We start from the raw sequence: 60,794 nt of genomic DNA, 5'->3' as shown, positions 1-60,794 counted from the left end.
TCTCTTTTTTCCACAAAAATATAGCAAAATGTAGGGCTCCCTCTGTGATCTCTATTTTTGATGGAACCGGCGGAATTAACAAAACATGAATTTCCTAACAAGTGCTAAAAGCATCCTGTTGACATATTTTGTGCTGAAATGTGTTTATCATTGGACAGGGGGCCGGATTCCAAGCTGTGAACAAAGACAAAGGCAAGTGTAAAATCCCTGGCCCGAGTGTTTTGTTCAATCATCTTTAACCGAGGGGTTTTAATTGGATCTACCCAGACTCCCAATGCTGCTTTGTTTTGAGATCTCGTTAATTCTTGTTGATATAACAGAGGGTCGCGATTCATTGCACCTCGCTGAGTTCAGTGGAGTCTGTACTGCAAACAAAATAAAGGAAACGATTTCTAAACAAAAAATCTTAAAGCACTTGGTGGGGAGATCATTGCAATTAGTAAAACAGGCAGATTATGCGGAGGTCCTTGCAGCGCAATTCTGTTATCTCAGGATTCCCACTGCGACAAGATTGATAAGTGTAACATAATGACAAACCAAAAGCAAAGTGACAAATCGTACCATTTTGATCGAACTCCTGGGCTAATTCTTTTAATTGTGCTTCCTTATTTTCATTCGGCTGAGGTAGCCTTTTTTAAGTGGCCACGAATTGATTTATGACAGCACCATGTACATTCATCAGCCTGCTGCTATCCAATTAATGAACTCTGTATGAGATGTATTGTGTGCATGGGGGGAAAACGCGTTTGACCTTAAACCCCGTGCTAAATCTAGAGAAAGAGGGAGGGAAAAGTTAATTTTGTACTTAGAGCATTTGCATTTGGAGGTGTCTGCGCTGATCAATGGGGGCGAACAGTAGGATCACAAGGAAACCACATTAGTCGCGAAGATGAATAAGCCCCAGTTAGGACTTAACCACACTATTAAAATCCTGTCATTTTTTTTAGAAAACAGTAAATTATAATACGCTGTGATCCTTAATGACTGTCCGGTAACTATTATTTTCAGGCAGGACTAGGTCATTGCACTATCTAACCTACGCACCCAATTTCCCACAAAATTAACCTAGAATCTAATAACCCTGAATTCTACCCGCTAACAGGGGACATGTCCAATCCTTTTTGAACCCCCTCAGTTTCCTGTCGGCAAGTTGTTCACACTTTTGCTGAAAACCATTGCACCGATTGCCCCTTTTTGTTGCCCTTAATTTGAAATTATTCTTGAATTTCGTAGACGACAGGGAAAAAAACTTGGTTGAAATTCTTCACAGCTCTAATCATTTTGTATATTCACCATTGCATTTTGTGTTACCAAAACAGCAAAATGGACAAAGCATTTATGTGTTTGCAAACGAACACAATAGTGTAAGTGAAAATATTATCTAACCAAATAAATGTGCGCGAATTCTTGCATTTTAAACACATACTAATGTGCTCAGTGCAAATTTTCACGTTTTAATTTTTAAATGATGACTTTATGATCTTTAAGACATGGGTAGTCCTGCCCACATATGAAGTACTTCCAACATTCTTGCAGTAGCGGATTCACCTGTATGCATGTGACATTTAATCTCATCGTTGTACTAATTGAAAAGTGGGTTGCTGGTTTTTATAAGCTTTTAGAATGGCTCTGGTCAAAAGATTGTGGAAATTATCTGCCAAGTACAAACTGATTTGATTTCTGATTTCTTTTGTGCACTGCATCAAAGGTTTTATCCTTCTGTGTTTTATTTTGGACAGAGGAGCGATAACAGTGTGGTTCCACTGCATTCTTTTCAGCTAACGTATCACAGGTGTTTAAATGCTTCGCACAAAGAAAGACGACCCACGAAATTCAAGGTTATTACAACAACTTGCATTTATACAATGCCTTTAACGTAGAAAAACGTCCCAAGACCCTTCAGAGTAATTAAAAGTAAAAGGACTCCAACACACAAAAAAACGAGGGATTAGGAGGGGTGACTAAAACTCTGGCCAGAGGTGGGTTTTAAGGAGCGTCTTAAAGGTGGGGAGGTGGAGGAGTTCAGGCAGGGGTCTAGGTGGCTGAAGGCGTGGCTGAGATAGGGTGATGGGATAGGGGAATGCACCAAAGGCCAGAGTCAGAGGAATGAAGAGTTTGGGGGCAGAGGGCTGAAGGAGGTTGTAGAGATAGGAAAGGCCAAGAAAAGATTTAAACAGGGGGTTAATTAGAGGCACTGGGGAACTGGGAGCCAAGACAAGTCATCAAGGACAGGAGTGATGGGTGAGCAGGACTTGAGATGGGATAGTATATGGGCAGCAGGGTTTTGGATGAGCTGAAGTTTACAGAGGGTGGAGCATGGGAGGCTGGCGAGGAGAGCTTTGGAATAGTGAGGTGACAAAGACAAAGAAGGGGTGGGGACAGGTGATGATACAGAGGTGGAAGTAGGTGGTCTCTGTGATGGTGAGGATTTAAGATTGGTTGCTGAGGTTGCAAACAGTCTGGTTCAGTCTGAGGCAGTGGTCAGTGAAGGTTATGGAATCAATGGCAAGCATTCAGAGTTTGTGGTGGCAGCCAAAGACAATTGCTTAAGTCTTACTAATGTTTAATTGGAGGAAATTTCAGCTCATTCAAGACTGGATCTTGGACAAGCAGTTTGACAACACAGAGGCAGTGGTGGGGTTGAGGAAGATGGTGGAGAAGAAGAGCTGCGTGTCATCACTGTACATATGGAAGCTGACACCATGTCTGCAGATAATGTCAGCAAGGGGCAGCATGTGGATGAGGAAGAGGTGGCAGCCAAGGAAAGATCCTTGAGATTCAAGAAATAATGATACAGGGGTGGAAGAGGAGCCAGTGCAGGAGATTATCTGACTACTATTACATAGATACTTATTAAGCACCTCCATAATTTCCTCATTCTGACGTATGAGACAACTCTCTATCTCCAACTCCTTCTTTGAGTAGTCTTCCATTTATGTCTTTCTAAAAGTTCATGGTATTTCCCTGTAGGCTGATTGGCAATCATATTCCCTTTGTCGTCCTAATCTCCCCTTTTGCTTCCTTTCTAAATGCCTCCTATTAATCAGATTTTTTCCTCTGCTATCTCTCCCTATATTTATCTTATGCCAGAATTTAAGGATTAGTTCAAAAGGAAATGAGTGTAAAATCAGGTAAAAGTAAATTTAATACATCAAGAACAATTTATTCAGAGTGCTAAATGTTTGGAATAGTCTGTTGGCCAGGGTAAGAGAAACAAAACCATTGGGATGTTCAAAGTACAGTTGGATATAAAGATGGAGGAATTATATAGTTGAGAGTGATGAGTTTCAATGGACTGAAAAGCTTCTTCTTGTCCCCAGCTTTTTAAAATTCATATAACTGTATGGATAAAAAAACTGTATACACCATAAGTACTTTATTGTAAAATTCATATCTTCTCAAAAAAATGTTTCTTTGACAAAAGCAAGCAAAATAGAAATATTGCAACTTTGGATAAAAGTGAAATATTTCATGTTTTGGGTAAGGGGCACTTTTATGTATGGATATTTTGGGGTACAGGCAAGTTAATCCTATGGATGAAGAATCATTCATAAACAGAAAACATTTATGAAATAACCTTGGCACATGAAAGCTCTCTAACGGGAGTGCTATGGCATAATCACCGTATGAGGCATGTTGGGTGCATGCAGCAGAAATGGGGCAGCTTCTGTACATTAACTACTCAATAAGCAATGAAGGCATATGTCCTTTTAACTGTCACATCCTTCGGTGCATAGAAGGTGTCTGATCATCTAGCTCGACAGTCTAAATTCAGTTAAACGCCGTCTGAGTTTTACAGGCTCTGTCTGTTACATTGTGCTTCAACTCAGATTAATTTCCAACACGGACACCACATAGTTTTGTGGAAATCTGGGGCAGTTCATTCCATCACTGATGTGACTGTATAAAATAGCACTGTTTTGTTGATATCCAGGACTAAAGCCATCTGACGCCAGCGAGATAGAAGCTGGGTATTTATGAGATACATTTTTGTAGACCCAGACTCTGTTCTAACTAAGGAAGATGAATCACTAGGGATTACAATTTCCTATGCCTGTTATTAACAAGGAGTAGGCGGGAGTAGAATGGCAAAATGCAAGCACTATACAGACTGTTCATCCCTGTTTGACAGTGTTGACCTGATTCTTACTCCTCCAAAAATGAATTAAGAAACACTGTACAATCATAGGTTACAGAACAGAAACATGCCATTTGGCCCAACAGGTCTGCGCTGGTGTTTTCCCCCAATGTGAGCCTCTTAATCTAATCCCACTCTGCTGCTCACTCCTCGTCCCTTAAATGTCCCTCCTTTTTCAAGCAGCTATTTAATTCCATTGTAAAAGTACTTGTGTACTCTACTTCAACAATGGTTTGTGGCAGAAAATTTCACATTCTAACCAACTCTGAATGAAGATTTTGTAACTTCTCCTTTAATTCTTTTTGAAATTATCTTAGATCAAACCTCTCCTTACTGATCTATGGAAACAGTTTATCACTATTTACCTCATTGTAGCCTTTCATAATCCTGAAGACCATGATCAGGTAACACCTTAACCATCTCAGACTTCACTGAAGAAACCCACAGCTTCTCAAATCTCTCTTCATAACTGTAATCCTTCATCCCTGGCAACATTCAAATAAATCTATGCTGCATCTTATCCATTGCTCTAATATCCTTCCAATAATGAGGTGCCAAAACTATAAACAATACTTCAAGTTGGCCTAATTAAGAGCTTGAATTAAGTTCAACATAACTTCCTTATTTTTGTATTCTATGCCTTTAGATACAAAATGAGGGATCCAGTTTGTCTTTTTATGGCTTTATCTATTTACACTTCCACCTTTAATGACCTGTGTGTCTGCACCTAAGGTCCCTCTGCCCCTCTACTCCATTTCAAACCTTAATATTCCATTGGTCCATGTGATCTCCTGGACTGGTTTCAATCGCCTGGAGGGGTCTCCCGAGTTCTCTTCCACTTTGTCTGGAGGACCAAGGTAGAACGTGTCTGCAGGGTCACTACATACAAGCTCCCAGACAAAAAGGAGGGAAGAGCGTCCTCAATGCCACTCTGATCCTAATGGCCACTTTTTTGTGTGGCTGCCTTAGGATATGTGTAGAGCCCCAGTACACAAACACCACGTGTCACTACGTGCCGAGTCTCTACCTGTCCAACACACCGAGAAGGCTGGGTCTGGCCACGCTGGTCGAGCAGGCGCAGGGCATTCCATCTAGCTGGACCGTCCCTCCCCTCCCCCAGAAGTTCATGAGGAGGAACCCCTTCGACCTCAAAGCCATCAGTTGACACGAAACCTCCCGAGAGTCCTGCAAGGAGAGGGCGGACTCGATTGGGCTTTTCCCCAATCAGACGGTCGATGCCATTTGGCAGAACGTCTCACCGCCGGAACTGACCAACAGGCACAGGATGTAGCCTGGAGGGTGGTGAGAAAGGCCCTCCCAGTGCGGTCCTTCCTACACTCACGGAATCTCAGCACTACTGTGGGCTGCTCTTGAGGCTGCAGCGGGGAGGAGAATGTCATCCACTTCCTGGTGGACTTCTTCTTCGTGCATAGGGTGCGGAGAGAGATGCGTTGGTATCTATCCCGGTTCATTCCCAACAGTTCAGTTACACAGGATGCACACCGAGACAGATATCACCAGCGGCTAGAAGGCCATCAACTCTGAAGGAGGCCCTTTGGTCCACCCAAAACCTGCTGGTCTTCCAGCTGAAGGAGCTGTCCACGACCGAGTGTTGCCGACTGGCACACTCCAAGGTCCCAGAGTACGTGCTGCGGGATGCACTGAAGCGAGCTGCAAACTACGCAAAGGCCCTGTGGGGTAAAACCACCCCACCTTGTATTGTACAGAATGTATTAGAAAATATGTACTGTGTTTTAAAATTGTAACAGTGAGATCATAGTGTATACGACCTGTACTGTATTGCTTTGAATGCTGTGCTGCATCTTATGCCCTCTGTTTGAACTGCGTAAACTGCATCTATCTTTAAATTTTATGAAATAATGTATATTTTGAAATAAAAAAGGTTTTGATTGGCCGAGGGGGTCGGAGAGAAATTTTACAGAGTATTTTTTCCTTTATTGGCCCTGTTTTTTTTTGCCTCTCCCAGGGGATTACATGGCTGCAGAGGGTGGAAGAAGTGTTTAGCCAAGATGGTACACGATGCAGGGCAGACTTGATGGACCAGCTGGTCATTTCCTGCCTGTAAATTTTGTAAGATGTACTTCCTTACCCTATTCTTATTACCAAAATGTATGATTGTACATTTCTCTGCAGTGGACTGCATCTGCCCCCTCTCTGCCCGTCCTGACAGCCTATGTCCTGCTGTAGCTTTTTCCACAATAAAATGGAGAAGTCAATTTCCATAATTCAAAAAAGCACCAACAAAGTGGTTTAATCAAGTGGGAATGAGGAGAAACTCTGTCAATGTTTTATTTGTGGTAAAGGCAAGGTTGTTCACCCATCAGCTTGGGACCACTGAAGACCATTGGAGACTGATTCTAACAGGTCAGTGTTTATACAAAATAAACAACTGCAGTGCATTTTGAAAGTGTTCATCTAAGTTTTTTTAAATTTAAAATATTGCACTTGAGTTATTTTATATAAAGTAATTTTTAAAAATTGATTTGCAGAACAGAATACATGTATTTTTACAACTTGAAACATATCACTAAAGTATGAATTGCTATGTTTTGAACCATCTATGCTACGTATAGGTGAGTCTTGCATTTTCCAAGTGTTAAATGTATTATAAGAAAACACAAACTCATTTATTCTTATTCAATATCATAAAACATTTTGCATCAGTGCATGCCATTTAGTATAACTGGCCTGTTAAATATAGCACTGGCTGGCTACAGAATTCCAAGCAGCACGTGCTTTAGTGTTTCAAATGATTAGGAATGAGGCCAACTCTGTTACACCAGGATGACAGAAGAATGTTGCCACAGATATATTGTCAGGTGTTTACTGTAGAAAGGATGATTTAAACACAGGCTAGTTTGACTTGCTTTATCAACTCTTGTGAAGGACCTTGGCTGCACAGGAGAGAGATGTTCAGGGCAGAAAAAAAAAACACAGGGCAGCACAAGTTAGAGAAAAGGCTTCCAAATATACAATGGCAAATCTGGGAAACGTTTATTTTTTGAAGAATGTACACACACTACCAATGACACACAAATCAGCAAAAAGGCTTGGATGACAGCAGAACATCTGACTCCATGAGTCCAGGAATTTGACAAAGACATGACAGAAAGGTTATTCCAGGGGGTTTCAAACTTTTCTGCAGGAGGACACCTAGCAAATATTGATACACTTCTGGAACAGGAAAGTTTGTTTGAAGTATATAATTCTACCTGCTGCAGAACACAGCAGTTTATTTTTATTAATCTATTGCCAGCTGGAATTGAAATTTCCAACACAATCTCAGATCTTGCAAGAGCACAGCACCATGCCAGAAAAACAAAATAGACTTTTAAAGTCCAATCCTATTGTTGATGTCTTCAACCACCTTTCAGTATAACAATCTAAAATAAGGGCTTCAGCTATTTTAATAAGGATGACACATATCTGATGATAATCTGGAACTCTAATATTTTTAAATATTTGGAATTAAGTAACTGTAAACAGGGTACATTTCTTAACTTACAGTATTCAGAGCCTAAAAAAACCCAAAGGAAAACAGCTCTCAGTGAGTTCATCTTGGAATCTTTCATATGAAAGATTCCGAGTATAAAGGTCATCTCAATGTGACCAAGTTACACCTTTCCGTATGGCTCCAAACTAAATTTCCTTATGTTAAAAAGTTGATAAAATGAGGAAGGCAACAATAGATATATCAATTCTAGAAACCCTTGTTGGCTAACTTGAATAGAGCAAGTATTAACACTACTGGTAGGTGGGAGAGAAGAGGGGTCATGGACAGCTTCACTTCCTAATTGCCACAAATTGAATCTTGACAGAACCATAAATTCATTAATCCACTTCAGATATCTGTACTTGCAGAATTTGGCAAAAATACAAAGATGGGCATCATACTTCAATTACCATCTAGAGATTTGGGCTGATGAGACAAAAGACATGAGCATGCAGCTCTGTAATGCTCTTCTAAAATCAAAAGCAAAATACTGTGGCTGCTGGAAATTTGAAATAAAAACAGAAAATGGTGGAAATACTCAGCAAGTCAGACACCATCTGTGGAGAAAGAGAGTTAACATTTCAGGTCGATGACCTTTCGTCAGAACTGATGAAGGGTCATCGACCTGAAATATTAATTCTGTTTCTTTCTCCACAGATGCTGTCTGACTTGGAGTATTTCCAGCATTTTCTGTTTTTATTTCTGTAATTCGCTTGGTCTTTGGACCTGTCATAGCTTATTTTACAGGTCAACACTTATTCATATAACTATCCAAATCTATCAAATATATATTCACTCACTAGTCAAGGTAACCTTCATGTGACTGCCATTCATTTGCCTGTGGTAACTAAGTATTGCCTTATCACTAAACACAAAAACATTATATCAACTCAAAATCTACCAGCAATCTAACCCAAGGGATGCAAAGATAAGACAAACACATGAGCCTTTAAGCATGTTGGTACACAAACCTGATGTACCATATTTACCAGTGCTGCCAGCAAGCCAGTGTGGAACAAATATGAGGAACTGGCAATACAGGGGTGCATCTTCCCATCTTCAACAGCCACCCTAAGCCACAATAAGGTCTTTACTCAAGAGAAAAGTCTATATCCTGAATTCTAGGCTTCTTGGCTAATCATATTTTGATGATGAGGAAGTTCCTCATATTGAGTTAGGAAAATAAGTGCCTTCTCACTCAGGTGGAGGCAACTGGCTCACAAACCACCATTAATAAGGTGTTCTTTGGAACTTGGACATTCATCAAATGGCAGCCAAAATTCCTAACATTGGAAAGATCACCCAGGGATTGGACAGGTACCTCAATTATTTCCCATTTATAGAGGTAATCTGTAGAATAAATCTGTTAAAGATCAGCCTCTTTTCCAATTACATTAGATATTAAAGTGTATTAAGAAACTGTTTCTGAAGCATTATCACCATGGTAATATAGAAATTCTCTACAGCAAAATCTCACTTCTCAAAGAGTGATTCATGAATACCACAGAAGAGATTTACGAGCCAGTCAAAAAAAATGTTCCTTTTTGATCAGGGAACAGGGCAAGGAAGCTAAAGAGGTAGGTGAAAAAAGTGTGGGAAGAAAGGAAAAATATATTCATGCCATTAAACGTCCAATGACTGGTCTCAGATGACTGCACAGTGTTCAGTTCCATTCGCAACCCCTCAAATAATGAAGCAGTCCGAGCCCGCATGCAGCAAGACCTGGACAACATCCAGGCTTGGGCTCATAAGTGGCAAGTAACATTCGCGCCAGATAAGTGCCAGGCAATGACCATCTCCAACAAGAGAGAGTCTAACCACCTCCCCTTGACATTCAACGGCATTACCATCGCCGAATCCCCCACCATCAACATCCTGGGGGTCACCATTGACCAGAAACTTAACTGGACCAGCCATATAAATACTGTGGCTACAAGAGCAGGTCAGAGGCTGGGTTATTCTATGGCAAGTGACTCACCTCCTGACTCCCCAAAGCCTTTCCACCATCTACAAGGCACAAGTCAGGAGTGTGATGGAATACTCTCCACTTGCTTGGATGAATGCAGCTCCAACAACACTCAAGAAGCTCAACACCATCCAGGATAAAGCAGCCCACTTGATTGGCACCCCATCCACCTCCCTAAACAAACATTCACTCCCTTCACCACCGGGGCACTGTGGCTGCAGTGCGTACCATCCACAGGATGCACTGCAGCAACTCGCCAAGGCTTCTTCGACAGCACCTCCCAAACCCGCGACCTCTACCACCTAGAAGGACAAGAGCAGCAGGCACATGGGAACAACACCACCTGCACGTTCCCCTCCAAGTCACACACCATCCCGACTTGGAAATATATCGCCGTTCCTTCATTGTCGCTGGGTCAAAATCCTGGAACTCCCTTCCTAACAGCACTGTGGGAGAACCTTCACCACACGGACTGCAGCGGTTCAAGGCGGCGGCTCACCACCACCTTCTCGAGGGCAATTAGGGATGGGCAATAAATGCTGGCCTCGCCAGCGACGCCCACATCCCGTGAACAAATTTTTAAAAATGAAAAAATGGGAAATTTGGACTTTAACAGCTATCATAAGAGCATGCTGGCTGACAAAGTGATAGATACACAAGCTGTCAAAATGTATGAATATCCTGAAGTTAACTACAGACCCACTTACATTGGTTTAGTGTACAGTCGTTTGTCTAAGAAACTGGTAATACCAGCTAAAAATATTGTACAACGTTCTCCATTATTGTGCATTGGTGGCTAGTTAAAACTTTGGAACATCGCAAAACGCAGAAGCTTTCAGCAATATGTAAGTACTAAAAATCATGAGAAGATTTCTGTCATGCCATAGATGCATTCATGCACAGATCTAAAAGATCCTAGAATGGGTGAGCTGTATGATGGTAGGTAACAGTGTTAAAGTTTTCAAGGCAACTGTCCAAGTAAACTTACCTATGAAGTGGAGGCCATCTCATTTTCTATTATGTGGCATTCTACCATATTTTGTGCAGTTAATCAGGAAAGTCAGCCAAGTCCTAATTTCCTCATGAAACTCACTTATTTTTGGTTTTAATTCAAAACATAAATTTACTCATTTTGGAAATGAGTAAATGAAATGCTGTATTTTTGATTGCTCTGAAATCTGTCTCATGTGTGCTCAAGAAATTTCACTCCTCATAAGACAGAAGTGGTGAAAGAAATAGTGAAATATTGACAGAGTGGAACTATGTTTCCCCATAAATATAGCCTTAAGATCACCAAAGTTTTTTTGAAAACCAAATATAGTATTTTAACTATGTTACTGATTTGGAATTTCTTCTAAACATCTTGCTTTGGAAGACTCTTGCTACATTAGTGAACATGAGTAAAATGATTTATTATTATTAAAGACTTGACAACATCCTTACTAATGAACACATACAGTACACCACAGCTGCAGTGTTACACTTTTGGGTTTTTACACTAGATATTTGCCTCTGGTTCAAAATTACAGACCACCCCATATGACCCATATCACTCCATATGACCCAGAGTGTGCTTTACTTGCCCAATATTTAGGTGAATATAACAAGCCTAAAGGGTCAAACAGAGAACCCTTGTGATGTAGTTTCATCTCAATAGAGACATCACATACCACCATGTGCTTTCATCAACTTCAACAGGCAAAAGAATAAACACTCATGACAGGCTGTGGTTTAGACTATGAGCTACTAGATAGATTCATTGAACATTTATTGCATTAAATACAAGCAGTAGAGTTACAGTAATTACAAAATTGACCATGCTTCTCAGAATATGGCTGTAACAAAGATGCTTCAGTGATAACACTAAACTTTGAATCTCACGGTGATTTGCTGCTTTGGAATCTCTGCCCTGCACTATTGCTGTTGGCTTCAGAATGACTGCAAAGTTAGTGGGATACACCCACGATATAGTTCCAAATTCCTTTCAAGATATCCCTGAACAAAAAGGAATTAAAATATATATTTCTCCAACTCAGACAGAGCTGCCGATCAAACATACTTCAAAAAAAAAACCCACAGGATGTCAAATGCAAAATGATGTTTGCTGGTCAGGGAACTCTCCACCACCCACGGAAGTTCAACCCTGTAATTACAGGATATTAAAATCTATTCAGACAGCTAACAAGGACACTGCTGGACAAAATAGTGCTACGGCTCTGCACTTAATAGACATTAGTATATTAAGCTACCGTTTCTTGCAGATACATATTAGTAAAATATTTTGAACACAAATGGACACAGTAATTAGGTAAGCATCCTCAGATTTGGAAACGCCCTACAGCCTACCAGACCATAATATCTAAACTCTGCAGCCTCCAGAAGCAGCTGTCAGTAGCTTCCCTTTAAAGTGACAGACTCTTACACCAAGATATGTCATGTCTATATATCTACTGTGTTGCTTTTACAAGAATATTCATGGTTTACCTTTGTGCTTTTTTAATGTTTTTTTTTATAAAGTCCCATCACTACTTCCAGGCTTCCTGCAAGACTCTCCAAATCATGGACTTGTTGCTTTGTTTGCACCAAAAATCTGCTCACATGGTTCCATTACGGCAATCACCGTTGCATCTAGGACACGTAAATCAGGCTTTCAAAATGTAACATTGATCCATTACTCACAACGATGCACGTTCCGTGTCTGCATTAGTGAATTTTCTGGAATTTATTCCAGCTGAGTGGCTCATTAGCCAATAAAAAGATGACTACAAGTTGATTGTGATTGGTCGCCTTCATTCCTGCTAACAAAATTGCATTTTCAGGCGTTGCACATTTCTAAACCATGTCTTCCCACAATTCTACCAGCAGGCTATAAATTTAGATTGAAACTGTAATATGACCTCAGAACTTGAGCTGATAGCATTTCCTAAAATTAAGAAACCAAGGTGTACTACACCACCGAAAATAAGAAAGAAGAGGAGGAAAAGCAGGAAGTAATGAATAGAAGAATCGAATTTTGGATTATAAATCCCTGAAGATTTTAAGAGGAAGGAAAGATTGAAGGTCGTGAGGAATTCTACAGTTTTGAAATCTTGGGGAAAAATAATTAAGTAGGAGACTCCGTCATGTGATTTCAACATGGAGGGAACTATATCGAGGAAGAAGAGCGTGTGGAGCAATGAAATTTGCAGCTTGGAAGGCACAAAACGAGAAAATTCATATAAAACACTGACCAAATTAATATTTCTAAAACAAAGACAACATCTTACAATAGAAGGACCAGGAAGCTAGAAGTGAGGAAGGAATTGCCTTATCAAAGGATTACCTTTTTCTTAGGTTATGATAAGAGGTTTGACAGTGATGAACATTACTTATTTTGTAAATGGGGCAATTTCTGTTGTCTGATGAAAGTCTTGATAAAAATTGGAATAATTGATGGAATATTTATTTAGTAATAGCGCGGGATGAGGTGATGGAAAATTGCAAGAAGGCTTTGAACTAATTTTCCAAATGTATAATTGAAGTCCAATTTAAAAGTGATGCTAAAACATTTTTATTTCAACTGGAGTTTCATGATAATCCCTTTGTGTAGGATGTGCCTGCTTGCTCCAAGTTAGGGGAAAGTAATCCTTGTGCTGCTTTGAAACTCAGATCCCGTATTCAAGGTTAAACGCAAAATGTTGTTGCGCAATGAAATCTTCTGCCAAGTGGTTACCTCATACCTTGGTCTATTCGTGCCACAGAATGACATATAGATACAAAAATGTAATTACGAAAAGACACTTTGTCATAATTTAATCGCCCGTTATCAATGGCTTGAAGAATGGAAATTCATTTCAACCAATGATTATGAGTCATGTCGTGTTTTCCACAATGCCAAGACCTTTAAATATTCCATTTTGAAAATGAAAGGAGTCAATTTAATGACCGCCAGAAACATCTATACTAATTATGCACATACACTTGACCTATCTGAGTCTGACGCCAAGAATAATGTGCTGGCCCCAGAGAAATGTAAAAGCTCAAGTTACTTTACTTTTGGCAAGCTGCGATGTCAATAAAGTCCATTCTGGAAAGTAAATTGGCCATATAGTTGATTAAAATTGATACGCAACTCGAGCTGAATATCGCTTAGATTGAGTCAGGCAGAAAATCAAAACATACTGAGGTCTCATTGATCTTACCAAACCGCAGACGCGTAAATTGCTCCCGATAAAACGTAACCGTGGCCATTACCGTTTCCTATCAGAGACCAGAGTTGATAGAGATTATTTTATCTGTATCAGATAACTTTGTTAAGTTTTTTGTGGTTTCAATGGTTTGCCTGCAACGGTATGCATAAGTGTGCGCGCTATTAGTGTATAAGTGTTTGCAAAAGAACGTATAGGTTCATACCTGCGCGATTCTGTATTTATACGGTCAATGTTTGAACCTATGGACATATGTGAATTCAATACAAATAAATGTACATACTCAATATACAAACATACACTTTCGCCTTCGCACGTGGTTTCCCCGCCATTCAGAAACTCGAGTATCAAATGGTGGATGTGTTTCCGTCACGAATTAGAAGTCCCACCAACAGTTTGAAGTGTTAAATCTTCTGACTTTAATAAAAAGGTGTCCCATTGATTTAACACCGTCGCTGGTCACTTACACTGTCGGTCAGTTTCAAGTTACATCACCGCGTTTGCTAAAGTGTCAATTGCAATAAATGAAGGAAAGACTTGCATTTATATAGCGCCTTTCACGACCCGGGGGCTTCTCAATGCGCTTTACAGCCACTGAAGTGTAGTCATTGTTGTAATGTAGGAAACTCATCAGCCAAATTGGGCACAGCAAGGACTCACAAACAGCAATGTGACAATGGCCAGATAATCTGTTTTGGCCATGTTGGTTGAAGGATAAATATTGGCCAGAACACCCAGGAGATCTCCCCTGCTCTTTGAAATAGTGCCGTGGAATCTTTTACATCCACCTGAGAGAGCAGACACGCCTCAGTTTAACCTCTCAGTTCCAAAAACGGCACCTCCCACAGTGCAGCGCTCCCTCAGTACTGCACTGGAGTGTCAGCCTCGATTTTGTGCTCAAGTCTCTGGAGTGGGACTTCAACACACAATCTTCTGACTCAGAATGTCCCCAACCAATGTACATAGTTTCCTAACCAGAATGACTTTCCATTCGTACTGTTAATCAGTGTGGGTAGTGTACTGTGATTTGATTGCCAATCATTAGAAATATCTAAAATAAAACCAAGATAGTGCATTTTCCAGCATTTATGTGCCGTCCAGTTGTTTGGCGTATCTGTCAGATTCAGTTTGCTTTGATCACTTTCTCCAGTGACAGGGTTTCTCGCCGATGCAACGTATTTTGCGCCAGAATGCTTGTCATTTCAGTCTGCCGCTTGAAGGAGTTTTGAGGTATGACCTCAGCGATTCTATATATTTATATTTTTCTCATCGGTTTCACTTTCTCCCAAAATACCAGCTGAAGGAATAATAAAGCATCAGCATCGACAAGCTTAGCGTCGTGATTCTAGTGTAATTTATTACCTAAAAATGTTATATCCTTGCACTAAAATTTTCTCTCTTGACCGTCCAAGTGGACAATTAACTTTAGTGAGTGACCTCAACCGGGAATTAAAGTCCGTGTCCTCTGAGGTCACGGTCGAGAACTCAACAAAAGGAGTGAAAACTTTCGCCATTTCCCTTTTAATTCGGGTTATTATAACACAAAAACCGACTGCAGTTAAACCTCGAGTTTCAAACGTTGGAACACATTTTGGGTTCCAGCTATAACCCCGAGTGAACAGAAAAGGTTAGCAATTGTTATTCATGTTCCTCTATCGCGCCCTTCTACCAAAACAGTGATTGATAAGAGAACAATCGTGCGTTTGAAAATAGCTCTCACTGCGGCAGTAGGTAATCTACAGTGAATGGACCTGACGAGGGATAGAAAAGTGACTCAAGTTTGCAGCTTAATTCGGAGTAGATCATGCCCTTGGAATCGGATGCCAAACATGATCAGTTCGAGAGCACTCATGCGAGAAGCCTGTTTTCAGCGCTGCCTGCTAATTGATGAACATGGGTAACAATTTCAAAAGGATAACATTACTGAATCATTACCCTTGCACAGTCCACAGCCCGGACAAAACTGATAAGATAAATTGTTTTTGTTTTAAATGAGGAAGCAACTTCAAGGAAGATTCTAGTAAGGTCTGAGTCACACCTAGACTGCTGCCCCTCCAGTTGCTGTGAATATGCAATATTCTGTTAAGGCCTTTTCACCCACTCAGCAACTCATGTTGTCCTTTGACTCAATGGTGTCCCGCTGTCATGTTTTAGTTCCATTATATAAGTGGAACACACAAGAGATAGACAACGAGATATTGCAGTACACAAAGACAGAAACCTAATGCACATTTATCTGACATACAGATTAATCTCGATAAGAGCAACCAACAAATGCAATTGGTTGGCTGAGAAATAGGCAGTTGGACTGGAAAAGATGAGAGCGATTGGGAATTAGTAATTTCAATTATGGGGGTGTGGGAGGAGAGAATGTTATTTTAACGCCACTGAAAAATACTGGGCTGCAGTTACTGTGACGCTGCCGAAAAAACGGTGAAAGTGGAGAGAGCGTACAGCAGAAGAATCCGCTGTTACAAATAGTGGGGTATTTACTGCACTCTTTATTATCAAGCGGCAACAGTGTAAGGCTGAACATTCAGTACCAGGCACCAACACTGGGACACAATTGGAGAGACTGTGGAAATTAACCCAGTCCATAAACTACGCGGACTGTCTATTTCTATATTCCAGTTAAAAATATTCAGTTTCTGTCCCAATATGCTCGTAGTTGCTAAATAGTTTGTGCGCATCGTATATTTTGCAAGTTGTCAAGTCACCCTGTCTCCAGTCCTACGTGAACATCAAAGCAACAGAGCAATAGGACGAGTTCTCCTAAAATGTGTTGAGCAAATGTTGGAGACGCACCGTTAACGCCTTTGTTCCAACATTGGACTGCTCGCTCGGAGCTCCGCCTTTCGTGAAGACAGGAATCCCCGTCTTGGCTGTAATTGGAGAAGACCCGGTCACGTGTCAAATTAACATAATGGGCGTATTCAGATGTAACTAGACCGGGCAGAGCAAGAGCGCGTCATAAGCTTTCGAAAAACCGAGGAGTCGGAGAGCATGCGACTCAATGGGTGTAAATGGGCAGCATACCCAGTGTCCCGGAATCAAGCGGAAGACGAATTGAATGTTACAGGTGGGAAAAAGTATGAACTGCAGAAGCTCAAATCTCCTAGAATCTGGTAATGTGACCGCTCGCTAGTCACTAGAATCTCTTAATTGTGTTTTTTTTCTGGACTGAACGAGGAATTACAGCAAAGCAGGCTTGAAGAGTTCTTGGTTCAGCGTGTTTACGAGTGAAATCTCTCCACCGCCACATCTGTCCCCTTGTTGCTGTGAGCTCCTTCTCGTGGGCCAGGGACTATGCACCAAGATCACAGAACAGATTTAGTGAAATCAGTGTCTGTCGGTTTCACTGATCGGAAGTAAAGCCAGAAAGTTTTCGGGAATCAATGTCGAGATAATAGTTACAGTATCCGCCTGCGAGAGCCAAGAGTGACAGAAGACCAAATCCGTTCTGTTGAGCTGAGAGAAAGTTTGTTCAGATCAATAGTGGACAATCATGGCTGCAGAAATGACGATCGGACTGGCGAAGTCAGCCGTGGTGAAAATTTCAGACGTGGTTGGCGAAAGAACTAAACAGATAAGTGGTGCTATGCATGAACCGCGGCGGCAGCGAAGAATTATGCTGGTCATTGTATGCATTGCACTCTTGTTGGACAACATGCTGTATATGGTGATTGTACCGATCATACCAAACTACCTTGAAACTATAAGAACTTATAAACTGGTGTATGTCACGTCATCTTCCAACGGAACCAATGGTTCGTTTGTCAACTCCACGCAGAGACCCATATTGTACAGGAACCCCAATGAAAATGAAGACTTGCAAATCGGGGTGCTCTTTGCGTCTAAAGCCATCCTTCAGCTGCTTGCTAACCCATTGACTGGTACTTTCATTGACCGGGTGGGGTACGACATTCCTCTATTCATAGGGCTCACCATTATGTTCTTTTCCACCCTCACCTTTGCTTTCGGCGAAAGCTATGCCATGCTATTCGTAGCCAGAAGCCTCCAAGGGTTGGGGTCGGCGTTTGCAGATACCTCCGGAATTGCCATGATCGCGGACAAATACACGGAAGAGTCGGAGAGGAGCACAGCCCTCGGCATCGCCTTGGCTTTCATCTCCTTTGGAAGTTTGGTGGCGCCCCCCTTTGGTGGTATATTATACGAGTTCGCGGGCAAGAGTGTCCCCTTCCTAGTGTTATCCTTTGTCTCCCTGATGGACGGTATTTTGTTGCTAACTGTCATTAAACCTTTTACTAGTAGAACACGTGAAAATATGCCGCAAGGCACCCCCATCTATAAACTTATGATCGACCCTTATATTGCTGTTGTAGCCGGGGCTCTTACCACTTGTAATATCCCACTAGCTTTCCTAGAACCTACCATATCATCCTGGATGAAAAAGAAAATGAATGCCACTGAATGGCAAATGGGACTAACATGGTTGCCGGCATTTTTCCCGCACATCCTAGGCGTATACATCACTGTAAAACTAGCTGCGAAATATCCCAATTACCAGTGGTTCTACGGGGCATTAGGCATGGTTATTATAGGTGCTAGCTCGTGTACAGTCCCAGCTTGCAGGAATTTTGAAGAACTTATCATCCCGTTGTGTGCCCTCTGTTTTGGGATAGCCCTAGTGGACACTGCCCTGTTGCCTACCCTTGCCTTCCTGGTAGACGTTCGTCATGTATCTGTATATGGTAGTGTATATGCTATAGCTGACATCTCCTATTCTGTTGCTTATGCCCTGGGACCCATCGTGGCCGGCCAAATTGTCCACACTTTGGGCTTTGTGCAGCTCAATCTTGGAATGGGCTGTGCCAACGTCCTGTATGCCCCTGCCCTCTTGTTGCTCAGAAACGTGTGCCAAATGAAACCCTCGCTTTCTGAGAGAAATATCCTTTTGGAGGAGGGACCCAAAGGGCTATACGACACCATCAAAATGGAAGAACGCATGGCGGGTAAGAAAGCCCATGGCAGCTCGGCAGGTAACTATTCCATGTCCGGGGTCCTGGACAACACCGACAGGAGAAAAGAAACTGGACAGATTCTGTCCGAAGACGATTCATCGGGTAGTGATTACATTTAGACTCTAAACCGTCCAACAGCCAAATCTTCCAAGGACATAAATGAATGAAATGCAACATAACTTTGCCGCCCGTGATGTACTAGATGTCTAATATAACCCAGATTTGATGTCATCATTGTCGTGAATTACTTTTGTATAATTGATGTAATTGCTTATTTCATGAGTCTTAGGTGGATGGAGAATGTGATCAAGATGGAATTGTAACGACATGCATTCAACCAAAATCCAACATTCATAATAAACTGCATTTATCACGAATCTATTTAAATGACGTCCAGTGCAAAGTTTTCTCGAATTGAATCCGTGTGTGCGAGTTTTAGTTTGTACATCTGTGTAAAAAAAGCTATATGTATTCAAAAAATATTTTAATTATTCAGGGATCTGGCGGGAATAAAAATATTGTATATACTGTATGCTCCTTAGATTGGCCCCCATGTTTTGACTTGAAACAGAATCGATTGTGTATTTTTCTCTGGGAATGAATCTCTGTATAGGACTATTTTGACCTAAGTGTGCTGCTATATTATAAATGCAATATGTCAGATTAAAGTCTGGATCAAGAGATGATGACTGAGTTTGAATAAATCGGTATCAGCGGTCTTTCATACCATTCATACATTCATACATTCAGGTTTGGGCTACAATATCAGGTTTAAGGCGTCAGATTAGCCAAGTTACGCATTGTAATAAGGATTGATTTAAAATGGTTGCATTTTCACCTTTCATGTACAATACGTACAAATTAGAGTTATGAAATCTTATCGACCCTAAAGTCAGTTTCTGGCAACTTAGTGAATAAATATATAGGGAATGATATGGTTAAAGTACTTATTTCAGATACAACATATTTGAATAACTAATTCTGAGATTGCTTGTCTACATACATAATGTTACTTTTTGAGCACACAAAATCATGCCTCCACGTATCTATTTTCTATAAATTCTCGTCTTCCTCGCAGTCCCAGTTTGAACAAAATTGATCTTAATTCAACAAATATTCTTACACGAAACAACACGTTGTGACTACTTCCCCTCTGAACCACAAGAAGACTGTGGGTATTTTACTTGGATCTGGGGTATAAGAACTCTTAACTTTTCATTGCTGTTCGCGGAAATAAGGTGAAAAATACTGTTGTATACACCTTGAAAATGGTTCTCACTTCTAATACTCATTCATCAGAATGTTCTGTATATAGTTATAAAGTGAGAAAATGTGTTCATCTCAATCTTTCACTGAAGGGTTAGAGAGTACCCGATGGTTCTTTTTGGTCCATATATTGGAATCATAATGATTACAAGCAATGATGTGGAGATGCCGGTGATGGACTGGGGTTGACAAATGTAAGGAATCTTACAACACCAGGTTATAGTCCAACTGTTTTATTTGAAAATCACAAGCTTTCGGAGGCTTTCTCCTTCGTCAGGTGAGCGAAGGAGAAAGCCTCCGAAAGCTTGTGATTTTCAAATAAAACAGTTGGACTATAACCTGGTGTTGTAAGATTCCTTACATTTGACAAGCAATGATCAACGTGCAAAATAAATACATCTTTACAAGTTTCAGTTTATGCTACACGTTGGCTTTTAATAGCCAACAATCTCCACGGTCTGTTGATTATGTACACCGCTGATTATGCACACCGCTGACTTTTATACTACAACAGCAAAACAAAACAGTGGTTTTCTGGATGGGCAGAAAAGTACAATGCGTGAGGTATATCAGCTGAAGGCTGCTATCACTTTGAAAATATAGAAAATCATTGTAAAAAAATAACGTGTCTGAAGTCGCGACGTTCTACTGCGACACGTACTTAAAGGGCTAAGAAGCCTCTCTTCAAACGCCAAACTAACCCGTTGGTACCTCACCTCTGCCCAGAATCTGCATATATTCGCAGGTAACTTCGCATTCGTGCACATTTCACCGATACCGCGTTTACTTCACCAGCAGACTTCGGACAAAGGCATTGATTGGTCATCGCAAAATCGCGTAATCAGAACTCATCACAAAATCATATAATCAAAATGCATCACACAATCATATAATCAGAATTCATCACAAAATCATACAATCAGAATGCATCAGAAAATCGTATAAAGGAAATTCGTTAAAAATCATACATACAATCAATATTCATTATAAAATCACAATCAGGATTCATCACAAAATAAAATCTTAGCATAACGAGATTGTTTGTTTCCATCTTTGAGGGTAAGTCTTGGCAAATAAATAAAAATATTAAAAAGTATAACTAAAAATTAATAAAACTTGCAATAATCGAAAATAGTTTACCTGTGCTATTTTTGACTGGAGATTATAATTAATCGAGATAGACGCTATCGATAAATTATGTCAATTATGAAGCAGAAGGTTTATAAGTGTGGCCAAATATTTTAATACTGTGCATTTGGTGACTGTGCTCCATATTCTGTATAACGAATGTTGGAATTAATCAGTGCTCGCCGCCCCTTGGGTCATGAGCAGCTTTCCCAGTGCGATCCTTCATCTTACGGCGAGAAACAATGGAACCTTTAATTAAAACCTAGAACAGCTCATCAATAATTCTTAATCGCGAAATTATTTATAACACACATTTAAATAATCGTCCAACAACGTCCCAGGGATAGACAGTATACTTATCCATGCGTTCCATTGTGTGCTGCACAGACTAACGCCTTCAAATTTGAGTTTTCCAAGACACTACATTTGATTTTCAAATCTCCTGTACTTTATACTACGCGTGAGAATGTGCGATTGTGTAATCTCCAATCCTTCCAATTTCAGATCCTCTAGAAAACTTTTCACGGGGAAAAATCAAACCACTTTTACAAAATTGTCGATTTAAGGCAACAACAAGAAGGTTATTATGTAATTTTACTCGTTATATGTTATTCCAATAAAATATGCACGTAATTTTTGACCTATCACTGTACAGCCCTCTTCTTCCTCTTTAATGTGCTGCAGATTTCCATTCGACAAACAATAAACATATCTAATGGGAAGATCCCTTTAGAAAACTTGCGGAACAAGTATGTGTTGGTCGAGCAGAACACACCATCACTCAGTTCAAGTCATTACATGTTAAGCGGAAGATGCTCAATGCGATGTGAACTTTACTCTCGACACTGCTCTATTTTTTTTCTGAGAAATAGGATGTTAAGCAATGGGCCGTTTACTGACGTTAGATTCCGTCTAGATTATCTTCTGAACGATCACTGTTGAAAAGATATGAAAAAAACACACCCCCCTAAAAATTACACACGTTAGATACAAACGTTAGATACATCATACAAAGACGCCCTCCCCCGCGAATTCTGGCCGCTTGAGTTTACAATGTAAAGTCAATGGGTATTGTGCTGCGTATGATGTTGTCGTTCTTCGGGCTCGGCGAATAGGGAAAGGGGGAGGGGTTTGTCGTATCAAGAGAAAGTATAGCAGAGCTCTCCACACATCCTGTTCAGGTTCCACGGCACGCCAGTTACAAGGGTGAAGAAGTGACAATGAGCCAAAACTGCGAGCAGACTGAGAGAGATTTCCATCTAACCAAAATCTAGTTCAACGATGGGCTTGGAAAGGAAGTTTCTATCCAGCCACCATTCCCCTCGTTTCATGTGAACTCATGAAGCTGAGGGCAGCTCGGTAAGTATGAACACCAGCTTGTTATCGATTGGCGTGTAAAACTTATTTTGAAAATGAATTGTTGTCAATGTGTTAGCTCCTTTAATTAGTAAATTGCAGAATACTTCAAGATTATAAAGGAATAGGTTTAGATCCCCTATGCACGCCTGATTTGTGGGTTACCCAAAATGAGGGGACTGATCCCAATTCTCCTGTGCATTTCTCCTATAGAAACGGTTTTATTTGAAGTAGTATCAAATTTTCATTCTCGTTCTTTCTCTTAATTTCTTTCTATAGGTACTCAAAGGTATGTGATCTTGTTTTATGTATGTTAGTTTGCCGGAGTGGATTTGGTGCTAGTCAAAGGATAGTCTCGCTTTGTATCTCTTTCGTAAATTTTATTCTGCCACTCTTTCAACTTACGTTCAAGAGCTGATCAGTGATGACCAGAATATTCTAACTTGCCTTCATGTACAAGTCAGTAATAATGAAGGAGGTTAAATGCAGGAAAGTTAACCAGACAGATATAAAAAATGGATAGGCGGACAGACAGACAGAGTATATAGGTTGTTGAGTTTTTATATAGCACTGTGATCGAGTCCTTAATCAATTAATACGCAGCTAAACGAGGCCGTTTGCATTCTATCTTCAATCCAGGAGTTCTTTGATCCCGTGAACCGGTTGTGCGAGTCTTTCTTCTATCGGCTGTGCGCGATCGTGGCAGAACTATGCCTGTCCTCAATAACTCCACCCAGGACTCAGTCCGACCCAAAGCTCGCAGGAACAGCTATGTACTACAACTTTTATACTCACTTTACATTCTTGTCTAGGCGTGCAAGTGGCAGTGCTGGTTTCCTTTGATGTGTGCAAGTTTTATAATTTAACTGTGCAGCTTGATAATCGAATATTAGCGCAGTGACATATCTAAATTAAGCTGGGTACAGTAACTAATCAAACCTTGTCAAATATTAAGGGTTGAATACGTAAAACAATCAGTTTTGTTTCCTATGTAGAAGATGGTTATTTTAAGAATTGTCACGGCCATTATAAAATCTCTAATGGATGATTTAATAAGCAATACACTATGGAGAGAGCAGACTTTTGAACTGATTGCATTGTCAGAGTCCTAATAGCATTACGGAGCAACAATGAGTGATGGATATTTCTAAAGCATTCCCTCATAGGGCTTGGGTTGAAATGGTGCATGCAGCATTGTCTAAAAATGCATGGCAATATAATTTCGACGTGTAAGACATCTTCCATGAGCTACAACGAAAGCCGGGTTCAAGCAATCAATCCCCTGTCTCAAGTCATAAGACTGCTGAACATTTGCAGACATGCGAGGTCGGATTTGTAATGCATTGGTGCAGTATTGGAGGACATGTCAGAAATTAGCTTAAAGGAATAAGGAGGCCTTCACTACTCACTTGTTTTCACCGTTCTGTTTTATTTCACTGAATAGCTTCTTATTCAAAAATGACTGTTGCATGTGACACCCACCGCCCCCCCCCCTTCATTCTTCTTTAACCGGTTGGACCCTGTCTGTGCTGTAGGTGCTGCCCAAACTGCCCGTGCCCCCTCTGCAGAAAACCCTCGACATCTATCTGAACTGCATGAAACACCTGGTCCCAGAGGATCAGTACAAAATCACCAAAGCCATCGCAGAAAAGTTTGGCGCCCGTGCAGAGATTGGAGAGTTTTTGCAGCAACAGTTGATGGAGCGAAGAGAAAATAAAGTTAACTGGGTAAATGGCGCCACTTTGCACCTCCGATAATCTATATATATATTTAATTCATCGTGCCTTGCTTTCTGCCTTAGAAAACACTTAGCGATAGTCTGCAAGGAAGTAGAGAAGTTATCTAGTAAATTTAGTTCTGCAATATGTTTATAAATTTATGGAATATATCACAACCTCTATTTTGCAGATGAAGTACTAATGAATCTATTACTTTCCATTGGTTTCTAAAGGGGTTCTTTTTGCGTTGGTTTCACTGCCCATTTTGAACCGACTTTACATATTCAGAATAAATCATTTCATGTGCTTACGGCGATTTAAAATGTGGCTCCTTACTAATCGGATTGATCAATGTAAACTGCAAATAACTTTCAATAGGCCAATTCTGCAATGACAGAAATTAAAGCGAGGCCGGTGTTGTATAGTTTCGTCTCAATGCGGGAAACATACAATGGAATCTAGAGCTGCCTGCTTTCCCTTTCGCTGGCATTTGTTGAACTTTCTGAATATTTACATAGAAACCAAGGAATGAATTAGACAATCAAAAGAGGCATTTCCAAAGTTAAGAAAACCAGTTGAATTTAGTGAGATATTAAGCAAGTTTTCCTTTTCTTCCCAAGATTTACGAATGGTGGCTGGATGACATGTATTTATGTAATCGAGTTGCACTTCCGGTAAACTCCAGTCCCGGAATGGTCTTCCCTCGCCAGAACTTCCGGGATGAGGGTGATCAACTCAGGTACAATTAAATCATACCCTGAACTTTCATATAGCACAACAGAAATGCACTGTAACGTGCACAAGCTGTCATGCATAGTGATAATGGCAATTCGATGTTTCCAACACAAAGATGCAGTGTTGTCAGAAAATGTAGGTTGAGATATAGCGAACCCTGCCCAAAAATATCAACTTGGGACCATTTCTTGGTGAAGTTTTAAGGATCGTGCCCCAATACATGGGCAAGGCTCTATCACGGATACTCTTACATGTTCCTATTTAAATTGTTTTCAAAGGCAGGTTATTTTTGAATATCTTTCGCTACACCCTTTGCATATCGGGCAAAGTATGTGGAAATGTTTTGTCAGTGTTAAGTATATTTAATGCAAGAGTGATATGAGGTTGGTGTAACACGAGTTCACATTCTCATCTATATACATTGGTGGACTTAATAGCTGTAAGAATAAAATGAACTATGTCAAAGCAGTCTAATTTAGTGCGAACAATGGCATCATTTTCGGTGTTGAGGCTGTGAGGTATGGGTGTTATCTAGTGGAACCTGCACTCTGTAATTATTTCCCCAACCACAGGCACATATCATTCTCCTGGATAATAAATTATGCTTTGAGATTCTTCCTTGCGTAGCGCCGAACTCCCATTGATGACATCTGGAGAAATCTCACCGTGACGCCAACATCACGAGTTTATTTTTCCTTTACAGGTTTGCTGCACGTCTCATTTCCGGAATACTGGATTACAAAGTTGTAATAGATGCGTAAGTTATCGCCATTCGGGGAGTCAAACATTGAATAATTTTGATCATGGCATTCAACACAAGAATTCCATACCTCAAGTTAATATGAGCTATTATGCCGTTCTTTTTTCACAGTTTCTCCAACAAACCTAAGATTATTCAGTGAAAACATATTGCTTGTCTAAAATGCCTTATCTTAATTTAATTGGTTAATATATAAAATTCGATATTAAACGAGAACAATTGATAAAATGCATGGAGTAGGTTTTTAGTATTGGAAAACCAAGACCGAGGGCCTTAATGCATCGCACGGCCAAGGTCTGAAAGAATTGCTGCCAAGTTGCCTGTGTCCTCTCTGCAGGAGGGGATGGACGGGGGTGGACAAATGTAAGAGGCAGCGATTAGGTGACCAGACTTCGTTTTTAAAGCCTGGAGATTGTAGGAGGAGGGGATGACTGAGGGAGGTATGGAGTTCCATAGATTTAAGGTGTAAAAGAATGATGGGGTGAGAGAGAATGCCATGAGTTTTGCTTCCAGCACATTGGGGATATAGGGATTTGGAGCTTTAAAAGGGACTAAAGGGTTGACCAGAGAAGCAGGGACAATAGTATGGGTGAAATAGAGAAAATATATGATTTTACCGCAAACCGTGCTTTTGAATCATCTATAATTCTTAGAAATGCGAAATAACTCTTTACCCTTCCCAACATTAGTATTCTCCCATAATGCTCACTATCGCACCTCATACCTCTTTAATGAACTGCCCGATTGCACTGCTGTTAATTGTCGTCAGTCTTTTAATTCATTAACAGTAGATGGTGTATTTAGAAATATGACAGTGGAGAGTCATTACCTGGCTATTATTCAATCAGGACATTTATAATCCACCAGAGCTTCCTGCTGGTTGGTGTATTGACGTCCAAACATCCATTTTATTAGTTTACAGTGAAAAATTGTATGGTGGTTCCGAAAATATTAAAATAAATTATGAATAGATTTTTCCGACATTGTACCAATTTAAGTAGAGGAAAAAAAAAATCCAGGTTTCTCCTTTTACAGAATCGGTGTATTTTTGCCTACACCGAGTCCTAAATTAAACAATAGCTAACCTGGAGGTTGAAGGGGAACGGGTCAGGGAGAAGCTGGCTTGTTATGCTAGAAGCAACATTTAAGTCCATGTCTGTTTTTCCAGCCGTGCGTTACCTGTTGATTTTGCCCGTGGTCAGCTGGCTGGACACGCCCTGTGTATGGAGCAGTATTACAGGCTGTTCTCGTCCTACCGTCTCCCAGGTCATCGAAAAGACACGCTGGCGGCCCAGAAAAGCAGCATCATGCCCGAACCAGAGCACGTCATCGTGGCTTGTAAGAACCAGGTGAGAAAACACATTTCAATTTCTACCGGGGAACAAGTGGAGCTAAATGCGATTGGAAATTGACGCCAGGATGGTTTTATTCAGAGTGGCAATTAGGGACAAGAGTAGGCATTTAGCCCCTCCAGCCTGTTCCAATTACTGGTAACTAAATGAGCGAATGAGTTCAAATATCATAAATTCTGGAAAACGTGATGGTTATACATTTTTTCAATGAAAGTATAAATAATAGATCGCCCCTCTCCCCCACAATTTAAAGTGGTTCTTACATTTAACCCACGCTTTTCAATATTTTACACCAACTCCAAACAGTTTCGCTTTAACTTTGCTTCCATTTCTTTACTTTGTGCCAGTTCTTCGTTTTGGATGTTGTCATAAACTTCAGACGTTTGAACGAAACCGACTTATTCACCCAGTTGAGAAAGATCGTGAAAATGGCAGAGAGCGAGGAAGAAGGTGTGCCTCCGATTGGACTGCTCACATCAGGCGGCAGGAGCGAATGGGCAGAGGCCAGGGGAGTGATCATGAGAGGTCAGATACAAAGCACTGCTAAAAACCACAGTCTAAGCTTTCATTCTCATTCAGTGGCATGCAACTAGCTCCTGAGCTACAGGCAAATGTTTGAGGTGAAAGTACATTGTGTTTTACACAAATGCAAACGATATGGTCGGTGTTGTATCTGTTTCCTGGGCCATATTTCGAAACAATCCATATGCGAACTAAGAACGCCATTGTTTCATTTAATTCCACCACGTATGAGAGCGCCATATAAAGAAGCTCAATTGTAGTTTGATGTTCTAGTTTGCTCTCACTTTAATCTCATTAATGATGGTGTTGATGGGAAAATTAATTCAGATTTAACTTAAAACCTCTAATCAAAGCCACATATCGATTTAGTACATAAATCTGATGATTACAATGTGTGGGTGGTAATCATAGATGCCACTGAACTTTCCGCTTCATATTCCTATCAGCCCACAGAATCCATGCGGATGCCTTTCAAGGTAATTTGCCTTTAAGAAGCACTTCCTGGCCTCGCATTTTATCACACTGTGGAACACACAATGTAGGCACTGTCAGTTCATTACCATCACAGGGAACTTTAGAACAAAATTGTATCTATCTGTTAAGGATAGAAGCCTGAGCTTAATTTCACTTGCATCTGGAATTCCTCCTGGAATTCTTGCACCTTTAAAACTATGCAAACCACTTCAATAGTTTCATAGCTACGATTATTTTACTTCAAGAATATATTTTAATTTTCTCAACATCAGCGGACATCCCTTGGTATTGCCCACGGTAAGTCGGAAGATACACTCTTTAAGGACAGAAATGGCACACTACGTATGGTACGTTGTATTATACCACGTAGCACATTATTCTGTTACGGTGGGGCTTTTAAAAAAAAATTGTTGATGGGATGTGGGCATCGCTGGCAAGGCCAGCATTTATTGCCCATCCCTAATTGCCCTTGAGAAGGTGGTGATGAGTCGCCTTCTTGAACCGCTGCAGTCCGTGTGGTGAAGGTTCTCCCACTCTGCTGTTAGGTAGGGAGTTCCAGGATTTTGACCCAGCAACGATGAAGGAACGGCAATACTTTTCCAAGTCGGGATGGTGTGTGACTTGGAGGGGAACGTGCAGGTGGTATTGATCCCATCTGCCTACTGCCCTTGTCCTTCTAGATGGTAGAGGTCACGGGTTTTGGAGATGCTGTTGAAGAAGCCTTGGCGAGTTGCTGCAGTGCATCCTGTAGATGGTACACACTGCAGCCACAGTGCACCGGTGGTGAAGGGAGTGACTGTTCAGGGTGGTGGATGGGGTGTCAATCAAACGGGCTGCTTTGTCCTGGATGGTGTTGAGCTTCTTGAGTGTTGTTGGAGCTGCACTCATCCAGGCAAGTGGAGAGTATTCTATCACACTCCTAACTTGTGCCTTGTAGATGGTGGAAAGGCTTTTGGGAGTCAGGAGGTGAGTCACTCGCCGCAGAATACCCAGCCTCTGACCTGCTCTTATAGCCACAGTATTTATATGGCTGGTCCAGTTAAGTTTCTGGTCAATGGTGACCCCCAGGACGTTGATGGTGGGTGTTGTGGGAAATCACCACTCGGAGTCAGACTTAAAGATTCAACATGCAGTTTATTGAACAAAGCTTTGGGAGAAGTGCTTGGCACTCCGCAGTGCTCACAGTCAACTTCTCAATTTTAAAATGGCCACTGAGCTTCTTTTATACATTCCAAAGAGTTGACAAGTACAGACATTTAGCAGTTATTACATTATCAGCCTTGGTTAGTTACACATTAGCCAATTAGGCCCCGACAGCAACAATTGACCTCCAATCACATTCCTTTAAAAAACAACTGTTATCAAGAACATATTGTTTCGGTTCCGCTTTATCTTAAGCTGACCATCTGGAGGTCTGGTTTTTGTCTGTTCCGTAGTTTTTATACAATGACAGGATGTAGCTCAAGGTTGCCTAAGTCAGCACATTTTAATGTCTTTTCACAGAGTCCATTTTGTTTCACAGAGTCCATTTTGTTTCACAGAGTCCATTTTGTTCCAGGTAACCATCTTACTTTTACTCCAACAATTCCCCCTTTTGGTCATGATTATGGCTTAATAATCATCTAGACCAATAACGATAGAGTACTTGCAACGGTGGTCCGGCACTCAATACACAGCCTTTTCGGGTATCTACCTTCCGTGATGTTCTGTGCGTATGCCGAACCCATAATTCACAGGTTACATGTTACAGATAGATTCCTTCTCCCTCATCATTGCCGTCTTCCTTGGCGTCTTCGGGTGTCCCCATTAGGTGTTCTTCTTCAGTGGCCACACTGGCTCCTGGCACAATTCGAGCCATCATGACTTTACAGCAGACATTAAAACATCCGATAACCAAGCAAAAAGCAATTATTATTAAACTTGTAAAGTGGTGAGGTTATGCCGGTGTATCTCTCCCAGTTCCTCGGGTCCAATCCGAACCGGGACTTCAGGAATGAAGCAGAACTCTGGACTTAAAATATATTGGCATATTTAAACGTTTTCAAAGAAGTTGTAACACAGTATTCGCCCTCTCCGGCATATGCCACTTGAGTGGGTTTTAGATCCGCCTCTAGGGCCTCCATGGTACAGTTAATATCCTGACAGGTACCGGTATTGTTAAACCCACACTGTGCTTCTGGGCTGTGTGCAACACGATGTGGACATAAAGTGACAACATGTCTAGTAACACATCCCTTTAATTTTGTTCCAGCGAAATTCCCTTTAATTTTTTTTCAGCATATGGTAACATATTGTGATGGGATATGTGCATTCCGTCCTTCACTACCCCAATATTCTGTACTTGTTACACCTCTCATCCCTGGGTTTCGGGTGCCATCACCAGTATTACCAGTACCAACCCTAGGAGCCCTCCTCCGTCAGGTTTACACTCCACTTGAATGGGGTACACCCGCAGCATTGCCCTGAATTGGCAAGGGGTGATGTTCTTGTTTGCTAACAGCCGCTTGGAGGTACCACCTCCATCATGCCCACAGGTCAGGTACACCCTCAGTTTGTTGATTCGTTATTCATAAGGGTACTTCCCCTGCCTGTATCTGGGCTAGGTTCTCTCATGTCTGTTCCACAATCCAGTTACCATATGTACTGCAGATGTCATTAGCAGCCGCCTGCTAAGATACGTTATATTCCTCTTTTATTAATTTATTAATGGTTTGGGCATGTGTTTCTAGCACTGTAGCTATCCTTTGCAAATATATGGTCAGCATTTGATCCTCAGACAATTCCTTATCTGTATTTTCATTTATTTTTAAATATATCTTTAATGCGAGACCCTAAATCTCTGACCTTTTGATCTAATGTTGCCAAATCAATGGTGTTAACAACTGAGGCACCCGTATTAAAGGCAGTTGCTATATCACTTATCACAGATCTTTACGTCTCCATATTTGTCTATCTCTTTTACGATGTCCACCTCCATTCCATGTCGCGCTTTGTTTTAACACTTGAGTTAGGAGGTGTTGATATAATTGTTGAGTTTTCTTAGCATTCTCAATGCGAGTTATATAATTTGTCAGGGAAGGTCTTCCCTCTTTGGTCAGATCTTGTATTGGAGCTACTATTCGTGAATAGCCCCAGAACTTGTCGAACTTCCTTATCATACTGTGGCGGGGTAAAACTGATAGGCGTTTAGTACCCTGTGTCAGTACATAGCTCAAGTAGTGGACTTCCAATTGTCCAACCTATGCTTTCTCTTCATACGATTTGTTTTACATTCCTTTCTTATCAATTTTTTTTTCACTGTAGCATTGTCTGTGTGGAAACTTATATCTCAGTCAATTGTAACCTTTGGCATTTCCGAGTAATTGGGTCAATTTTAATAATATAACCTATACCAATTGTTACCTCATGTTCACCTGTGTTCTGGGCAAGCCTCAGACGGTTCTCAACCGATTGGGTCATTTCTATCTGTTTGAACTGCTCTTGGCATGACAGTCTGGCTTCTTGGGATGGAAGGGGTTAACATTAACTGGCTCTCGTGGTAGCAGTAATTTGATACTTCTCCCTCTGAGATTAAGTTTCCACATTCCACCTTCAAAATTTCTCTTCACACAGGTTTGACTGATTTTTTTTTTCACATTTGTGGATTGCTTTACACTATATATTTTGCACACTATTTTTGAGATTTATTTTAATCATAGTGTTTTCTCCAATGTTTCTTATTAACCAACTTGTTTGCTTGCAGCTTCTTTACTTTCTTTTCAGACTCTGCTTTAGCTTTGCAAACAGCCTTTTCCCTAATCTTATCTTTCAGACGACAATTAAAATCCAATATGATCATTATCGCCGTCTCTTTTTTTTGCTAAAATCCTTAAGGGGTAGAGGAAGAATCAATCACAATAGCACAAAATGCTTCGAAGATCAAATTAATTTATAACCAGAGATCATCCTGCAACTGTAACTTGTAATTCTTTAAAGCTGCACTTTATCTTTTCTTTTACAATTAAACCTCATTTTGTAAATGCAAAGGTTGTTGCTTGGTGAATTGAAAACCGATGTCGGTGTCCTTGGAAGGGGTTAACTAGTTTTTTTTCAGTAACAAAACGACGGAGCCAGATATCAGATTCACGCAGCGTTCTCAGCATACGTCAACGTAATTTTCACATAAATTCTTTTTTAAAAAAAATTCATACCGGGAAATAACATCTCCCATCGTACATTTTAGTTTATAGTTAGTCTAGTATTTCCAGTTTGTTGTGATCAACTTTTGTTTAGGTTCCCCTCAATTTTCACATTGCTTCGTAAGTTTTATAATTTGCTGTCCAATTCATTTTTTTTCACATACTTTTAGTGGGTACGATTATAACCAACTCTCCGAGCTGTTCCAGCTTTCCGACTTTTCCTATCACGGTGATACCAGATAGCTTTTTTTTATCTGTCCCGTTAATTTTTTTTTAACCTCTTTTTTTAACCACAGCCAATCACAAGATAAAAATTCAAAATGCCAATTTTTTTAGAAGATCCCATGTCTGGAATTTGACATGCTCACATTTATAAGAACCAGAATTTAATAGGTCACTTAACCTCAATAACTCCAATTTTAATTCAGCAATATCAGAATTAAACACAAGACAAAACAGATACATTACACAAAAGAAGAAAACACGTAAGACGCAGTAAGAAGGGGGCGTGGCCCACAACACCGACAGAAAATACTCACAATAAGGACATGCTTTTTAAAGAGACAGTACACTGAAAACAAAAGAACCTTTCTTTTCCGGGTCTCTGTCTCTTAAACATTTTAATTGATTCTTTTTTTCTAATTCCCTTACCCTAGATTCTAATTTCGTAATTTTGTCCTTGTCTTCGTTCCACTTTTTAGTGGAAGCGGCTACTTGTCCCATTAGTCCAGCTAATTGATGTACTAATAATATCCCTGCCTTTTTTGTTTTGTCTTTCTTTTCCCCATCTACCCACTTTCTCTGTTGTTCTAAGGTCTGAGAAACATCCCAGCCATCCCTTTGCATCTTCTTAATCAACGAGTGTCTGTCTGTCATATATTTATCAATAAGGGAACCCGCAGGTCCCCACTTAGTTTACCCACCTGTCATCTTGCAGGCTTCTAAGCCCCCTCGTTGGGGTTTCTGTTTATACTCACGGCCACAATTACCGTCTCAGCAACGTATTTCCTCCACCGGAGTCCATCTGTTTATACTCACGGCCACGATTACCGTCTCAGCAACGTGTTTCCTCCACCGGAGTCCGGCTCTAGGTCAGGGTGATCAGCTCCTTACCGCACCGCTTAAAACTTCAGACAGTACACATCCGCGAATTCTTATACTCTAACTATCTCTGCGTTTGTTCGCCACTACAGAGTTTGATGCCGGATGGTCCTTACTACTTGTGCTTCATGATCCTAAGTGCCTTTATTCCTCTACGCCCACTTCATGGTCCTGACCATCGCGTGGGGGATTTCCCCTCTTAACAACCGGTCTAAGGCTGCGCGTTTGAGACAGGCACTTCCTTGTCCTTAGTCAATCAGCACAAGCAATGAATTCCTGTTTCTATCCGATAGTCCCATAAATTCCCCTAATTTTCACCTGTTTTTAACTGCATTGTTGGCTCAGTCTGACTCCCACAGTTCAATAATCTCTACTCCAGTTCGCCGATCGAGGCCAACCGATCAACTCACCAGCAGTGAGATCCTGCCGACTACGCCAATTTGTTGTGGGAAATCAACACTCGGAGTCAGACTTAAAGATTCAACATGCAGTTTATTGAACAAAGCTTTGGGAGAAGTGCTTGGCACTCCGCAGTGCTCGCAGTCAACTTTAAAATGGTCGCTGAGCTTCTTTTATACATTCCAAAGAGTCGACAAGTACAGACATTTAGCAGTTATTACATTATCAGCCTTGGTTAGTTACACATTAGCCAATTAGGCCCCGACAGCAACAATTGACCTCCAATCACATTCCTTTGAAAAACAACTGTTATCAAGAACATATTGTTTCGGTTCCGCTTTATCTTAAGCTGACCATCTGGAGGTCTGGTTTTTGTCTGTTCCGTAGTTTTTATACAATAACAGGATGTAGCTCAAGGTTGCCTCAGTCATCACATTTTAATGTCTTTTCACAGAGTCCATTTTGTTCCACAGAGTCCATTTTGTTCCAGGTAACCATCTCACTTTTACTCCAACAGTGGGGGATTCGGTGATGGTAATGCCGTTGAATGTCAAGGGGAGGTGGTTAGACTCTCTCTTGGTGGCACTTGTATGACGCGAATGTTACTTGCCACTTATCAGCCCAAGCCTGGATATTGTCCAGGTTTTGCCCCATGCGGGCACGGACTGCTTCATTATCTGAGGGGTTGCGAATGGAACTGAACACTGTGCAATCATCAGTGAACATCCCCATTTCTGACCTTACGATGGAGGGAAAGTCATTGATGAATTAGCTGAAGATGGTTGGGCCTGGGACACTGCCCTGAGGAACTCCTGCATCAATGTCCTGGTGCTGAGATGATTGGCCTCTAACAACCACAACCATCTTCCTTTGTGCTAGGTATGACTCCAGCCACTGGAGAGTTTTCCCCCTGATTCCCATTGACTTCAATTTTACTAAGGCTCCTTGGTGCCACACTCGGTCAAATGCTGCTTTGACGTCAAGGGCAGACACTCTCACCTCACCTCTGGAGTTCAGCTTTTTTGTCCATGTTTGGATCAAGACTGTAATGAGGTCTGGAGCCGAGTGGTCCTGGCGGAACCCAAACTGAGCACCGGTGAGCAGCTTATTGGTGAGTAGGTGCCGCTTGATAGCACTGTCGATGGCACCTTCCATCATTTTGCTGATGATTGAGACTGATGGGGCGGTAATTGGCCGGATTGGATTTGTCCTGCTTTTTGTGGACAGGACATACCTGGGCAATTTTCCACATTGTCTCTTTAAGAGCAAAAGATCCAATCGCTGTCAATTTGAGGACAACTGGTTGTCTCCTGTGATCTGCAGCTGGTTTTAAATCTCCAGCTACTTACCTCGGTCAGAAGAAGCTAACCTAAAATGACTGGCTTTCTTTCTCCTTTGCAAGATTGTTTTGCACCTTATGTACGATAGACCCATGCTGGATGCAAGACCATGTACATATATCTATTAGTTGAATTTGAAAAGTGCAGCATTTTGCCTTGGATAGTGTTGGGTTTTGGTGTCACATACACCAAACCCATTAATTCTCATGAATTATTTCACAGAATATTCTTTGATCATTATAATATGGTAGACATGATCTTACACTGTCCAGCATGTGATCCAATTACCCTGCATTCATTTAGCTGGAATTTATAATTCAGCAATGAGGCGAATGACATTCTTGACAGTGTACATTATTGATGATTAAAAGCTATGGAAAAACAGAAAAAATGGTGGAATGCAATCCTTAAAACATTAGGAAAAATCCTGGAATCCCATGTAATGAAAACAGAATTTGACTTATTAAGTCACCTTAAACCAGGGTCCCTGCTGATGACCTGGTTAAAGTTAATGGGATACGTTGCACTACTCACACCTTCAGACATTGCTCAGTTCATAAGAACATAAGAACATAAGTTCACACATGATATGCACCATCAAAATTCATTCACACACAACTGACCGTCAACGTAATTAGACCTACTGAGTAACACACTTATTTATCCAGTACCATGCACGATGAAGTAAATGCACATTAACACTAATGTATGTTTATATTGATTAGCATTGCAAAACAATTTTTAAAAACAGCAGTGTAAACCATAACCATTGTGTTAATAATTCAGATAATTAATCCACATAGTTCTCCAGGCAGTTGATTTGAACCAGCTGTAAAATTCAAAATAAATCACAATTAATATTTGAAGTAACAAGTGAGTTACAACAAGTAGCAAAAAAACACTCCACAGGTGGAAAATGCATCTGACTCAAGTCAATGCTTTTTTAACAAATTGTGTCTGAAATCTACATATTTCCTCTGTGTTAGCTGCATTGTAAACACAGTGGTAAAATTGACTCTGTTTCCTATTTCTAACAAAATTGTTCTTTTAGACTTGTTTTATTATTTCACTAGAAACAGCAAACAAGAAAACTTCCTGCTCGGTTTACAATGTTGCTGACACACTGACCAAAGTAGATCTCCCACTGTTTTCAAAAGTTAAATATTAAGTACAAATACATTGGCTTCATCCAAAGATAAAATACATGACAATGTCTGCATTCATTAATAAAGTAATTTTCATATTTCAACATTGCCCGTGGTACATAAACAAGTACTTTGAACAGTTCATTTTTTTCCTTATATCACTGAGTGCTTCACATAATCTGTTCAGCCCTTATATAAACTGCACAGTCTTCTCGAAATTTCAAAGGAAATAAACTATGAACAGTTAAAAATTCTAAATGTAGAAAAATGGTTTAATGAAAGCACAAGGTAATAAACATCATTATTCCACATTCCAAACAGAATGATGCTGAATGAAAAAGCAAAACATTATTCATGACAATCACTTACAACCAAAATGTATTATTTCAGGCCTATGCCTGTAGATAGGCTGTTTTAACTTTCTTATCTTGCCAATGGATCTGAACTTTTTGGGAGAGGGGAAATATGAATTGCTATTTAAAGCTAGAAATTTGTTTATGCAGATATTTAAATATTTATCTCCACAATGTTCTACAGTAGGCTGGAATGGCCCAGTCTCTATATATTCACTAGATTCTATGTGCTTCAGAAGGTGAACACAGAACCATGTATCATTGTCAAATGTCTGTAACAGAGGACAATGTTAGATGAATCTATGGGTGCAAACAGTTTCTACTTTGCAGCAACATAGAAGTAACAGTATAGTTCTGGAGTCAAGTCTCACTCTGACTCATGAGTGCTGCAGTGCAAGTCCCCTGGCAAGGGCATATCAGATGTATTGGGCTTAACGTCACATGGGATATAACTCCAATGCAGTGTCAAGTCTAATTTAAAAATTGTTCAGAAGATCCATTATCCCTTTTGCATATTTATTAAACTAAAGCAAAGCTTTTTTAAAAAAATCCTCTGAGAACATAGGTATTCTGCCCCTATGTCTTAGACCAGCAGTGTGGGGATAACCACAACCTACAAGTCACTACACATTCTATATAGAAAAGATGTAGATAACAAAGTTATTGCCTCAGTTTCTTTCACCTGTTGTCTATGGGCATCATTATACTACATGCACTGTTTTGAGACCCGTACCTACTGAAAGCAACACAGGGCCAGCAAACCCTAGTTATACTGCCAGATGTGCATCACTATCTGGGTGGGAAGATGGAACTGTCCACTCCCAAACGCCAATTAAATGCTAATATTTTCAAGGATCCAATGAGATAGGCTGAGGGGTCTCTGGTGACACTAAAAAGATTCAAACCACCTCAGATCATATTACACTTTTTTTCCCATTAGTTGCGGTTACACTGCAGTTGTTGTAAAGTGAGGCAGTGTCAGACCAGCTCCCCAAGATGGCCTAACACCAACATCTAAATTCAAGTTGAGTGACTTCTCACCCAAATTACACTAAATAGTTTTGCATCAACAGAATCTGTATGGTATAATTGGTCTAAAGACCACAGGATGATCATAAGGTTCCTCTACAACTATTTTATCTGTATTTTACCTGATAATTGGCAAATGTATTGTGACTCTTTTTGGAAGTATCAGTTTAACAGAATGCACTGACAGTACTGTAAGCATCTCTAGCTATATCGTGCAACATGCGGCATTCATTACAAGGGGTATCTGAAAATCTGTTAACTCAATTAATGAGTTTTGGACTTTCTCTTTGCAGACTCTACTAACCGAGACTCTCTGGATGCAATCGAACGCTGCATATTTCTGTTGTGTTTAGATGACCCAAGTAGTGTTGAACAGACAGATAAAAACCTGGCGCTGCAGATAATGCATGGAGGTGGCTGGCACAAAAATAGTGCGAATCGCTGGTACGACAAAACCATGCAGGTAATGGACACAGGGCTCATGTGTAACATTGAAACTTTCTCAATAGATAATTTAATGTGGGAGTGTTGCTTCCCTATAAACAAAGATCATATTATTGGCAGTGTTTAAAAATATTAGCCTAGAAATTCCTGCTTTATGTGCTTAATGTGTTCAAGTGACTTGGCTTCTTCAATTTTAACATAAGCATTAACATGTATATTTTAAATGGTATTTTGGTATTTATACCAATACGTTCAAAACCATGGAGATCAATGGGCTTGATGAGAATGGCTTACTCTATGGCAAAGTCTACTCTCTACAATGCCAGACAAATATGGCCAGGCTATCAATCCTCTACAAGATTTTAACTGGATGATGCTGGGGCACTTTTCTCTGGAAAAGAGAAGGCTGAGGGGTGACCTGAGAGAGGTCTTTAAGATAATGAAAGGGTTTGATAGGTTAGACGTGGAGAACTTGTTTCCACTTGTGGGGGAGACCAAAACAAGGGGTCATAAATATAAGATAGTCACTTATAAATCCAAAGGGAATTCTGGAGAAACTTCTTTACCCAGAGAGTGTTTAGAATGTGGAATTCGCTACCTCAAGGAGTAGTTGAGGCGACTGGCATAGATGCATTTAAGAGGAAGCTAGATAAACACATGATGGAGAAAGGAGTAGAATGTTATGCTGTTAGGGTTAAATGGAGAGGTCAGAGGAGGCTCGTATGGAGCATAAACACTGGCATGAACCTGTTAGGATGAATGGCCTGTTTTTGTGCTGTACATTCTATGTAATTCTATGTGGATGAAAGTTGCTCGTGTTTAAGCCAGACCTCCATATTTATACCAGGAGCTCAAGAGCTACTGCAACTCAAGTAGCACACATTTCTTCTATCTGCAGAGCTCTATTCCAGACAGTTTCACTAACTGGAACTCGGCCCCTTGGTCACAGAAGTTGAAATACAGAATGAAATCACCAATTGTTGAACCAGGATTACAGGAGTATGCATTAGGCTATGAGGACTCTGATGTTTGATGATACTCCTGTGCAAGCTTTCTAGGTTTTCCTGTTGTCCCATTAATTGACAGATGCAATTTCATGAAACACCAGCCCTTGTTAAAGTTGTCTCTCACTGCATGTTGTTATACCACCTAATGCAAAAAAGGCTGCTGCATAACTTGATGTAGCAGTTGTGGTGTCCATACATTTATCTAGGCAAAATAGCAGAATGTATAATTATCAGGTGTGTTAGTAAGCATTTGACATTTAACTTTTGTGATGACCTCAGAATAACGCAGCCTTACATATAGTTTAATTTTTAAAAATACTGACAAATTTCCATTTTTTTTCCTGCAGTTTATTGTTGGAAAGGATGGAGCCTGTGGGCTGGTTTATGAACATTCGCCTGCAGAAGGGATTGCGGTTGTACAATGTGTTGAACATCTACTCTGTTACATGTATGTCATTGTTCTCTTGCTATTTATTTTGCTTTTAGAGTTCCTATTTTGAAAAAAAAACTTGGAAAAGATTTGCCAATCAGTAATCTTACCAGAGGCCGCAGATATCAATGGGGATTGTGGAATACTCAGAGGGATTTAAGGTTTTGTGAGAGGGCATGGTGGTTTTTAACCCAGTTTGCTATAACTGTGGAAGGTGCAATGTAAAGAGTGTATCAGTACTTCTCCATCATGTCACGTCAGCTGTCCCATTTCAGAAAAGATGCGCCTCATTACAGAGAAAATTCTTTTAGCAGGAGTGAGCTATTAAGCTCTTAGGATCGTTGGGCTCAAAGCATTCGGAGGGGAGTTGTAAAGTCAGCGTTAAAATTTAACATCTCGATTTCACAAAAAGACCCACAGAAAACAAGGCTATGGGCTGGAAATTACAATGCGATATTGGCATATGACTGCTTTACACGATCATATGAAATTAGTTTGTTTGCTATTTTAATACAGACATTAATCCATTAAATGAGTTAGTGCCTTTGTTGAAAAAAAAGTGGACAAAGTCACCATCGAGCTCCTATATGTGCAGCATATTTCTGCAATAGTTGGAGATGTAAAAGTGTGTTGCAAAAGTCACACCTATTTACTGTTGCCATTTCTGTAAAAACACTCTAAATATCGCTATTAAGGGAAATATTGAGGGAAAGCAAAACATACATGTACGGACAGCTTATTCACTGGAATTTACTGAAATTCTATTTGCCATGTTACTACACCATATAGTAAGTTTCACATCACATTGTACTACTACTACTACAACAACAACATGTATTTTTATAGCGCCTTTTAATGCAGTAAAATGTCCCAAGGCACTTCACAAGAACGTTATCATAGAAAATTTGACACCTAACCCAATAGGAGATATTAGGATAGATGACCAAAAGCATGGTCAAAGAGGTAGGTTTTAAGGAGTGACATGAAGGAGGAGAGAGAGGTAGAGAGGCGGAGAGGTTTCGGGAGGGAATTCCAGAACTTAGGGCCTAGGCGGCTGAAGGCACGGCCGCCAATGGTGGAGCGCAGGAAATCAGGGATGTGCAAGAGTCGGGAATTGCAGGAGCGCAGAGATCTGAGGGGTGTGGGGCTGGAGGAGGTTACAGAGATAGGGAGGTGCAAGGCCATGGATGAGAATTTTAAAATTGAGGCTTTGCCAGACTGGGAGCGAATGAAGACCAGCAAACACAGGGGTGACGGGTGAGCAGGACTTGGTGTGACTTAGAATACAGGCAGCAGAGTTACGGATGAGCTCAAGTTTACAGATTGTGGTAGGTCAACCAGGAGGGCATTGGAATAATTGAGTCTGCAGGCAACAAAGACATTTGAGAGTTTCAACAGCAGATGGGCTGAGGCAGGGGTGGAGATGGGTGATATTATGGAGGTGGGCGATATTATGGAGATGGATATATGTGACCTTGGTGATGAAGAGGATATGGAGGTCGGAAGCCCAGTTCAGGGTCAAATAGGATGCTGAGGTTGCAATCAGTCTGATTCAGCCTCAGACAGTGGACAGGGAGGGGGATGGCTAGGGAATGGAGTTTGTGGCGGGGACTGAAGACAATGACTTTGGTCTCCCCAATAAGAAGGGCGTAGTATACTGCTGTTACAAGTTTACGACTGGTACCTGCCTGAGAGAGTTGGCATGCCCGAATTATACTGTTAGTTCCACATAGCTCGCTAGTCAGTTGAATTGGAGCTCTGCACATGCATGGAGGCACACTAGTGCAGAGCCCTGCTGTAAAAGCTCCAAGGTTAAGCTTTAATATTGCTAAAGCGCAGATTGTTTTGTGAGCTGTCTTGAAACATGAAAAAGATTCAAGATTCAGTTCAATCTTTCCTTTGCTCCATGTTTCATTAACACTGCAACTGGTGGAAAACTGAAGTGATGTCAGACTAGCTTATCGAGGTGATCCTATACTTCTTGCTAAAATGCAAAGCACTGTCAATTTGATGTGTTCACATGCGAAATAGTCCATATATCTTTGTGTCAATTCAAAGTGATTTCAGCTTACCAGTCATGCAAAATGTGTGGTATCTTCTGGATGTAAGGAGATTTCTTAAACACCCCATTGTATACATTGTGCTTTAAAATATTTCTGATGTCTACTGCATCTCTTTTGAAACGTTAAATGAAAATGCTGGTTTCTTAGTCGATCCGCAGGATAGCAGAGCACTCACTGTAGTAAATTATTTGCCCCAACTATATCCTGCTCAGCTGAACACAGCTGGGATTTGTTTTGTTTTAAATTTGCAAGCTTGTCCACTTTGTATGAAGGAATTAACAGGATAGGTTATTGGCTCCCTAATAGTTCAGTGAATTGGGGTTAGGGTTAGGCCAGCGAGTAGCTGATCCACACAGACTAGGAAAGCCCCAAGATCTCTGCTGTTTGCTGATCTCAGCCAGTGTATTAGTTCATAGCACCCTGGGAGGTGGGAAAGGAGAGAGGGGGGTGGGCGGAAGGAGAGCTGCTTTGATTACCAGCTGATCTCAATCTGGTGACTCCAATTGGTAGCGTGCATTGGGGGAGGACAGAGCAGGCTTGGGTTTGTTTCCCCCTCACAAGGGGGAAAACAAACAGTCTGCCCTTTCACCTCCTTCCTTCCCAATCATTTCTTCCAGGTGAAACCACAGTTTACTTGTACTTCTTTCAATTTACTAAGGCTTATATATTAATAATGACCACTTGGGCGAGGTACTAGTGATTGACTAGTACCTGAGGAACCGTACCCCAACAAGGAATCAATATCTTGAGGAAGGGAGAAAAGGATAAAGAGGGTGACAAGATTTCAAAAATAGGTTATTGAACAAGTTTCCACAAAAAATGGAAAAATAATTGTACACTTCAGTTCTTCAACAAAGGAAGAAAAGAATTTCTCATCATTTACAAACATACATATTTATTTCAAACCAAGTGACTTCCTTTGTAACTGTTGTAGGCATGAATTTGGGAGGCTTTGTCTGTTAAAATAACATTGTACTCAGTTAGAATTCCTAGGTATGTCTGAATAAAACTATTATTAGTATTATATTGCAGACCACAAATGCTGAGTACTTTAGCTATGTGTGATGTATCTTACAGTAAAGAGACAGCAAGGAAGTTAGTACGAGCTGATTCTGTCTGTGAGCTGCCTGCTCCAAGAAGACTGAGGTGGAAATGTGACCCTGAAACCCATGGATATTTAACTTCAGCAGCTGATAAACTCCAAAGGTACAGACCAAACTGTTCGGGATAATTGACAAGAGGCTCTTTGTGGAACTGTTATTAAAGTAATTACAGTGCTGCATTTCTAAGTTTGTATGGTCGTTGCACTACTGCTTTGGCGGTGATTTCCACAATTACTCATTTTGGCATAAATTGAGTTGTTTATGCAGAAAGTTGCCAAGAAGAGTAATAAGCCTGAGGATTGGGAGAGTTTTAGAAACCAGCAAAGGATGACCAAAAAATTGATAAAGAGGAAGAAAATAGAATATGAGAATAAACGAACAAGAAATATAAAAACAGATTGTATGAGCTTCTAAAAGTATGTAAAAAGGAAGAGAGTAGCGAAAGTAAACGTTGGTCCCTTCGAGGCTGAGACAGGAGAAATTATAATTGGGAATAAGGAAATGGCAGAGATGTCAAACAAATATTTTGTATCTGTCTTCATGGTAAAAGACACAAAAAAATACCAGAAATAGTGAGGAACCAAGGGTAAATGAGAGTGAGGAACTTAAAGTAATTAATATTAGTAAAGAAAAAGTACTGGAGAAATTAACAGGACTAAAAGCTGACAAATCCCCTGGACCTGGTGGCCTTTATCCTGGGGTTCTAAAAGAGGTGGCTGCAGAGATAGTAGATGCATTTGTTATGATCATCCAAAATTCCCCAGATTCTAGAATGGTCCTAGTGGATTGGAAGGTAGCAAATGTAACACTGCTATTGAAGAAAGGAAGGAGAGAGAAAACGGGGAACTACAGGCCAGTTAGCCTGACGTCAGTAGTCAGGAAAATGCTGGAATCTGTTATTAAGGACATGGTAACAGGACACTTAGGAAGTCATAATATGATTAGGCAGAGTTAACATGGTTTTATGAAAGGGATATCATGTTTGACAAATCTACTGGACTTTTTTGAGGATGTAACTAGCAATGTAGATAAAGGGGAACCAGTGGATGTAGTATATTTGGATTTTCAAAAGGCATTCGATAAGGTGCCACACAAAAGGTTGTAACACAAGATAAGGGCTCATGGGGTTGAGGGTAACATATTAGCATGGATAGAGGATTGGTTAACGGACAGAAAACAGAGAGTAGTAATAAACGGGTCATTTTCAGGTTGGCAGGCTGTAACTAGTGGGGAGCCACAAGGATCAGTGCTTGGGCCTCAGCTATTTACAATCTATATTAATGACTTAGATGAAGGAACCGAGTGTAATGTATCCAAGTTTGCTGATGATACAAAGCTAGGTGGGAAAGTTAGCTGTGAAGAGGACGCAGTGCCTGTAAAGGGATATAGACAGGTTAAGTGAGTGGGCAAGAAGGTGGCAGATGAAGTATTATGTGGGGAATTGTCAGGTTATTCACTTTGGAAGGAAGAATAGAAAAACAATATTTTTTCTAAATGGTGAGAAACTATTAAATGTTGGTGTTCAGAGGGATTTGGGTGTCCTTGTACACGAAATACAGAAAGTTAACATGCAGGTACAGCAAGCAATTAGGAAGGTAAATGGTATGTTGGCCTTTATTGCAAGGGGGTTGGAGTACAAGAGTTAGGAAGTCTGGTTGGAATTGTACAGGGCTTTGGTGAGACCACACCTGGAGTACTGTGTACAGTTTTGGTCTCCTTAAGGAAGGATATACTTGCCTTAGAGGCGGTGCAATGAAGGTTCACTGGATTGATTCCTAGGATGAGAGGGTTGTCTTATGAGAAGAGATTGAGTAGAATGGGCCTATACTTTCTGGAGTTTAGAAGAATGAAAGGTGATCTCATTGAAACATATAAGATTCTGAGAGGGCTTGACAGGGTAGAGGCTAAGAGGCTGTTTTCCTGGCTGTAGAGTCTAGAATTAGGGGGCATAGTCTCAGGATAAGGAGTCGACAATTTAAGATTGAGATGAGAAGGAATTTCTTCACTCAGATGGTGAACCTTTGGAATTCTCTGCCCCAGAGGGCTGTAGATGCTCAGTCATTAAGTATATTTAAGGCTGAGATTGATAGATTTTTGGACTCTAAGGGAATCAAGGGATATGGGGATCAGGCGGGAAAGTGCACTTGAGGTTGAAGATCAGCCATGATCTTATTGAATGGCGAAGCAGGCTCGAGGGGCCGTATGGTCTACTCCTGCTCCGATTTCTTATGTTCTTATAGCCAAGGAAATGTAAATCCTGCAGATTATGACAATATTAAATGCCGCACGCATCTTATACTTTGGAATTATTACGTTTTTCCAGGCTGATAGACAGCATTGATCTAAGTGTATACCGGTTTAAGGCTTTTGGCAAAGACTTTATCAAAAAACAGAAGATGAGTCCTGATGCCTTTGTCCAAGTTGCATTGCAGCTATCCTTTTACAGGTGAGTCTCTGAAGTTTGTGTAGAAGTTTACTGACCTTCACTGTGCACCAAGTTGACTTTAAGGAATATAGGAAAGCACAGAATGGGCACAGGTCGCTTGGCTGATCAAACTTGTACCTTCCACAGACCATGTCAAACATAATCTATTATCATGGTTCTACCCAACCCATTTGATTTCTTGAACAAAGGATTTGATGCTCTCCATGAAGCAAGAAAAACTGAAAAATGTCTATCTAACCTTACATTTTGCTTCATTCTCCCCTGACCAGTTTCCTTCTTTGAGATGAAACTTCTTGTTCCTACCTGTGTAGCAACCAACCTGGGCCATGTATCATTCAATTGTCTCTATTGCTACTTATCCTGATAACCATCATTCTGTGGGGGAAATCCTTTTTAATTTGCTTAAGGCTTATTAGTTTTATTTTCATGTCCTTTAATTCTGTGTTCAGCATCCAAGTTAAGTAACTTTTTTGTATTTACATGACCCAATGCCGCAGCATTTTAAGAACCTCTTTTGATTGCCCTTCTTTATTTTCTTTTGTTGAATGAAAATAAGCTCAGTTTTGTGAGTCTCTCTTCAAAACTTAGAATCTTGAGGCCTGGAAACATCCTATATTTTCTGAACTCTCACCTATGTCCTTTTGAAGGTAAGATACCCAATAATATTCAAAATCTATCATCACCAATGATATAAAGAAAAATAATTTGTTTCAGTATGTCATCGAGTGCCTTTATGATGCAGCAGCAGTAGGATTGTTGCAAACAGATTCATATTGGCTGGAAACCTTCAGTGAATGCGCAATAATCACAATCAAATTGTTTTCCTTTTCTACTTCACGACTAGACATTCCTTCATTATGTCCTACCTCTGCCTCAGCAGCGGGCAGACAAAAGCTGCTAAGAAGGTTGGTTTATGGGGTGCCTTCCTCCCTTTCCCCAACCATCTCCAGTCTCTAGTGAAGCCTCCCTTTCAGTGAGCAGTAGTCCAATTCGAGTGCAGGAGTTGGCACTCCTCAAACCTGAGTGCTGGGGAGAGTGTGCCCAGGTCCTGCACTGAACATGAGCTATCTCTAGCAAAAAAAAAACTCTACTCATGATACCTTAGCAAGGCCGCCTCCAGAGCTGAGTCTTGTTGTTCCAAAATTATGTCCCTTCATTACATTTACAAAATAGGATGCTTTCATAATGCACCAAGTATCACAATTCCTGTTCATGTCTATAACTTTCTATTTATATCCACATTAAATCCCATCTGCCATTGCTAATCTCATGCACAGAATTGATCCTAATCTTTTATATTATCAATCTCTCACGCTCATCATCTAGCCAAACAGCTTGGCAAATGTTATGATATTACAAGTATTCTCTTCAGTATCATTTCTGGTTAGTATGAAAAGCAGGGGACTCACAACAGATGCCTGTAGGAACTTCATTAGTCATTACCCACTAGCCAGTTATTTTTCCATTTATCATCGCTTGCTGCTTTTCAATGCCAAATCAATTTACAATCCAATTAGCTAATTTTCCAGAAATTCCATGAGGTTTCGAAACAAGGTTAAAGCTCAAATGTGGAAATTTATCAAATGCTTTCTGGAAGTCTAAGTAGATTATAGCCACTGGATTGCCCTTGCTAGTTAAATTTAGTCACCTCTTCAAAGAACTTCAGTAGCTTTGTGAGGCAGAACTGTTGCTTCTAAATACATGCTGACAATTCCTTACTTAGAAATCCAACTCTTTATTCTTTAGCTCAGAGCAGCCATAGAATTTGAAAGCATTTTCCCCCATTACTGATTTTAGGCTGAAATGGTCTATAGTTCCTCCTTTTTGAACACTGGGATAAAATTTGCCCTCCTTAAGTCCTCAGGTACAGTTCCTGCACTTATGGAACCCTGAACATTTAGCAGAACCCACAGGAGAAGTAAACTGCTCCCAACCTGAAATAAGCCAGATGGCAGGCAGTCTCCTTTAGCCTTGAGAGGCAGCACAAGATCGGGGTGGGGGGTGGGGGGGTGGGGTAGGTGGGAAGAGACTGAGAAGAGTGTGGCAGTGTCAAAGAATGGGGTGATCAGTACACACATTCAAATCAGCAGATTATCATTTCTGGTATTTGGAAGGTCACGGTGAATAATTTGACAATTTGAATCTGATGAATTAACTCCAAACATGTGCAACCTGATTGATATCAGTGCAGTGAACCAAGTTCATGACTTTGCACGTTTGTTCTAAGCTCGGGTTTGTTAGGGATGCAAATCCTGAGTGCGTACGTGAGGATGCTGTCCAAATTCACTGACTGATTCGCTCACTGTTCCAGGCTGAAGTGCACTATCTCCTCCACTCACTGCCAGTGTGGGCAGCTCATATGGGAGACCGCAAGGCAACCATGTGTGTCACTGCGTTGTGGGAGGTGCATGCCTGGAGCCTGCAGGCTGTCTGAACTGAGACCAGATATGCACATTCGCATGAAGAAATGGAAGGTCAGTTCCAGCAACAGAATTTATTGTAATCGGCGATATCCTTCACAAACTCAAGTTTTGTATCTGAGCAAGTATTTTTGCCGTGTGACACAGGAGGAGACCAGAATGTTTCAAACATCAAAGGCAGCAACTCCAGGGGGACCAGAGAAAGAATGATTTAAACTGGGTCGTTAAAACTACCCAGCCCATTTGAAAAGTGTGCTCTGAAATGATTCGAACAGGTTCACTCACACAATTCAAATCACTGCATGTGTGACACCTTAGTGCTGCTTCTCCAATGTTGAATATGAGTCATTGCTTCTCTCACTCAGTTCCTCTCTCATTTCCTTGAAGATTCTTGGATGCAAGTCATCTGGTGCCCCGGGTACATTTAATTCCTTGAGGTTCTTCATAATGCATGCTTTAGTAATGTCTAAATTGGTTGTACATTCCAAGTTAAAATGACTGCATCTAAAATTTGTTCACCATCTCATTTATGAAATCTAATGTGAAAAATTACTATTATATATATCTGACATTTCCTGATCCTGTGATATTTTTACTACATTTATCCCTTAATTGATCTATCTGTGTTTTTGCCTACCTTATGTAAAAGATGTCTTAGGATCCTTTCTTGTTGCAACCTAGAATCTACCTTTTTATTGTCCTCTTCCCTTTTCTACTATTCATTTATTATCCTTAGCTGAGTTTTGCACAGGCTCCAGTCCTGATGACTGTTTGTTTGTTTCTTTACTTTTAAAATAATTCTGCTCATCCTTCAAAATAGTTTTGGTCTTTATTTCCCTTTCTCATGGGGACTTTCCACATTGCTAAAAATTGCTGCTGCCGTTGTTGTTGTTTCTAATCCAGATGCCATGGGAGACTCGTGCCCACTTACGAAAGTGCTTCAACACGTCGCTTCCAGGAAGGAAGAGTTGATAATATCCGATCAGCAACTAAAGAGGCATTCGATTTTGTAAAAGCAATGATAGATGGGGGAACCTCAATCTCGGTGCGTCTCTCTCTACCTTTCTTGCTCTCTGTCTGTCCCTTTCTCTCTCCTCTTTGCTCTACTCCCATTTTTGGACTTGCTTGCTTTCTTATCTATCTGTCTTGACTTCTCTCTCTACCCCCATTCCCCATGGCTCTGCTGTGACACCACAGGATACAAGCGTACAAAGGCCAACCAACATTTGTCTGAAATTCCTCTCGCTGCTATTTTAGCAGTGGCATTTTAAATGGGTTAACACCTCTGCTAAAGTAGCAGAGAGCAGAACTTTAGACATATGCATAAAACACTCAAATGCTAATATCCCCCTTCATAATGTCAGGATCCAAATCCTTCTCTTTCTTTCTACCTTACATGAATATTTCTTCTATACATATACCAATTGTTACTTTATCCTGTTAGATCTTCATACCCTCATGTTATCTTTTGCCATTTTTTAAAAAGCCATTACTTTTGACTTTTATATTGTTAACGTATTGATTTGTTCCTTCGTCCGTTTCACTGCTATTGTGAGTCTGTATCCACGTGTAGGAGCGGGTGAGTCAGTGCGTGTACGTTACATGCGTCTCTGGGAGCGCAAGTGAGTACGTGGGCATGTCTGAGTGTGTGTGAGAGAATGAATGAGTGAGTGCATGCAAGCGTAGAGCTGAATGAATAACTGAATGCGTCCATGTGTATGTGCTAATGAATGAATGTGTGATCATGTGAGAGCGTGTGTGTCCAAGTGAGTGAGTGAGTGAAATGAATGAGGGGATGAGTGTGTGAGTGTATGTATTACATATGCCTGTACATTCTAATGCCTAATGTGTGATGTTTGCCTTCTGATGGCAGGACCCAAAAAAGATGGAGCTTCTCTGGGCAGCTATCGATGCACAGACGAATTACACTGTTCTAGTAAGTGAAAATAATTTCAGTTTCAAATGCTGTGTTAGCAAATTAAAAAGTTTTATTGATGACATCTTTAATGGGGTAATTAATTAATTAGCTACATTAACAGTGAAGCAGTAAGTGGTGTCTTTCGTAACTGAATGCACTTACAGTGCTGAGCACTTCCAATAGTTATTCAATAAATCTTCCAATTTTCAATATTTCATATCGTTCTGTAGCAGGAAAGTAAAGTCTGTGTTATTTATGATCCCAAGACTAGAAAAAAAAATCCATATTTTAAAATAACATCTTAGTGGCTCAGAATTAGGACACTCTAAGTAACCCAGTTACTGTGCTGTGATGTTTCAATTTATTAAGGCTCATTAGAATTATACTATGATGCAATCTATTATAATAGAGCCTGTAAGGCAGATTTAATTTGGGGCCAGAAATTTGATTTCCTTTTATCAGCAATAATTCAAGTCTCTCTAGCAGTCACGGATATAATTTGTTACCATATAACATCAAACCGGGATGACAAGTTTTAACTTAGTCATAAAATGGATGACTGAAATGTTGGAAGAAAAGAAATGCATCAACTTGTTTTTCAAACCACTGGAAACTGAAATTGGAATTTAAAAGGGCATCACCTTCACAAAAGAATGTTTGGCAAACCTTTTGTTTACAAACACATGATGTGATGACTTTCAAAAGACATCACCATGATGAAAATAGCACACAGCTCTCTTCCATTCCTGGACAACAAAAAATATGGATGAAGGCTGCACTGGTTAGCAGTCGTAGTAACCCTCAATATAGTACAAAGGATCTTAATAACAACTGAACATGTTGACAAAGCACAGCAGTCCATCAACAGCTGAAAAGAAAAAAAGGCAAGTTCATGTTTCGGGTTCAACCCAGTTCTGACAATGGGCCTCACCTGCCACATTTACCTATCTTTTCTCCTTTCAAATGTTGACAGATCCTACTGTATACTTTCAGTATTGTCTGGTTTTATTTCTGATTTCCAGTATTCACAGTTTTATTTCCACAAAGAGGCTCTGCAGTATCCAATTGTTCTCCCTCCTTTCCCATCTCCAAAATCATCTATTGTTCACCCACTCTTGTTGAATACTGTCTCTCTGTTTGTCATTGCATTCACCCATTCTATCCGAATAGTGTGTCTCCCTTACTACCACTGCAATCAAGCATCGAACTTGCAGGTCTGCATCAACTGAAATTGATGCAATAATTAGAGCCTGTAAAACTGCATCTAAAATGAGGGCTCTTTTGGACCTAATCAATTTGGATATGAAGCAGAGTAACTGAGAGGAAACAGGAGCTTAGGCCTTTCTCCTCCTCACTCTTATTGGGGTCAGTTGAGTAGGTGGGGGGAAGGTTACATCCCCAAATCACTGATTTCTTGCTGTGAAATTTCAATATTTTCATGACTGTCCTTGAATTTACTTCCGAGGGGAGGGAATACAGGAGCTTAACTATCTTGCAATCAGTTTGTTGACACTGACAGTGCATTCTGCACCCTCAATGGTGCTGTTGACACAATAGTATAATAATCAAGATGTAATCACTACAGCTTTACAAACAGTTCAATCAAGTTTTCAAAGCAGACTGTTCCTGGGTAATGCAACCTGTCCCCTAGAAAAATACAGCACAAAAAAAAGTCTCTTAAAAACATAAACATAGAGTCAACTGCTTTTCACTTTTAATTAAAAAGGGCTATTTATTTTCCTCTTATCTAGATGTCTGGTAATTTATTATGAGCTAGGATCACTACTATTTCCTTTCTTCTCCATTTCCCTCTCCTCCTTTAAGACCTTCATTAAAACCCACTTCTTTGGTCACCCTCCTAATCTTTCCTTTGGCTCCATGTTCATTTTTCTTATGCCTCTGCAAAGCCCCCCCCACCCCGGCACATTTTTCTATGTTAAAAATGCTATATAAATACTAGTTGATGTCTTGAATTCCATGCATCTTCTCATTACAGCATTTGAGGTAACCAGCAAGTTCATCAGGAATTTTGTATTTCAGTTTAACAACCTGGTTTCTTGTCACAAAACATTGTCATTTCCATGCTTTATATTCAGTCACAAAGTCTATGCGGTGTCCAAATAAATTACTTGCATTCAATTTTTTGCAGCAGTAATCTTCAGTACTACCCAACTTATGTTTTCTTGCAAAACCGGTTGTAAAGGCTCTTCATTTTCAAATTATTCCAAGTAATATTCCAGTGAATAATTAATTCCACAGAGTAGTGTGATACAGTCTGGACTACTCTGTGTTGCAAGGGAGCACAGAATGGAGGCCAGATGTTTCCCCACAGATGGGGTGGAAAAACAAAATCGTCTCCCCTATGCCCATCTTACATGCTTCTTGGCATCTGGTTAAGTGTGGCACTGACATTTACTTGGAGTTACCCACCCCACCTTTTCAGTCACCAGAAGAACATAGTCTGAAGGAAGAATATGCATATCCTCATAGGAGGATAACATCCCTTAATTCTTTATTAATACGATGGCCTAGAAATTCAGACGTGCCCATTTTCCTCCCGGTTCCACATTCAGAGATAAGTAACAACACTTTTTGTTGCAGGCGTTCTGCAGAGTTGGTTTTCTGCTTCAGTGCAAACCAATCTTGCAGCGTTAGGTTAGGCCTCTTATTTGCATATGCAAAGAGCCTAACGCCTCTTGTTTGTCCTTATCCAATATGACCGGTGGCACGCTTTCGGTTGGAAGTGTGCGCATGTTTCCTGCCCGCCATTCTGGGGACTTAGGAGACCGTGTAGCTCCTGATTAATGGGTGCTACGTGGCCCAATTTCTAGGCCCTTGCATTTATACGTGATAATGTCATTTTATATAAAATAATTAAACGTTTTTCCCTTTTGGGCTATGTTCTAGGCTATTACTGGGATGGCAATAGACAATCACTTACTTGGACTGCGGGCGATGGCAAAGGAACTGCAAATGGATTTACCCAAACTATTCACTGATAAAACGTACCTGATGAGTAACCATTTTACTCTCTCCACCAGCCAGGTCAGTGTCTAAACACTATCATACCAAGATTCCTTGATTTACTTGTATTGGCTAAACAAGAATGTAGAAGAGGGACACCACAGTGCCATTGCAGATTGAAATTCCATGTCCTATGCCATGGAATGAAAGGACACAAATCTCCACATGATGTTTGTTTTCCAGGTTTCCGTAGTGGGGAGGTGGTGAAGGGGTGGCCAGTCACTTCCTCACAAGGAAGGAGAGGAAAGTTGGAGAGCAAGTCAAGCTGGTGTATTCTCACACACTGCTCAATGACTGGTTCTAAAGCAGCATTCACCACCATTTGGGAGCTGGATACCTGGTTGTTGTCTTGACCTGGAATAGTGTATGCAACAGGAAAACCAACACAAGTGGTGGGGGGAAAAATCATGGGCCATAATTTGCTGTAGCAGGGCATTTAATGGCTTATGCCATTAGTTAGACTTGCCCATTTAGATTTTTACATTTTTGCCTGACAAGTTGCTGAAAGTGCGAGCTGATAACATCGCAGCGAGGGAAAGAGGGCATCTGGGACCTGAGTGAACGGGGCAAGCAACTATGTATCTCCTTATCCAATCAGATTGAAGGATTGTGAAATTAATAGTGCAAGGACTGAGAAAGAAGTGTAAATTAGAGTGGGCGAATTCAATGTCAGATCAGGTACAGAAAGAGAAAGAGAGGGACAGAAAGATTGGATTAAGAAAGAAAAAAAGAGACAGAAAGGAAAAGTAAAAAAAAATTAATTTAAAATGACATTTTTTAAATCTCCAACAATTAAAATCTGAACAGAATCTTGAAATATTTTATTTCATTGAGGTCTTCTTGAGCTTTCAACTGCGACACTCAACTAATCCTGACTCACAATACCCAACACACAAGAACATCGCGACACATAGTGCATCTTAACAAAAACCATCATACACCATGAACACTGAGACACACACACCCTGGACACAATGTAAAAACATTCCACCACTAATGGCTGATAGATAACTCTCAGAGTCTATGGTATTTTCTTGTACCAGTGCCACATTCCTCTTCTGAGCTGCAACTTCCATAATACTATCTATATATTCACTTTTATTTCCTTTTGTGATCTTCAGAAATACATTGGATTGCTTCTGGTCAAATATTTCTTCAAAGGATCCTAGAACATCAAATGAAACATTCCTTGAACCTACTTTACACAAGTATAAACTGAAGTTTAAGCATCAGGATTCCAAGCCTTTGGAAATTCTGTTCTTGTGACATATGCAGGACTGGTCATTCTGCCTCCTTTTCTGTCCCACCATCTTAGAGTCCAGTTAGTTGGCTGGCCAACCATGTTTGTTGCCACTACTAATCACAGTCATGATTATATCTCTACAGTAAGTGAACCTTGGCTCAAAACTTTATGATGTTATATTGTCTGCTGTCACCCCTTTATAATTGATGAATATTCGGCTCCTAGGCAAGGACTGTGTTAGATGAGAATGGAGTGTATTATTGAAAAGTAAGCCTATTAGAAATAGTATCAGTGATATCTTATCAGCAAAGTGTATGATATGAATAGCATATCTTGGGCATTTGTCAAAGCAGTATTGATGGGACAAAGTTCAGTTGTGTGTACATGATTGTATAAGAGCAGCAGAAAGGTTGTAGTTTACAAGGTAGGTACTAAATATTTAAACCATACCCACATATCAAGAATGTGGAACAGGTAAACATAAAGTGGTTATATTTACCCAGTCAATCTATCTTAGTCTGCACCATAGCTCAGGAACATTAAGACCTGACTTCTATTGTTCTACAGGTACCAACTACAATGGAGGCTTTTCTGTTTTATGGCCCTGTGGTTCCAGATGGTTATGGTGCTTCCTACAATCCACATTTGGATCACATTATCTTCTGTATTTCCTGCTTCAATAATTGCAAGGAGACCTCTTCTGCCATGTTTGCAAAAGCCGCGGAGAAGAGTCTTAAAGAGATGAAAGACCTGTGTGTTAAGTGCAACGCCAAAGCTAAGCAAAGCTTCATGGGGAATGCGACGCACAAAGTTCAAAATGGAAGGAAGTCGTGCAATTAAAAGTTCTCAAACTCTGGTTGGACTATGAAATGCACAAATGGTCATTTCTCTATGCAAAAGAATAGCATACTGCAGTCAATCTTTGTCAGTTTGGAGCCTGTGAGTAATCAGGTAGCGTATCAACTCACTACTGTTCATACATTATGACTAAACAAATCAAAATGTAGCATTAGCTCTATTGTAGTAGTGTGTTAGTAATGTGGAAAATAGAAACTATATATTCTGCACATCACTCCTGGATAGATTGGTCTGCCAAAGATGTTTTCATGATACTTGGTAATCAAATCAAATCTGTGCCATCTAACTCCCATCTCTGCATCATTTATGTAACAGATCAAAAGAATGTATTTTGTTTATTAATGAACTTGTTTCGTGTTGCTGTGGTGACGTAATTATAAAAGATAGAGAATTAAATAACTTTGGTACCCATATCAACAAGAGGTTTTAATCACGTTGAACATAAAATGTTTTTTTCCGGGTCGTTTGTTTTTTCATGCAAATTACAAAGTCGCTGGGCTAAAAATATATGCTGTAGTTGGGGAATATGAGCTTAACTATAAATGTTTCACATGTCCTAGTGTAAGTCTTAATGGAAGTATTCTTGTACAAGTTATCGTAGCAATAGGATACAAAAGTATATCCCTGGAAAGAGCACTGGTGCAGTCACAACCGTGGCTGTATTCTAGCAGCTTCCTTATAATGTCAAGACATGTGGTGTGTTTAGTTCTGTAAATAATTGTGGTGGCAAGTAAATGCTGCATAGTAAATCTAAATGTCAATTCAAATGAAACTATTTTTGTTTAAAAGTCAGGATTGTTACACTCCTGCTTCTATTTATATACATTATGATTATGCAACAATGGAAACATATTTTACAAAATAGATCATAGGAAAGTCAAATATATATGTATAGTCAGTACAGTCTGAGAGCAATTTATTGTACATAAATATATCTTAAGGAGGTGCAGAGGTGACTCTGGTATTTCTCGTTAGAAACTGATAAAAGTTCTATGTATTTTGCATTGTATTTTATGTTCTGACAGTGTATTTCTTGTTTGGCATATAAATCATTGTGAGTGGAGTGTTATTAACTTTATGTTCATTGTCCATTGCTAAGTCTTGTGCTCTAATGCTGCCTCTTGAGGCAGGGTGCTTAGAGTTGGTGCTATTGACCAAATGAAGGGAAAACTAACATGGACAATTGTGCAGTGTTGTTCAATAAAATATTTATTGTGAAAGCAGTGAGCGGTCAAAGTAATTGTACAAAAACTGACTTGTGCTGACCATGTGATTTGACCCCTGTGTACTTCCATCTCAATAGGACAGAAATCAGTTTGCTGTATTGTGAGCCAAAAGCAATTCCAGGAAAAAAGCATTACTCTTATCTCGGCAACAAATACATAAAAAATGATAATGTTATAAAAATACATCAGTCCTGGTGTGTATTATTGCATATATTTTTGTTCCTGATTATATATTTTAACATATCCATAATTATTATTTAATGATAACCCATTAATGACGATTTTCTGGTACATAAGAACCACTTTATGCTATATCTTTACATAATTTATAGTGTATTGGAGCATCTGAAGTAGGTTTACTAATTTAACAGGAAATAAAAATATACCATGTTCTAATTAATACCTGTTGTCATAACCATTAACCTTTTAAATACTAAATCATCTTTGCAGTTTATACAGATATTTTCTACCATATAATTTCTACAATATACACATTTAATGACTATAATCCTAAAACCCGGGAAACCTGATGCTGGGACCTCTAGTGTTTTTCATTTAAAATAAAAATACTATTAAAATGATGCGATGTCCCAATCTTACCTCAGGGCTTTTCATCTCAGATCAGTATTTTTTTTTAAAACTATATTAAAATGCTATTTTATGTTCCTAGTTTGGGCCTCAATACTCACATTAATGTGCATCAAAATAGATGATTATTAAAAGAATTAAATGGCATGCAAACCTGCAATGACATTTGTGACTGGCAAATGGGATTCTAGGTTTTCTCTGCAGAAAGCAAGGAGGTGATATTGAATCTGTATGAAACAGTGGTTAGGCTACATTTGGAGAATTGTATGCAGCTTCGTACAGGAAGGATAGGATTCAGAGAAGAGTTATAGGAATTATTTCAAAAATTAGAGGTTTTAGTTACAAAGAAAGGCTTGAAAAGGATAAGAGGGTGATAATATGGAGGCTTTCATAATAATGAAAGGTGTTGAGAGGGTAAACAGTGAAAGATTGTTTCCACTAGTTGGCTACACAGCCATAAAATTACAATTATCATTGGAAAAATGAAGGAGTAAGTTTTTGCACAGCAGCTGAATTGTCACAAGTGACTATTGATAAAGGAATTGGATGAGTATTTGAAAATGAAGACTATTAAAAAAAATGTACATGGAAAAACAGAGAAATGGACATAGGGAGCTCCAGTTAAAGAGCTGCACGGGTAGAATGGCCTGTGCTGTAATTTCTACAATTCTATTTATAATCAAAATAATCAGAAGCTTCATTGCTGCACTTCCTGATGAGTTGACTATTATTTAATTTGAAATGCAGTTTAGATCTCGATTTTTTTTTGTTCAATTGCACATCTTCGGAACAAGTATGTGTAAATTTATGTGGCAGGTTGTGAGATTAAACGTCACTCCTGATTGATCAGAATGATGTGATATAAAAATTATTTTGCTATAAATTCCAAACAATGAGCATGGTGAGGCAGGACTGGAAACACATGGATAACACAGAGCATTTCTTCATTTGCTGCCACAAAAACTATATTTTTAATGTATATGTCATTGCATTAATTATAAACATGAGTTTGCTTAAATATGGCAGAGAAGACTTTACAAAAGTCAAGGTGAAAAATTTATATAGGTTTTTTGCAGAACAAAATCTTCAGTAGGTGTGAATCACTGACTGGAAGTGAACCACATTCAGGGAAAACAAAATAAGAAAAGTGACAGATTAGTCTGTGAAGAGCATTATTAATGCTGGCTAAAATATCAGGAATGTAGAGAAGTCAGAATCCAATGTCATTTTCACTGAAGGTAGCTGTTCTGAATTAAGAAGCTGCAATTATTCAAATCTTGTCATAAAAACAATGACAGGGGAGAAGAGAAAAGGCACTGATTTTTCTCATGAAATAATACAAATTATGCTTCAAGAAAGTATTTTTTGTAAAACATCACACACTAGTGTTATGCCCTTAAATCTTTCTATTTGATTTTAGATTTGGAATTTATTCCATGTCGTATACCTACTTGTGAATTCCAGCTCGAACCTCAGCTGCCATTGGTATAGTTTTCATTTTATTAACATTGTAATACATATAAAAATAATATAGGTGATAGAAAGTGAGGCTGTGATTGAATCTGTGTTCAGATGACATCCATAAACAACCTGAGTTTCACTCTCAAGGCTTGTGTCACTTAAACGCTGTGCAAAAATTACTACCTTATTACTCACCCCCAACCAGCCATAATTCTGTTCCAGTTCGGAGTTTACAGAACCTTTCCTTGCCAGCCGAGAAACCAATCTGCACAAAAAAAACAGGCAATGATATACGGCAGGTATTACACAAAAAGTACATGAAGAAATAAAAAGCAGATGTATATATTCCTTAAAACTTTTACGGTTTATGTATACTTAGCACAAAATAAAACAGAGACAAAATTCTTAATTTTCTATAGTTTGCCCTGGGTCATTTTGTGTTTTCTAATGTCCTTTTGTGCCAGAAAATATCACTGCACTTCAAAAGAACTTGAAATACTCCAGCAATACCTCAATACGGTAGCATAGTGGTTATGTTACTGGGCTAGTAATCCAGAGGCCTGGACTAAAATCCAGAGACATGAGTTCAAATCCCGCCACGGCAGCTGGCGAATTTAAATTCAATTAATTAATTAAATTCAATTAAATAAAAAATCTGGAATTAAAATACTAGTATCAGTAATGATGGCCATGAAACTACCGGATTGTCGTAAAAACCCATCTGGTTCACTAATGTCCTTCAGGGAAGGAAGCCTGCCGCCCTTACCCGGTCTGGCCTATATGTGACTCCAGACCCACAGCAATGTGGTTGATTCTTAATTGCCCTCTGAAATGGCCTAGCAAGCCACTCAGTTGTAAAATCTCGCTACGAAAAGTCATAATAAGAATAAAACCGGATGGACCACCCGGCATCGGACCACTAGGCACCGGACACGACAACGGCAAAACACCAAGCCCAGTCGACCCTGCAAGGTCCTCCTTACTAACATCTGGGGACTTGTGCCAAAATTGGGAGAGCTGTCCCACAGACTAGTCAAGCAACAGCCTGACATAGCCATACTCACAGAATCATATCTTTCAGCCAACGTCCCAGACTCTTCCATCACCATCCCTGGGTATGTCCTGTCCCACCGGCAGGACAGACCCACCAGAGGTGGCGGTACAGTGATATACAGTCAGGAGGGAGTGGCCCTGGGAGTCCTCAACATTGACTCTGGACCCCATGAAATCTCATGGCATCAGGTCAAACATGGGCAAGGAAACCTCCTGCTGATTACCACCTACCGTCCTCCCTCAGCTGATGAATCAGTCCTCCTCCATGTTGAACACCACTTGGAGGAAGCACTGAGGGTAGCAAGGGCACAAAATGTACTCTGGGTGGGGGACTTCAATATCCATCACCAAGAGTGGCTCGGTAGCACCACTACTGACCGAGCTGGCCGAGTCCTGAAGGACATAGCTGCTAGACTGGGCCTGCGGCAGGTGGTGAGCGAACCAACACGAGGGAAAAACTTACTTGACCTCGTCCTCACCAATCTACCTGTCGCAAATGCATCTGTCCATGACAGTATTGGTAGGAGTGACCACCGCACAGTCCTCGTGGAGATGAAATCCCTTCTTCGCACTGAGGACACCGTCCAACATGTTGTGTGGCACTACCACCGTGCTAAATGGGATAGATTCAGAACAGATCTAGCAGCTCAAAACTGGGCATCCATGAGGCGCTGTGGGCCATCAGCAGCAGCAGAATTGTATTCCAGCACAATCTGTAACCTCATGGCCCGGCATATTCCTCACTCTACCATTACCAACAAGCCAGCGGATCAACCCTGGTTCAATGAGGAGTGTAGAAGAGCATGCCAGGAGCAGCACCAGGCGTACCTAAAAATGAGGTGCCAACCTGGTGAAGCTACAACTCAGGACTACATGCATGCTAAACAGCGGAAGCAACATGCTATAGACAGAGCGAAGCGATTCTACAACCAACGGATCAGATCAAAGCTCTGCAGTCCTGCCACATCCAGTCGTGAATGGTGGTGGACAATTAAACAACTAACGGGAGAAGGAGGCTCTGCAAACATCCCCATTCTCAATGATGGCGGAGTCCAGCACATGAGTGCAAAAGACAAGGCTGAAGCGTTTGCAACCATCTTCAGCCAGAAGTGCCGAGTGGATAATCCATCTCAGCCTCCTCCCGATATCCCCACCATCACGGAAGCCAGTCTTCGGCCAATTCGATTCACTCCACGTGATATCAAGAAACGGCTGAGTGCACTGGATACAGCAAAGGCTATGGGCCCTGACAACATCCCGGCTGTGGTGCTGAAGACTTGTGCTCCAGAACTAGCTGCGCCTCTAGCCAAGCTGTTCCAGTACAGCTACAACACTGGCATCCACCCGACAATGTGGAAAATTGCCCAGGTATGTCCTGTCCACAAAAAGCAGGACAAATCCAATCCGGCCAATTACCGCCCCATCAGTCTACTCTCAATCATCAGCAAAGTGATGGAAGGTGTCGTCGACAGTGCTATCAAGCGGCACTTACTCACCAATAACCTGCTCACCGATGCTCAGTTTGGGTTCCGCCAGGACCACTCGGCTCCAGACCTCATTACAGCCTTGGTCCAAACATGGACAAAAGAGCTGAATTCCAGAGGTGAGGTGAGAGTGACTGCCCTTGACATCAAGGCAGCATTTGACCGAGTGTGGCACCAAGGAGCCCTAGTAAAATTGAAGTCAATGGGAATCAGGGGGAAAACTCTCCAGTGGCTGGAGTCATACCTAGCACAAAGGAAGATGGTAGTGGTTGTTGGAGGCCAATCATCTCAGCCCCAGGGCATTGCTGCAGGAGTTCCTCAGGGCAGTGTCCTTGGCCCAACCATCTTCAGCTGCTTCATCAATGACCTTCCCTCCATCATAA

At 40.4% G+C, this 60,794-nt stretch overlaps 2 protein-coding genes across 2 annotated transcripts; both read left to right on the top strand.

Moving 5' to 3' along the window:
* Nucleotides 1-16,799: 16,799 nt before the first annotated feature.
* On the top strand, nt 16,800-19,442 carry slc18a3a (solute carrier family 18 member 3a). Its single transcript, XM_067972353.1, has one exon. It carries the CDS (start codon nt 17,311-17,313, stop codon nt 18,904-18,906), a length of 1,596 nt encoding a protein of 531 aa, XP_067828454.1. The 5' UTR covers nt 16,800-17,310; the 3' UTR covers nt 18,907-19,442.
* Nucleotides 19,443-22,379: 2,937 nt separating this feature from the next.
* Nucleotides 22,380-55,819, top strand: chata (choline O-acetyltransferase a). Its single transcript, XM_067972529.1, has 15 exons — nt 22,380-22,540; nt 23,177-23,310; nt 24,073-24,264; nt 24,876-24,994; nt 25,694-25,747; nt 26,919-27,099; nt 27,450-27,627; nt 37,937-38,106; nt 39,442-39,542; nt 42,665-42,793; nt 45,014-45,136; nt 48,460-48,601; nt 49,430-49,492; nt 52,382-52,519; nt 54,309-55,819. The coding sequence occupies exons 2-15, from the start codon at nt 23,248-23,250 to the stop codon at nt 54,579-54,581; spliced, it is 1,926 nt and encodes a 641-aa protein (XP_067828630.1). The 5' UTR covers nt 22,380-22,540; nt 23,177-23,247; the 3' UTR covers nt 54,582-55,819.
* Nucleotides 55,820-60,794: the final 4,975 nt, after the last annotated feature.

Source organism: Heptranchias perlo, chromosome 36, assembly GCF_035084215.1.
Source record: "Heptranchias perlo isolate sHepPer1 chromosome 36, sHepPer1.hap1, whole genome shotgun sequence".
Taxonomy (NCBI): domain Eukaryota; kingdom Metazoa; phylum Chordata; class Chondrichthyes; order Hexanchiformes; family Hexanchidae; genus Heptranchias; species Heptranchias perlo.
The sequence above is the reverse complement of the archived record's forward strand: the minus strand, read 5'-3'. Positions and strand labels throughout refer to the sequence as shown.

Coding starts and splice junctions, on each gene's coding strand:
- chata (XM_067972529.1), top strand. CDS start 23,248: ATGCCTGTCCTCAATAACTCCACCCAGGACTCAGTCCGACCCAAAGCT. Junction 23,311..24,072: donor AAGCTCGCAGGAACAGCTAT/GTACTACAACTT, acceptor TCTGTGCTGTAG/GTGCTGCCCAAACTGCCCGT. Junction 48,602..49,429: donor ATGGGGGAACCTCAATCTCG/GTGCGTCTCTCT, acceptor TTCTGATGGCAG/GACCCAAAAAAGATGGAGCT.
- slc18a3a (XM_067972353.1), top strand. CDS start 17,311: ATGGCTGCAGAAATGACGATCGGACTGGCGAAGTCAGCCGTGGTGAAA.